The sequence below is a fragment of the Vigna angularis genome, chromosome 7 (assembly GCF_016808095.1).
Source record: "Vigna angularis cultivar LongXiaoDou No.4 chromosome 7, ASM1680809v1, whole genome shotgun sequence".
NCBI classification, from domain to species: domain Eukaryota; kingdom Viridiplantae; phylum Streptophyta; class Magnoliopsida; order Fabales; family Fabaceae; genus Vigna; species Vigna angularis.
Genome location: NC_068976.1, coordinates 11,452,677 through 11,524,765, shown reverse-complemented (window position 1 = coordinate 11,524,765; position 72,089 = coordinate 11,452,677). Strand labels below are relative to the sequence as shown.

The 72,089-nt window shown below is 32.2% G+C and overlaps 6 protein-coding genes across 11 annotated transcripts; 4 read left to right on the top strand and 2 right to left on the bottom strand.

Annotated features, from left to right (window-relative positions):
* The first annotated feature begins 7,963 nt into the window (after positions 1–7,963).
* Positions 7,964–10,518, top strand: LOC108337484 (uncharacterized). Of its 6 annotated transcripts, XR_008250393.1 has the most exons (4): positions 7,964–8,659; positions 8,911–9,059; positions 9,129–9,267; positions 9,615–10,516. XR_008250393.1 is itself a non-coding variant. In XM_052880084.1 (2 exons), exons 1-2 carry the CDS (start codon positions 8,061–8,063, stop codon positions 8,963–8,965), a joined length of 654 nt encoding a protein of 217 aa, XP_052736044.1. In that variant the 5' UTR covers positions 7,964–8,060; the 3' UTR covers positions 8,966–10,518. The 6 variants fall into 6 exon arrangements, 1 of the variants encoding a protein (XP_052736044.1); XR_008250392.1 differs by having other exon boundaries at positions 9,129–10,517; XR_008250394.1 differs by lacking the exon at positions 9,129–9,267 and having other exon boundaries at positions 9,615–10,515.
* Positions 10,519–16,493: 5,975 nt separating this feature from the next.
* LOC108338471 (calcium uptake protein, mitochondrial) lies at positions 16,494–25,641 on the top strand. The gene is made up of 7 exons (XM_017575371.2): positions 16,494–17,050; positions 17,212–17,279; positions 19,062–19,285; positions 22,812–22,895; positions 23,128–23,341; positions 24,222–24,518; positions 24,766–25,641. Exons 1-7 carry the CDS (start codon positions 16,696–16,698, stop codon positions 24,982–24,984), a joined length of 1,461 nt encoding a protein of 486 aa, XP_017430860.1. The 5' UTR covers positions 16,494–16,695; the 3' UTR covers positions 24,985–25,641.
* Positions 25,642–26,491: 850 nt separating this feature from the next.
* Positions 26,492–30,640, top strand: LOC108338456 (protein PHOX1). The gene is made up of 4 exons (XM_052880083.1): positions 26,492–26,639; positions 26,773–28,895; positions 28,995–29,230; positions 30,413–30,640. Exons 2-3 carry the CDS (start codon positions 26,777–26,779, stop codon positions 29,129–29,131), a joined length of 2,256 nt encoding a protein of 751 aa, XP_052736043.1. The 5' UTR covers positions 26,492–26,639; positions 26,773–26,776; the 3' UTR covers positions 29,132–29,230; positions 30,413–30,640.
* A 12,032-nt stretch (positions 30,641–42,672) lies between these two features.
* On the top strand, positions 42,673–47,361 carry LOC108336330 (uncharacterized). The gene is made up of 8 exons (XM_017572745.2): positions 42,673–42,903; positions 43,178–43,262; positions 43,365–43,433; positions 43,590–43,702; positions 44,025–44,136; positions 44,208–44,351; positions 45,432–45,606; positions 46,997–47,361. The coding sequence occupies exons 1-8, from the start codon at positions 42,849–42,851 to the stop codon at positions 47,132–47,134; spliced, it is 891 nt and encodes a 296-aa protein (XP_017428234.1). The 5' UTR covers positions 42,673–42,848; the 3' UTR covers positions 47,135–47,361.
* A 1,211-nt stretch (positions 47,362–48,572) lies between these two features.
* Positions 48,573–52,194, bottom strand: LOC108336973 (topless-related protein 1). The gene is made up of 6 exons (XM_017573414.2): positions 52,066–52,194; positions 51,857–51,985; positions 51,664–51,759; positions 51,390–51,572; positions 51,142–51,305; positions 48,573–48,875 (listed from the first exon to the last, which is right to left on the bottom strand). The coding sequence occupies exons 1-6, from the start codon at positions 52,192–52,194 to the stop codon at positions 48,743–48,745; spliced, it is 834 nt and encodes a 277-aa protein (XP_017428903.2). The 3' UTR covers positions 48,573–48,742.
* A 6,728-nt stretch (positions 52,195–58,922) lies between these two features.
* On the bottom strand, positions 58,923–62,073 carry LOC108336972 (uncharacterized). Its single transcript, XM_052880082.1, has 2 exons — positions 61,647–62,073; positions 58,923–61,443 (listed from the first exon to the last, which is right to left on the bottom strand). Exons 1-2 carry the CDS (start codon positions 61,695–61,697, stop codon positions 59,179–59,181), a joined length of 2,316 nt encoding a protein of 771 aa, XP_052736042.1. The 5' UTR covers positions 61,698–62,073; the 3' UTR covers positions 58,923–59,178.
* Positions 62,074–72,089: the final 10,016 nt, after the last annotated feature.

Genomic DNA, 72,089 nt, shown 5'->3' with positions numbered 1-72,089 from the left:
TCTAATTTAGGAGATGAGGTCAATAAAAATTTAAATGTTACTTCTTCTTTTAACACTTTGAAGTGTTTTTAAGAATAAATGACAAAAGCTCCATACTTCAAAGCATACAATATTTCAAGTATGGTGATTGATCTTCACAATATTATTTCAATGGATTTATGATCGGAGAATCGTCTACGAGGACGAAAACTCCCCTGGTCCTTGATTGGAAACTTGTTCTGATATACTAACTAGTCACACATTACTTAAGAATCGATGTCCAAAGCAGTTTAAATGCACCTTAATCCTTTAACCATCTGATGTGTCTTTTAAGGACAAAATCGTAAAAAGAGCTCTAAACTCCAAAGTGGGTTTATATTTTAAAATACAAGACTAATGAAAACATTGAGGTATTACTTGGAGACTTTTGCACCAATTGCAAAAATGAACACGATTAGACTTATATTGGTTTAGAGTTTAGGATTTAGGAATATGATACAATTTTATGTAAAAGATGTTTTTTTTACATAGAGATCTTAAAGAAGAAATATACATGGAGGTATTACCTGGACATCAAGACAGATTGAGGCAAACATAGTATGCAAATTAAAAACGACATTGTATAGGTTGAAACAATCACCTATAAATGGTTTATAAGATTTACCAAAGTCATGATAGGTCTCCAATATAAATTGAGTCAAGGAGACCACATCTTTTTTATTAAACATTCTGATTTAGGAGGGCAACACTTCTAGTTTATGTAGATGATATTATTGTGATCGGTAATGATGAACATGAACAATAAAGGTTGAGCTAATGTCTAGTCAGAGAATTTAAAATTAAGACTTGAGGAAAAAGAAATATTTTTTAGGAATTGAAGTTGCTCACTTAAAGAAAGAGATTTTTATATCGCAACAAAAGTATATCATTGATCTCTTCCAAGAAATGGGTAAAATAGCCTGCAAACCAACAAGCACACTTGTTGATCCAAATGTAAAGTTGGGAAATGAAAAGGATCGTGTGGTAGTTGATAAAGAAATGTATCAAAGACTTGTAGGAAGACTTATTTATTTATCTCACACTGGACTTCATATTAATTTTTGTTGTGAGTTTAGTAAGTCAGTTTATGCATCAACCAAAGGAAGCTCACTTAAGTTGTTATAAGGATTGTTCAGTATTTGAAAGAGACACCAAGAAGAAGAATTTTGTTCAAAAGAAACAAGAATGTTGATCTTGAAGCATATACTAATGCTAATTATGTAGGTTCAATTGTTGATAACTTGGAAAAGTAAAAACCAAAGTGTAGTAGCCAAGTCCAATGTTGAAGCAAAATTTCGACCAATGGCTCAAGGGATATGTAAGCTATTGTGATGGACCTATGTTGTGACAAAAAAAATTATGCAATTAACATAGCTCATAATCAAGTACAACATGATAGAATCAAACATATTGAAGTGGACACACATTTTGTTATAGAAATGCTTGACACCAACATGATTTGCACACTATATGTTTCTTCTCAACGACAACTTGTAAATATACTTTAGAAAAGGTTGAACAACAATAATTTTGAAAGAACTATATCCAGGTTGAAAATGAAAAACACTTATTACCAGCTTAAGGAGGTGTGTTAAAAGTTTCACATCGACTAGTGAGAAGGATAATTTACAATATATAAGTGAGTGTAAACCTCACCTTACAAGCCACTTTTGTGGGAGGTTGAGTTATGTTTAAAATTCACTTCTAAACATCATATCAGAGTCAAAAGTTAAAGCATATCATAGGAAATCGGTTTTGTGGAGTTAAGTTAGACTTAAAATCCAATTCTTAACCGTAATTACCAACCACGATAGGAGAATGCAATTTGAGGTTTTTCGAAAAACAACAAACCATAAATGAATGGTCAAAAGCATGTTCAAAACGAACTACTACATTGATCGAAAATGTTAAACACCATAGCCAAGGATAATTCCAAATCGAAAATGTTAAACACCATAGTCAAGGATAATTCCAATATGTACAGACACACTCTAACTCCACTGTACCAAATCAGACTTGCAAGTTGTACCAAATCAGACTTGCAAGTCTGATTCGTTCACCTTGTAAAGCTCCAAGTTTAACAGGTTTATGTACTTCGCTTCATTCAAGCTAGAAAATAATATTAAATAAATATAAGTATTCTCATAATATCTTGTAATATGAGCATATTATTCTCTAATAAATATCACAAAAATAATAAATATAATTATGAGCATAATATATCACGAATCTCATTAAATATGATAATTGAGGCTCGTACGAAAATAATAAATCAAATAGTGAATATTTCATCAATTAACTTTATTTGGCAATCAATTATTATCTTTACAATTTTTTTTGTCCACCTTTTTGTTTATAAATACAAGCATTCTCTATGAAAATAATTCACTTGAATTGAATTCAACCATGAATGGTCTTTCCAACCAAAAATCGATGAAAAATTAATCGAATTCAGCCAAGTCAAATATGGTCAAAACTCGGTCGAGTCAGTCCCAACCAAAATTTATCTAAATTAGCCTTTATCGAAAATCGACCAATTTTAACAAAATAACTTTGACCGAAAATCGACTAAATACGACCGAGTGGAACTTGTTGTATAAATGCTGCCATAATCACAAACAATATTTCCTGAGGCGTGTAGATTCACTGTCCTTAAGGACTTATCCGCGATGTATTGCTCAAGTCCCTCAAGATACAACAGGAACTTCCCAGAATATCTATGAGGATCTCAGAACTAGCAAGGATTTCTAAAAAGTGTATAACATAAACCCAAAATATTTTTAGGAAAGAAAAGAAAGGAGAAAGAATGAAATTAGTAGAAGAGAGAATTAGAGAAGAGTTTTTGATGATATGTTTTGGAGTGAAAGGAATGCTCTATTTATAGAGTTGGTGAACCAAGCCCATGATCCAAAGGATCCAAAATATCTGCCAAAATATCTTCTAGAAAAAATGACATTTTAATAAATTAAAATGTTGCAACCTAAATCTAAACGTTGGCAGCATGCATTTTGGAAAATATCTCCAAAGTAAATGTTGGAAGCAAAGAGGCTTGCAGTCAAGCTCAGAAAAACCATCCGCAACTTTAGGAAATAATCTTTTGCAATATTATATTAAAAAATAATAACAATCCCCCACATATTGCAAAAGATAAGAAACAGTGACGGAAAGAAAGAACGGAAGATAAAATCCTAGGTTTTATTAGATGTAATGCATGAGAGCTGGTATAGCAAGCTATATGAACCAGTCTTAGATCGAAAAACTTAACACACAGTATAATTGATATAACAAGCTATATGAACCAAAGATACTTAAGTGTGTTAGAGGTTTATCAATCACAGTACACCCCCACAATTCTTGTTGTTATCATTGTGATGCGCTTATTAGGCTATGCACATGCCCGGTATTCATGAGTGCTCTAAAGATTATGCCAAGATCTCATGCAAGCAGCTCCACTTGACACTCATATAGGTGATTTCATCAAGTGTATGCTGCAAATCATACACCACCCATAAGGGATATGAAGATCATTAAAATTTTTTATTAATTACAAAGTTTAACCTCTCAATAATGTAGTCTCTAGCACTTTCACACACCATAGGAATGGACATATTTGATTTAAAATCAAATTGGTGCTATCAGAACTAATAAGTAACTTGTTTTTACCCATATGAACCTTATTCATGGGATCTCCAATCACAAAGGTTGGGTTACCATCACTTGTTTGTTTGCTAGTGGCTTAAGTCTCATTCCCCTCGATGTTTCTAAAATCATATTTTTTTCCCAGGGTTTTGTCAGAGGATCTGCTAGATGTCGTTCTGACTTCACATAGTCAATGGAAATAATTCCACTCTTTAGCAGCTGCTTCACCAAATTGTGTCTCAATTGGATATGTCTATTCTTTCCATATTAATTCTTGTTTTTAGCTATAGCTATTGCTGATTGTCAATCACAGTGTATTGACACTGATGGGGTTGGTTTCATTCCTAGTGGAATGTTTTCTAAGAAGTTTTCAACCACTCAGCCTCACTACCAGCCAATACATAAGCACTAGTGGATTTTGTCTCATCTGAATCTGAGATTCAGTTAGCATCATTGTACCCTTCTAGTACAGCGGGAAATCCACTATATTCAATGGCATAATCCATTGAACTTCTTAAGTATTTCATAATCCTAAAAAGTGCATCCCAATGTTCTTGATTTGGACATTGAGTGTACCTACTCAGTCTACCTACTGCATAAACAATACCAAGTCTAGAAAATTTCATCAAGTGCAGTAAACTCCCAATTATCTGGGCATACTGAGGTTGAGATAATGATTCTCCTATATTTTTCATTAATTTAGAATTAACATCATAAGGAGTACTCACTGGTTTTAGGTCATAAAACGCAAACTTCTTAAGAAGTTTCTCAACGTATTGTTCTTGGGATAGTAATATATTATCTCTCATCCTTATGATTCTAATACCTAAAATCACATTAGTTTCACTCATCACTCATGTCTTTCATTTCAAAATTTGATCCTAGAAACAATTTAGTTTTAGCGACAATCTCGCATGCATTCATATAAAAACATGTAATGACATATTCTCTACTTTATATATATATTATCACTAACTAATTATCTCATCGTAAAATTGCAAAATATTTTTATATATACCAAACTACTTGAGTAATGACAAGATAAAGGACTAACTTTTTCCAAGCCTATAGTTCAAAACAACCCCTTTTTCTCACCACTAATTTTAAACGAATTCTTTCACCATTCTTAATTTAATATAAAATAGTAAACCTTGCAGCAGTTTTCCAATATTCATATTTTATTATCGTAACCTAATAATGAAGTATAAGATACCAACCCGTACAAGTTGTTCACGGTTATCGGTTATCTAATAGTGAAAGGATTCCTAATACAAATATCTATCATGCCATAATTCATATCTTAATTTTCTCAAATTGTAATAACATAATGCATTTGAACCCCAAAGAAAATTTATACCACATTAATTCATAATATAATATTATAAATTACCATGGTTCTGAACATTTTCAACTATCATCTTTCTCTTTTATACACATCATTCAATTTGACAATTCACTACAGGTCATTCAATTCTACCAATCATATTCACCTTATTTCACATAAGCCAAATTAACATTAAAATAGCATTGAATATCTTAGCTTCAAAATATACCTCACGTCAATTCTTTTCTAAATGGATTTTCATGAATTTTTATTATGTTTATTTATAATGCACCAAAAAGCATATAAAATAATCACCAACGCATCCCCGTACATTTCAAAAATTTTTAAAGCCCAACAAAACTTTCTAATTAAGAATTAACATCACACATGAATTGGTTTTTCCAATCCGTTAATCCAAAGAAAACAGTTGTTATAAATTTCAGCAGCTTAACTCCATAATAACCAATTTATATTACCAAATCGTTTCCATAAAAACAACATCCATACTCAAATATAGCAGCTTCCAATATGCATCTATATTTCAGTACCCACACGTTATTAAACTTTTTTCTACTCAGAAAGTTTCCAGAGTTTAAACACTATAATGGTTATTATAACCACCAAAACATATACATCATATCAACTCATTAGCCTAAAATTTCAAAATGTTTAAAAAGCCAAAAGGGATTCACTTTCACAACCCAAAACCACAATGCATAAGAAACTTTAACTTAACCAAAACAACAATTTCTTATTAACCAGAATTTCCATAACTCTCCATCACACAACTGACGTAATATATCATGTGTAGAAATGTAGAAGTGATTGAAAAGTCTAATTAATAGCTTCTAAAGACAGATATTTACTGATTCTAAATTATCTCAGCATCTATAACAATTCATGAACAAAAACAGAATATTGAACAAACCATTTGCAGAGCATAACATCATTCACCATGCATTCACACCAAAATCACAATTACAAAGTTAGATTCGCGTACCTTTTTGACTTTTGACAGTAACGAGATTGAAAACCAAAGGACTAAGATTTTAGTCGCTTGTGTCTGTCTATATACTACGATTAAGTCCTTAAGATTGTTGTATAAATGCTGACATAATCACGAACAATATTTCCTAAGGCGTGTAGATTTACTGTCCTTAAGGACTTATCCGTGATGTATTGCGCAAGTCTCCCTAGATACAACAGGAACTTCCCAGAATATCTCTCAGGATCTCAGAACTAGCAAGGATTTCTAAAAAGAGTATAACATAAACCCAGAATATTTTTAGGAAAGAAAAGAAAGGAAAAAGAATGAAATTAGTAGAAGAGAGAATTAGAGAAGAGTTTATGATGATATGTTTTGGAGTGAAAGAAATGCTCTATTTATAAAGTTAGTGAACCAAGCGCATGATCCAAAGATCCAAAATATCTGTCAAAATATCTTCTAAAAAATTAACATTTTAATAAATTAAAATGTTGTAACCTAAATCTAAACGTTGGCGGCGTGCATTTTGGAAAATATCTCTAAAATAAACATTGGAAACAAAGAGACATGCAGTCAAACTCAAAAAAACCATCCGCAACTTTTAGAAAATAATCTTTTATAATATTATATTAAAAAATAATCCCAAAGTTTGATTGAGTCGATAATAATCAAACTAAAGTATAACTTTAATACACTCAAACCAGTAATAAATATAAAACTAAACTAAACTGGAGAATAAACGTACTTATCCAAACTTCTGTGAATAACACTTTTAATACATAAATCAAAATCGCTTATAAATATTTTATGTTTCTCCATTAGGAGCATAAATTATCTTTGGTAGAGAACCTCTATTGAGGTGTGCAATACATCATTCCACATAAGTAAATTCTTTGTGGGTTTTGATACTAACTCACTTAGAATGTCAAAATTTCCTATAATGGAAGTTTTTCTTTATGTATTTAAGCTATCGTGTAATAAAATATTCAATTCGGATAAATTATATATACAATTATTAGGGTAATATACAATTAAACTTTAATATATCCTACATCTTTCAAAATACATATCAAATTAGGAATATAAATTTTGACTCAAACTAAACATTAATCAAATTCATCGATTCCTAGAACTTAATTGCACATATATTTTTTTAAATCTTCAAGTATCTTTGTTGACCATTATTCCTTTTTCTCTAAAAATTATTGCAAAAAACCATATATCAATATTACCTAAGATCATATTGTTAAAGTAACATTAGAAATTGAATTACATGGTTTTAAGAATCTCTCTGATACTATTAGTCATATAATATTGTGTAGAACAAACTCAAAGTTACAGTGTTTATAATTGAATTGAAATTAATTTTTGAACATATAAAAATATAAAGAACATTATTTTTGGACTTCATGATAATTAAACTCATAATATTTGGTAGACGTACCAGAATAATACTTTTAGGCTGAAATAAATAATCATTGGGTCAATTAATTATGCAATATAGAAGATATGTCACGCCATACATATTCCAAACCTTATTAAAAGTCTGAACTATATAATGCTGGGAATCAATTTCAATAATACAGTAGTATCGCATACGTATATTTCTATTTTCTCACAAAATTAGAGCGAAAGTAGTTAGGCCATTGATTATGCGTCGTACCAAAACGGTCAAGTATAAACGCCTCTTCATCGTGTGGAAGATTATTCAAAACTGGTAGGACAACGGCTGACCGCGGTTAGTTAACTCCCTCGTCACCATTGCATTAACCCATCATCAGAGCATTAAACTTAATTGTTAGGGTCCACGTGGCACCCAAGGAAACATCCTACTAAAGATCAACGGTTCCAGTTTCACATACTTACCTAAACTCACTTAACCACGGTTAAGTTGGTCAATTACGAAAATGCCTCCAAAGAAGAAGTTAATGACGAGCAAACCATGCGTTAAGGACTATAAGAGAAGCCTCGGAGAGTCGCTAGGTTTGCCGAACCAACTCCTCAAACGAGACTTAGAAAGAGAAGGATACGAAAAAGTCCTTTTTGCCCTTTGTCTTTCTGCTTTCTTTCGTTGTTTTCCTGTGTTGTTTCTGAATGGCGAGTTCTTCCAGAACAACAAAATCTAGCGGACTAGTGCTTCGTTCTTCTCTCTTACCTTCTACCAAATTCTGTTCTTATTCAACGTCAAACGCACAGTTTCGTTCGTCTTCGTCTTCGTCAAGTTTCTTTGAAAATTCTCACTCGCACATGCCGCACCGTTCGACTTCCCCGACGCGTGTCAACGTAATCAGCACGGCGCCATCTCCCTCCGTCCGGTTTGCCCTCGACCGGTCTATCTCCCCGAGCCGGACCGTGTCGAGCCACGTAATCGTCAAGAAGAACCACCGCCACGTTACGGTTCAGAAGAAAACGTGCATGTGTTCCCCTACCAATCATCCCGGTTCGTTCCGGTGCAGTCTCCACAAGAACAGTCAACACCACGCATCGGCTGGTTCGTTCCCCTCAAACCGGCTCAACATGCGCCGCTCCGCGATGAAAAACTCGCTCGTCAGAATCGGAGGCGTCGAAGGTGAGTGGGTGAAACGCGCTCTCACTGCGTTGATTCGTCCTTCTTCGCACCAACAGAGGAGAAGATCAGCCTACGAACCGAGACCGAGTCGTCTCTCGATCATGTCGAAATCCGAAGAAGATCTGTAAATTTCTTATCTCTCTCATTACAGGTTTTGAATCGCCCTGGGAGATTCTCCAGTTGCGTTGCTGGAAGATTTTTGCGTAGATCTAAGAAGCTGGACTCCAAGAATTGGTTATTGTACATAACATTTGCTATGGAAGGAGAATTTTGGACAATTTATTTTCAGTTAAAATGCAACAAAAATAAACTAAAAACAATAAAGGTTAATAACCTCAATTCACATACTCTGATTCGCACAATTTCAATTTTCAGAATTCCAGTTAACAATGGAATTGACGGAGTTTATTATGTTTGCCGTTGCCATTAATGTTCCATCGCGTCTGTGTGATGATTTCGTCGTAGCTGCTGTTGCCGTTGACTCCCGTTATCTTTCGTCCCGTTGTTTTGCGTTTGGTGCCAAGGTATTTGCTTTATTTTTAATTTTTATTATTGTTTTCTATATTTATTTAATTGAAAGTTTGGTTGTGCAGCTGTTTGGTGCAGGGACTTTCATCGTGGAGCTACATGGGACATTTCAAAAATATTTAATGAAAAATTGGATATTTAAAAATATATTTTAAGAATGATCTGGAAAGGGGAAACAAGAAAAAGAAAAACTTAACTATAAATGTGAGTAATTAACCAATAAACATATATTGATTGAATGTTACAATAATCTTTTGTGAGACAGACAATGCTAGTTAAGTTGAATATTATTATCAAATTACTAATATTCGGGTGGTATTATTTCCTTCAAAATAAAACCACACATTTCACCATCCTAACTAATAATATTTTGATTATATTTATTTTAACTTTTAACTGAAAATCTTAATATATATTATTATATTATTAAAGTTTGTCATAAAGAATGAGTATGTTTTTTTAAGAGTGTAAATTTTATTTTCCTATTCTTTAAGTACGCTCCATTGATAATTTCATGATTTTATTGAATAAACAGTTTTTACTTTTTGCAGGAAGATTGTTCAGTTCACGTAAAAAGGTACGATGTTATTGAATGGTAGGAAAAAATAACGTGACAATTCAATGAAAAGTACGACAATATTATTAGATTCTAGAAAACTAAGAAAATGAGATGACACGTTACCTGCAATTTGAAAACTCGTATAGTAGATTACGTATAGATATTAAAATGAACTATTCTAATAGGATTAGTTGGGAGAAATAAAATGGGAAAACTAATTTAGTGATAAATAGAATATAAATAAAAAGTTGGAGTAAAAGTTATTTCTTTTAAAGATATTATTATTGAAATTTTTTATTGCTTTTGGTTTAGTGTTTGGAATTTAGATTCATATTTTGGACGTAATATAAATTATTACATAAATTGTGAAATTTTGTTCAATCGTAATTCGATTTTAAACTATATGTATATTATGAATAATGTTAGGATTACAATTTAGAGAATATTCTCCATACACATATTGGACCAAACATAGTTTGCAGTAATTTGAGAATTTGACGCTGTGCAAACATGTGAAAGCTGACCTTCTCAACTTTTGAATATGACAGATGGTACTGAAGAACACAAAGGACTAAAATGACTAACAACCAAATTGGGTAAAGAAAATTAATCACCTAATAAATTGAAATATTTTTTCCCTAAAATGCCTTTTTTAAATGTTTGCAAAATTCAATTAATTGCTGAAATAATTGCAAGATCTGTTCTCTTTTCTCACATTTCTTTACAAGTTTGCTAAAATCAAGTTATTGCTAGTATAACCACAAAATCTTATCTCTTTTCTTCTTTTTCTGCTCAAAATTCGATAATCTGAAAGTCAGATGTTGACCTTTTATCATGATACTCCTTTATGGAAAAATTGTTCGAAATTCGGTCCCTCAAGTCAAATTTTGAGATAAAACTTTTTTACAAAAATATATTTTTAAAACATATTAACATAAAATTAAAATATTAAAAATATTAATTAATTCATATAATAAATATGCTTTAATTATTATACAAATTAATAATTTTTTTGTTATTAAAAATGAAATATTTTTTATTTATTTTAATAAGTTAAATTTACTTTTATTAATAATTTTAGTATTCAAATGAAATTTAATATTATTAAATTATGTTTAAAAGTTAACATATAAATATCAATAAATTTACATTCAAAAATATATTATTGTAAAAATAATCTTATGTTATAAATATATTATCTTTAGAAAGTAACATTATGAAATAAACTATAATTTAAATGGGGTGAGCACAGTTAGAAGAATAAGAAAAAGCAACAATATAAACGGTAAAGAAGGATAAAAAAAATATATCAATATTTAAGAATTAGATATAAAATTAGAACGATTTTAAAAAATGAGATTAGTTCTATCGATTTAAAATTGTAAGAGATTAAAAATTACATAAAGTAATAACATTTCTCTCCACTTTTTAATCTTTTAAAAATTTAAAAATCACATATAATTTATAATCTCTTAAAATTTTAAGTTATTAATGTTTCTATTCACTTTTTGAAATTTTCATTCTAATTTTAAATCAATTATAACCTTAAATTAAAAATATTTAATAAAAATATGAATTTTAATAAAAATATAAGTATATATTTATATAAAAATTAAATTTGATTTTAATTTGAAAAAGAAAAAATTATTCTATTTAAAAATAATTAAATTAAAAAATATAACAAATATAGGAACCAAATGGAATATAAAACATTGACCGTAACATATGATACTTATCATGACACATGGCACGATATTGGTATGATGCATAGACATTTTTTTTATAAACTTAAAATTAAAAATATAAAATATAAAATATAAAAAAATTAAAAAATCACGAATTGACATATGACCAATCTTATCTTGTTCACTATTCATTAATTACTTAAACGGTATTAGCAAAAAGATTAAATTGAACAAAATTAATGAAAATTAGAACCAAACTGAAAAAAAATATTATGACTAAATTGAATAAACACAACAAAAATAAGAACCAAATTAGTATTTAAACCTTATAAAAATTAATATATAATTTAAACTATTTTTAAAAAAAATTAATATAATTTTAATATGTTTTATATATTTGGCATTCCTAAAAGATTTTATATATTTGTTGAAGATTCGCTATTGGACAAATCTGAGGTGGTAAGTGACATCTTGTGTTCACATCATGTTGTAATAAATGTTTTGAATGTTTTTAATATTGTTTTCTTAATGAATAACACCCACAAAACCAACAAATATTGGTTACTATTACTTAAGAAAGTTGGGGTTACATGAACATGGTTGACTTTTTCAACTATCTTTGTATTCTTATCAAGTGAATGACAAAATAATTTCACCTGGGCTCTGAAAATGCTAAGAGAATTATTTATGACTTCTTAGGGTGGTCCAAAAGTCATTATTAGTGACAAATACCTAGCTTTAATGAATGTCATTGATAATATATTCCCTAAATGTTATCATCTCCTATGTTGTTTTCACATTCAGTAAAATGTGCAAGCCAATATTAGTTAATTTTGTTGATGCATGAGATGTTGTCATGGAAGCATAGGAAAATGTCATAGATTGTGAACTTAAGTCAATCTTTAGTGATTATTTTGACCACCTTCATCATGTTTGTAATTCATGATCTCTATTCTTTGAATATATCAACGACTCTTGGATTATTGCGTATAAAAAATATTTTGTAAAGGTGTGGACAAATCGATTAATTTATTTAGGAAACATAATACCAAACAAGTACGTATGAATCTTATTTTATTTAGTTATTTTTTATAGATGTTTTATGCTATTGTTTATGTCAATTATATCAGGGTTGAGTTTATTCACTATAGCCTAAAGAAAATATTGAGAAGTAGTATGAGAGACCTCTACTTGTATTGAGATACAATTCATAAAGTCATCATCCCGCAACATAATGAATTAAAGACATCTTTTGAAAAAAAGTTTAAATCTTATGAATGACATTTTTAAGTCAAGATGATATAAAAGATTGGTTGAATATGTATCCAAATATGTTTTGGAACTCATTGTTGGGAAGTTCAATCGAGTTCAACTTATAGGATTTGATAGTAAAAGTTGTAGTTGCATTTTGAGAGGAACATATGGTCTACCATGTGTTTGTGAATTAGCACGAAATAACCCTTTGATTATTGATCTGTCTGAAATTCATATTATGTGAACTAGATTGAGTTTTTCAAATATTTCATCAAATGAATCACAGATAAAGTTATGCATTCAAAAAGAATTTGATTTGATGCTCAATTGTTTCAAAGAAGTTGACATTGCAAAAAAAATGGCAGTCACATAAAAGTTACTTAAAATTGTTTGTTCTTGTTGTAGTAATGTTAGATTATTGCAAAAGAAAAACGTTGGATTGCAACGGTCAAAACTTTAATTGCCAATAATGTTTTATTAAGTGCTCAAACGGTAAAATATTTAATGGCTTTTATTGTCTTTTATTGATTTTATTCTTTCCTAGTGCTTCGAATAGAGAGTTTTTCCCCATTCCAAATCACACCAAAAGCCGTCTTCTCTCATTCTCCTTTCTTCTTTTCCACTTCTAAAATTATTTTGGGTTTATTTTATACTCTTTTTAGAGATCCTTGCTACTTCTGAGATCCTCAGAAATATTCTGAGAAATTCCTGTTGTATCCTAGGGGACTTGCGCAATACACCGCGGATAAGTCCTTAAGGACAGTGACTCTACACGCCTCAGGGAATTTTGTTCGTGATTATGTCAATTTTTTTACAACAGTTCTGCTATGACATCAATGATACCTTCAATGCATAAAGTTAATACTAATGGTGCAATAAAGATTAAAGTTCATTTATCTCAAAGGTTTACAAAGTGTGAACCCTCGTAATTTGAGCATATAGATGCCTTGCATTTTATACATGATAGTTTTTCAGTAAAGAAAGACATGCAATCTAAGACTAAATCTGATGCAAGATTTGGATTTATGCAATAAAGGTGAATACACGTGTTAGATTAGTTTCATCCGATCTGTCACCCTTACATTATCGATGTTATTGATGTCATTGTTAATGGTCATTGTGGAAATATATGCATTGTTTCTTTGTTGGGGATCGATGAAGAGTCATGACCACCTTATTCGACATGATTTGTTTAAAAAACTTATTGAGTGTTTAAAGAACTTAGCTAATGGCATGATAAATATGAAAGATTAGAGGGAAACTATGATCAACTAGAAAAACTAATGAAGTCTTTAATAATCGACTCCTAATTAGGGATACATATTGTTATACTTTACACTTTACTTATTATGTCTTACCTTATACATGGGTTATGTTATTGCTAATCAATATAATATCATCTTAGTTTGTTTGTCATTGGTCCAAAATATTATGATCTTCTCTCTACGTACTAGATCACATTCTAATATAAGACAATATCGACTAATAAGTATAAGACATGTTCATAGTTCTCATTTTGTGCAGGTAAAGTGATTAGTATTTTGTACTAATATAAAATAATTTCCATTTACTAATTTTATTTATACATGTTCACCTATAAAAATGTTGTCCTTTATCGATGGTGGATATCATATCGTCTACATGTTGTTACCTTGAGGGTCATGCATGGTCATCTTTTTTTGTCACTATGGAGCAAACATTTGTAGAGTTGATGAGCATGAATACTAGTTATGTAGATTTGCATCAAGACTGATATTTGTATTATGTAAATAGATTATATATATGCAAATAATAAATACAAAATTCTTTAGTTACAAACATTACTTTAACGTTCAAAACAATATAAGACATAATAAACATGCTACTATTACATGTAAATCAACATAGATCAAGAGATCATTAAATAAACATGTTGCTAGCCAAATGTAGATGAATGTCTATTGCGTATATTATGACCTCCTCTATTGTGACATTAACCAACACATGTTTGGTGAAGCGTAACTAACAATTATCAATGGTTGCCAAGTTAGCCTCTAGAACAATATTTGACAATAGTGAGATAGACTGCTCATACCCAAATTGCCTTAACACACATTCAGGCAAATGACAATGAATAATCCCACCCACTCCGATGGAGCCAGAGAACATACAAATTGTTAGATGCGGACAAGTAATTCGATGTGAAGGCATTATACGTCAAGGCATCTAATTGTACCCTAAACTCATGTAGGCTGGAAAACTGCCTCCCCGTCATAAAAATTGCGGTCTAGCCTCATTATAACTAGCCAACAACTACTTCCTTCTTATCTTAAAGAAGTGCGCATATATTCAACTCTACAAAAAAGTGCAAATGTATTTCAATAATGAAACAGTAAATAAAGAAAATCAAAGTGCAAAATATATGTGTACTTGTAAAAGAGTTAAATATCAAGTTAATTGATTTGTCTTTACAAAGTTAACATTTCCAAGCTGCTCGTATAGGTGGGCAAGTGCAATAACTCCTCATGCATATTTGTCACATGATTGTAAATCTCTAAAGAGTATCAAGTTGGATACACAAATATATGTGACGCTCTTATCTACAAAAGTTGTGCATATAATAAGATGCAACAAATAGGCTTGTGCGACATACTCTTAGTGTTGGTTATCACAATAGTCATTATATACGTCTTTTAACCAACTCAGGCTTACATGGCGACCATGACATTGCCTAAGCTCAGATGTAGCTCTCGTGCGATCCATGCCTGAAAGGTTCATGAAAGTTTTCAAAGCCCCTTCAAAGTTTAGAGGTTCTTTCGGACAAAACTATCCCACTACAAATAGATGCAGCAATAAAGACACATTATCTAGTGTGACTATAATCTCACTACTAGAAACTTGAAAGGTGTTTGTCTCTCTGTGTTATCTCATAATAAACACCTTAGCGATGTAATTGTACGAAATATCACATGTAGACATTAAACCAAATTTCAAATATAATCTTAAACAGTGACATGACATGTTTCAAATTTGTTTTTTTTTCATGAGAGACTAACTTTGTCTCCCCTCGATCTTAAGAAAACAATTGCATATAAAATTTAAATGAGTCATCAACCATAAAAAAAACATTAATAACTTAATATTTCTACAATACAAATATGTGATTCACATCACTCGACAACAAAGAAGTGTTACGTAGACCTCTAAAATATCAACTACTTCATCTTTTTTATTTTTATGAACATTATGGTGCTACTTAATGATATTTTCCTATTACTTGTCAACATTAAAAACAATTAATACTACAACTTCTTTAGCTTCACCATGAAGACCCCTTCTACTCGTAGTTCTCCTTTTAATTTCATCCTATGCAAAATTCTCAATCAAATATGTTGAGACATATTATGTTCTTACTATTTTTATAATAAATAAATAATAAAAGAAATACACCTATAATTTATATATATATATATATATATATATATATATATATATATATATATGTGTGTGTGTGTGTGTGTGTGTGATTTCAAAATCTAGAACATTTCGGATATTGAAATCTAATAATTAAATTTCAAAAACTAATACATTATCTAACATTATTTCAAAATCCAATTTTCAAATTCGAGTTTTCTTTTCCATCTACGAATTTCAACAATTCAAATATCATATAATTTTCTATTATTTTAAATAAACAACAAAAAATATAATTTAGTTGAATTTACTGTGAAAAGAAAAAGAAAAAAAAAAGAGATAAAAGGTGAGGTGTAATGTGTGGGGAGAGTGAAGTAAGATTTGAGAAAAAAAGTATTTTGCCGTGGGATGCAAGATGGGAGAATTGGTGAAAAGTAAGAGAGAAAGTTTTTGTATTGTGCAGGGCTCTAGGGGTGTAGAGCGAATGTTGTGAGAAAGTAAATTATAAGAGAGAAATTAGGTTTTAGTCTTTTTACACTTGTGGCAAAGGCTATTTAGAGTTTATAAAACTTTGGGGGTGCAAAAGGAAAAATGGGAGGTGCACGAAAAAAGCCCTCAACGGTTTTTTCATAAGCTTCTGTTTCGGCACCTAGATTCCGCACCAGGATTCAACACCCAGTTTATCTGTGCCTTCATTACTTAACGGTGTCTGCCTTACTAACAAGCACACACACTGTTAACATGTCTTCCTTTTCCTCCTTCAGAACCCGATCCTCACCGTTCATCGCCCAAAGCTTCTCGATCCATCGGTTCCAGATCCGCCACTCCTCTACCTCTTCCCCCGCCTCCTCGCTCCTCAACACCGCCGACCCAGTCCGAACCGGTTTCGGTCGAACTGCACTTTCGACCGCCCTGGCCGGCTCTGGTGTCCTAGGTCTTCTTCTGTTCGGCTTCTACTCTTTTTCGCCTACTTTAAATTTTGAATCCATCGCTTCTCTAGTTGACCGGTCAACACCGAATTCTGAAGATCAAAAACCACGTCGCACCTTCTTTCCCAAATTTTCACTTCCCGAAAGTTCTGGCTTGCTACTTGGAGGCAAGTTTCTCTCGTTTCCTCGAAATATATAATTAATTAATTTTGTAAAGCTGATTGGTGGTTTTGGTTTTGTTAATACTACTACTAATTATAATAATTATGATATTATTATTGATAATAAAAATAGTAAGAACAACGTCATTTGATTTTTTGTGGTGCAGATGAGTTCAGGAGAAATATTTTCTTCAACTATGAGAAGCGTATGCGGTTGCGAAGTCCTCCGGAAAAGGTGCATATTTATCACTTGCTGTTCTTATTTAATCAAATAAATTTTAACATAATAATCTTTTTCTACGTTCATAAAGTTTAATTCATGTTTGTAATTCGAGTTGGTTATTCTATTTTTTTTTTACTTGAAAGTTGAAGTTAAATCTCGGAACTTTGGAAATAGAGTAAATATTTTGTGACGAATTTCATTCCGTTACCTTAACGTGGGAGAAATTATTATATGTTCTGGACTACCGCGCTTTTGAGTCTAGATCAATCTTCATGTAATACATAATGGAATTTTATTTTATTAACACTATCTTGTAAATTAAAACGAATCTCAGTTGTGTTGTGGGATCGTATAATTGTTTTTTCCTTAAAAAGTGGCTTGAAAGAAAGGGAGGTGAGAGATGGAAAATGAAAGATGATAAATGTTATAAGTGATATGATGGTTAAGGAAGATAAACATAAAGAGAGAATGAGTGTCAATTTATATTTTTTTAATTTTTTGAAAAAACCTCTTTCGCTCCACCTTTTAGGAATGTAATTTTTTTCCTTTACTTTTATAAAAGTTAAACTGCATAGAGAATGCGTTTGGCTTAGCTCTTCCTTTAAATCAGAAGAAAAGTCCAAAGAAATTTGGGCTAAATTCTACTTGAAAAAGTAATTTTAACCCCATATAGCAACTCCGCCTATGTATACAACGCAGAAAATATTCAATGCCTCTTATTTTTTTACATATAATAGATTAGCTTTGGCTTTTCCTTTATTGTGTGTTTGTCCTCTATAGTGTGTTTGGATGAAAACTTTTTAGAGGGTAATTTATTTTTAAAATGTTTTATGACAAAATAGTTGTTTGGACAGAGAATTTAAAAAAAAAAATTGAAATTCTAAAAATTTATGAGTAATTTTAAAATTAGAAAATTTTAAATTTTACTTAAAATGTAAGAAATTAACATTTTTCGTACTTTGTCTTCTCTTACATCTCTGTCTTTTCTCTTCTTAATCTTTCCTGAGCTCTGTTGATGGGTTGTCCTTTAGACTTTGTTTGGATTATTTATGGAGTTTTTTTTAGCTCATGTCAACTAGATTTGTACAGTCGACGCCTTTATAATTTTTTTTAGTCAATGTGTGCAGAAATTGTTTTCGATTGACATTGCCAATGTTTTTGTCCAAAATTGGTTAGGAGTTTTTTTTAGTATCGAATGGGAAACTTTAAACCAACCTCGACTAGTATTCTTTTGGCTAATGACAGTTGATGGAATTTTTTTTAAGTCAGCAAAAATGACCTTTATCAATATTGTTGAAAATTACTATTAGCCAAAATAATTGTGGTCGACCTTACCTTAAAATAACTTCGGCTAATGTCAATTCAAAATAACTCTTGTTGACATCACCTTAAAAATCTTGTGGATTTTGGCCAAAAGGTAATCCTGACCTGCTTGAACTAAAAAATATTATGACTGATATTTTTTAACTATTAAATAAATTTTTATATTTGGTGATAATTGAAATACTCTACACATAGGAAAGTAAAACTCAATAAAAATTTTATTATTTTATCCTAACAAAACATTTACAAAATGAATTAATTTAACATTAGAGCAATTCAAATTCAGCATAATAGAATCTCTTGGGAATCGTAAAATTCTCTATCTAAACCCATGGTTAATTTTTATTTTTTTTTATCTTGTAGGGAATTAGGGGGAATGATAAGAGAATATAGCATTGCAAAGTTAATGTTATGTAAATGTTTTCAAATGATCATTGCATTGACAATGTCTACTATTGTTTTTTGATTAAGGTTTTTGAGTACTTTGCATCTGATCGCAGTCCAAAAGGAGAAGTACTGATGAAACCAGCAGACCTGATGCGGGCAGTGGTTCCTGTTTTCCCTCCATCTGAATCCAACCTTGTTAGAGATGGATACTTGGAAGGAGAAAGGAGTCCGGGTCATTTACGCTGCCCTCCTTCTGAATTTTTTATGCTTTTTGATGTAAACGATGATGGGCTTATATCTTTTAAAGAGTGAGTCATCTCCTCCATTAATGTTTTCTTCTTTGTTAAGTGTTGTGATGGGGGAAATTGGGTATATCTCCATTTTCTATTGTGTGCAAGCTGAGTTTTGTTTGGTTTCACACAAAGTGTAATTTTCATGGTTTTTTGTGCAGATTTTTCAAAACATGAAACAAAGTAAAAATGAGGTGATGAATTTGTAATTGTTAGTGGAAGTATGAAACGAAAAGAGAAAATGTTTTCACAAACTAAATATCCTTTGTTTTCTTCTCTTTCCTTTGTAGTTACAAAGGATATCTAAGACCTGTTATGGGAATGGGGATAGGGTAAAGTGGAAGCAAAGCAGCCTATGAATGAATTCAATTGAGGATTGTTAGATGTTAAGGATTTATTTTCTGTTAGTTGGGCTTAGCCCATTCTGTATTAAGGGCATTGGCCCTTATGTTTCACTATAAATAAAACTACCCTTAGTGTATTCAAAACACAAGGGGATATTTTCTCCTAATCCTCTCCATTTCTCACATGGTATCTAGAGCATAGGATTAGGTCCAGCCAACTCTAGTTTCCGGCACAACTCATCGCCGCCGCCGCCGCCGCCACTGTGGCCGCCGCCGTCGCCGCCGCCGCCGCCGCCGTCGCCGCCGCCGCCGCCGGAGTTCCAGAATTGACCGACGACCACATCATCGGCATCGTCTCGCCCGGGCGACCACCGTGGTACAAATATCGCAGCCAACGGACCAGTCACGCGCCTCCACGCGCCGCCGCCAGAATCGCCGGAGCCGCCGCTTCCCACCGCGCGTGACGGCGCGTCGCCGGAGAGTTCCGTCGCCGATCTGGACCGCCGTGATCGCCTCCTCGTCCTCTTTCTGGATCTGTGATCGTTGCGTCAATCGGAGCACTTTGGATTTTTAGGGTTTCTCCTTCTCCATGGCATCTTCCTCTTCTACGAACACTTATGTTGGTGGCTCTTCTTCTGATCCTTCAATATACACCAATTATGTGAATGTACACTTGTCTATTGACAAGTTAGATGGCACAAATCATGCAACATGGGCGTCTGACATCAAACTTTGGTTGAAGAGTCAAGGGTACTTAGATCACCTTACTCAAGATGTGACTACTGCTACAACGGATGACACTTCCCGCTGGATGAAAATTGATGCTCAGCTATGCATTGTCATAAAATCCACCATTCACTCCTCGTTGAAACAAATGTTTCGATCATATGAAACATGTTCAGAAGTTTGGGCACAGGCGAAGTTGTTGTACACAAATGACACTCAACGCCTGTATGGTGTTTGTCAGGACCTATTAACTGTTATTGGTCCACGCAATCATGGTCCCATGGCCGAATATTTGGGTAAAATTCATGCCCTTCTTCATGATTTTAATGATATATTACCTCCTGCTCCCACTCCTGCTGAAGAACTGGAACAACGATCAAAGTTCTTCATGTTGTTGGCTTTATACGGACTCTCTGATGATATCTCTCATGTCCGTGATCAGATTTTGGGTTCTCCTGTCATACCCAACTTTACTTCTACTTGTTCAGCTCTTCTGCGTATACCGAGCAAACCAGTCACTGAGACATCTCCTCATATTGATGACTCCTCAGTTATGGCTATCCAACGTAATGATCGAAGTCGGCCTCGCAGGCAAAATAAAGGACGTGTTACAAAATGTGACCACTGTGGCAAGTTAGGCCACAAAATTGATCAATGTTATGCACTTCATGGACGACCTCCTCGACCTGTAGCAATGGCCAATTCTGAACCATCTGGAGACCCTCCTACTTCATCTAATACCGTAGAAAAACCTGCAATCTTTAACGAATTTCTCAGATGGTATGAGGATCGTCAGCACTCTAGTTCCACTACATCTGCATCTGTTGCACGTACAGGTACACCTTTTGTTGGTCTGACTCACTTTCACTGTGTGTAGCCTTTGGCAACCAATCGAGCTTTGAGACGATCAATAGTGCCATCAGGACCAACCTTGATAGCATACACCCACCTGCAACCAACAACAGACTTTCCAGATGGTGATTTGCATGAAGAAATTTATATGGAGCAACCGCCTGGCTTTGTTGCTCAGGGGGAGTCATCTGGATTGGTATGTCGTCTTCGCAAATCCTTATATGGCCTAAAACAATCTCCTCGGGCCTGGTTTGGTAAATTTAGCTGTGTTGTTCAACAATTTGGTATGTCTCGCAGTGAAGCGGATCATTCAGTGTTCTATCGCCACTCAAATGCTGGATGTATCTACTTAATAGTGTATGTCGATGATATTGTTCTCACAGGAAGTGACTATCTTGGCATCTCTAAGATGAAACAACACCTTTGCCATCATTTTCAAACCAAAGATCTTGGCAAACTCCAGTATTTTTTGGGTATTGAAGTAGCACAATCCAACACCGGTATTGTCATATCTCAGAGGAAGTATGCGTTAGACATCTTGGAGGAAACAGGGTTAATGAACTCTAAATCTGTTGAGACACCTATGGATCCTAACATCAAACTCCTACCAAATCAGGGGGAGCCTTTCTCAGATCCTGAACGGTACAGAAGACTAGTTGGCAAATTAAACTATCTTACTGTTACACGTCCTGACATTTCCTTCGCAGTTAGCGTTGTGAGTCAATTCCTAAACTCCCCATGTGAAGACCATTGGGATGCGGTTGTTCGCATACTGAAGTATATTAAAGGATCACCTGGAAAAGGTTTGCTATATGGTCCTAACAACGATACAAAAATCGTTTGTTATTCAGATGCTGACTGGGCTGGTTCCCCGTCTGATAGGAGATCTACTTCTGGATATTGTGTCTCTGTTGGTGGCAACCTAATATCATGGAAAAGTAAGAAGCAAAGTGTTGTGGCAAGGTCCAGCGCAGAAGCAGAATATAGAGCTATGGCATCAGCTACTTGCGAGCTTGTGTGGCTTAAACAATTACTCAGTGAATTGAAATTTGGAGATGTCACTCAAATGACACTTATATGTGATAATCAAGCTGCTCTCCATATCAGCTCTAACCCTGTCTTTCATGAGAGAACCAAGCACATTGAAGTTGATTGTCACTTTATTCGAGAAAAGATCATATCCGGAGACATCAAGACTGAGTTTGTTAACTCAAGCAACCAGTTGGCAGACATATTCACTAAGTCCTTACGAGGACCTAGAATTGATTATCTTTGTAACAAGCTTGGAACATATGATTTATATACTCCAGCTTGAGGGGGAGTGTTAGATGTTAAGGATTTATTTTCTGTTAGTTGGGCTTAGCCCATTCTGTATTAAGGGCATTGGCCCTTATGTTTCACTATAAATAAAACTACCCTTAGTGTATTCAAAACACAAGGGGATATTTTCTCCTAATCCTCTCCATTTCTCACAAGGATGAAGAAGTCCTCAAAGGGGCTTGCTGCCACTTTAACTAAGGTTATTTGGCTTTTTTTTTTGTTGTTTGTACTTTCTTTTCATCTATCTAATTCATGTTCTATGTTTGTATGTGTCCAACTTCTGTTCTTTTTCTCTGGAGCAGGTATATCTTTTTTGTAACACTACTCAGCATCCCGGAATCAAGTTTTACGGTGGCATTTAAAATGTTTGATATCAACAATAATGGGTGAGTGTTCGTGCTACTCCTTTGCCAGTAACTCTACTATTATATTCATCAGTCATTTTGTTGAGGATATTGCTATTAGATTGTTGCAAACATGCAATGACATCAATTTCAAGGCTACACAAAATGTTGCCTTGTAATTGTAGCTACTTTGAATTCGATACTGCTTGGTTTTCCAGTATTATATCTCTCTTCCGATGACATTAGTTTGCTTTTCCCATTTACAACTTTACAGGGAAATAAGTAAGGAAGAGTTCAAGAAAGTGATGGCATTGATGCGATCTCGTCATCGACAGGGTGTTCACCACAGGGATGGACTGCGAACTGGCCTAAAGGTGAACCATTCTGTTGAAGATGGAGGGCTGGTGGAATATTTTTTTGATAAAGATGGAAATGGATGCCTCCAGCATGATAAATTTGTTAAATTTTTAAGAGACTTGCATGATGAGGTAAATTGCTAGTTGCTTCAATCATAGTTTCTTCATGGGGTTTGAAGGATAGCGATAAATGGTTGCTTTGTCATTTCTTCTCCACATGTTTTTGGAAAATCATTATTAGTTGTCTGACCATTTATGATATATTGCACAGATATATGCACCTGGAAAAATAGATCTTATACTTTTTTATGTTTTCATTATCATTAACGTGGTGGAGGTAGTTGTGACTTGTGGTGATGGCATTAAGAACCGCCAAAACTTTATTTGCTTTTATGTGCACTCTGAGGTAGTTTTAACAAACTTTAATGTTTGCAAATTTAAGTTTCTTAGTTATGTTGGACACTTTAGGAAGGATGCAGAGTAGTTGTAATAAATTTTAGTGTTTGCAAATATAAGTTTCTTAGTTATTTTAGACACTTTAGGAAGGATGCAGAGTAGTTCTAACAGAGCTAGAGATAGTTACAATGGTGCTCAGGGTACTCAAGAGACGCTGATATCTTCCCACTCCAAGAATTCAAACCTTTCCAATTTGCTAAGATGCCTCATCCCTCTCTCTCTCTCAACCCTTCTATTATTTATAGTCACAGAGGGCTTATTCAAACTATCTCCTATAAACTAAGAAATGCTAAATAATTAACCTATTGTTAGTTACTAACTACTAATTAATGGGGCTTAACTAACAGTATTTGACGTATGGAACTGTGATTTAATGAGACAACTTGATTCTTGAGCTTCTTCGTGAACAATTGTGTATGTTTGAATTCCCGCCATAAATTTTATGTACGAGATTGATCACTTCCATTTTCTGTAAAAGTTTCATATGTGTAGAATGTTTTCTACGGTGACCTCAGAAGTGATTACGTATGACCGTTAGTTTCAATATTTTACGTAGATTCTGAGACTGGAGTTTGCTCATTATGACTACAAATCACAACAAACCATATCAGCCAAGGACTTTGCACTCTCCATGGTTGCTTCTGCAGACATGAGTCATCTAAGCAGGTTGCTTAAACGGGTTGATATGTTGAATGATGATCCATACCTCAAGGATGCACGTATCACATTCGAGGATTTCAAAAACTTTGCAGAGCTACGAAAAAAATTGTTGCCATTTTCATTGGCTGTTTTTAGTTTTGGAGAAGTAAACGGTCTGTTGACAAGAGACGATTTTCAGAGGGCAGCATCACAGGTACGTCATTTTATCTTTAATATTTTGCTCAACATAGCACTTATGCATTGGTGCTTACAATGAGTGTACATTTTTACGGAGGATTCAATTCTTATTTTATCTAATCAATGTTGCAATTTTTTTTCTGCTATTACCTTCTGAGTTATATGATCCGGGTGCTTTTCAAATTTCTTTTCCTTCACCATTTTTGTAGATTATATATAGCTAGGATAGTAAAATCTTAATTTGTTTAATTGTTATAATTTAGGTATGCGGCATATCTCTCTCGGACAATGTGGTTGAAATTGTTTTCCATTTGTTTGACACAAATCGGGACGGAAATCTAAGTTTTGGTGAGTTTGTGAGGGTGCTACACAAGCGAGAATGGGACATTGCACAACCCGTGGAGAAAGGAAGCATGGGTTGGTTATCAGGCTTCTGGAATTCTAGTAATAACAGCTTCTCATCTTCTGGGTTGTTTTCCTGATGTAGAAAAGTTATTCACCAACATTTCAAGTAGAGACAAAACAGAAGGGATTGGAACCGTTGGGGGAAGTAAATATTGAAAGAAAAATAAAGGAAAAGACGGGCATTGGTTTTGGTCTGGGACTTGAAGTTTACCGTAAAATCCATTTGTCAAAACTGGTCTTCCTGATATAATCTCAATTTGCAAGTACCCTCAAAGAAAAGGTGGTCACAGAAATATTATCCTTTTGATAGCTCAGACATATCCAACAACTATGTTGCAACTGCAAAATCAATGTTATGCCCTTTACCAAGGAGGTCAACCCCTTAGCACCTGGAAATATTTTGCCATGTATGTACCCCGGATTTGTAATCTGCGCTCAGCATTCACTATCAATGTCTGAGGTAGTAAATTTACTGTTTCCGAATTCCTACAATTGTTCTTATCTCCAGTGTATGTTGATCTAATGTGATACCTAACCCTATATGGGTACGACACTCACAAGCTCTTAAGTAATAATGCACATTACAGAATGTGGTCAGCTATATAGCCTAGAGAAAAGTAATGGAACAAGTTACAATGTATTAAATATACACTACAATGTATTTCTTTCTTTCCACATATATTGATGTCATGCATATATTATGAAATATGAATTGGTTTATGTTTGGACTAAAATATTCTTACTCAATCCTCTTCTCCAGCTAAAACCATTTACATAATGGATTTTGATGTTATTCTTCCTACTTTTTGTATCCATTCTACTCTTCAAAATACGTGATTAAGTATTTGATAAGACAGTGTGGTTTAGGCTTTGTGAACACTTTGAATAGCTATAAATAAGATATTTTTGAGTTATTTAATGCATTCTTCTACCATAATATTCTTGTATAATTGATATGTATGATATAGTGAATGAATTTCAAAACAAGTTATAAGTGCATAAAAACTATTAAATTAATAGCATAAAAATTATTTGAACTATGGGAAGGATTTAGAAAAGAATTTATTGGAAGACAAATATTTTTTTAATCTCTATTTTAAAAATGTATTCTATAATAAGAAACTGAGTCATCTTGTTCCCATTTGTTTAGAAGCTATCTTAACTCGATTATTTGAATTTAAGTTCTAAGAGGAAGGTATCTTAGTCCCATGTGTTTAGAAGCTGTATTTATTTTATAATTTTAAAATTGAAGAGAGGAGAAAAGTGATAGAAAAATGAGAAGCAAAAGTGTTGAGAAAAGTGTGGTTGTGATTAAGAAGTGGTCAAAGGGTGAAACGATAAAGAAAAAAATTAGCAAGTAAAGGAGGGACCAAAATAAATTACAAACACTGCGAAGGAAAAGGTCCACACGTGAAAATTAAATCAAACACACAATTTTGTGAAGTGGGAGAACTTGACCGAACGACGTCGCTTGACTCCTATTTTAGGTACACATTTTTGAATCACGTCAACCCTACCTTGTCTCACTCCACATGCCTTTTGCGCTGTGTTATTGATTATTAATCTTCTAATAATAATAATAAAACTCCCACACTTTTCTTTCTTCCTTTCATTTCATAATTCAATCATTCATTCATTTTCTTCCTTCTCCCATATTTGACTTGAGGCAAAAGAAACCCTAAGCCAAAAAAAGGGAAAGGAGGAATACCAATCTCCATAATCATATAACCAAGTAACCTAAAATATCTCTCTCTTTCACTTGTTCTATTTATTTTTAACATTTCGGATTCAATTTCATTAATTGTTATAACTTATATTTTTGAATTTAATTAAATTTAATTTTTTCACGACAATCGATGATTCAGTTATATGGGGAAGCCGGCGGGTAAAAAGAAAGATCATGAGATTCCCGCTCCCACGACGAGGGCGAACGGTCACCACCAGCCGACAAAATCATGGGAGGAGAAACGAGGGGCGGCGGCGGCGGCTGCGTCGTCGTCGGCGGCGACGTCGAAGGTGCTGGACGAGGACACGGCGATGTTCATAAACATGTCGCATGAGCTTCGAGAGGAAGGGAACCGGTTGTTTCAAAGGAAGGACCACGAGGGAGCGATGTTGAAGTACGAAAAGGCTCTGAAGCTTCTGCCGCGGAACCACATCGACATGGCGCACCTCCACACCAGCATGGCCATCTGCTACATGCAGCTGGGACTGGGCGAGTACCCGCGCGCCATCAGCGAGTGCAACATGGCGCTGCAGGTGTCGCCGCGCTACACCAAGGCGCTGCTGAAGCGGGCCAAGTGCTACGAGGCGCTGAACCGCTTGGACCTGGCGATGCGGGACGTGCGCGTGGTTCTGAATTTGGAGCCCAATAATTCGACGGCGCTGGAGGTTTTGGATAGCTTGAGGGAGACGATGGAGGAGAAGGGGATTGTGCTTGATGAGACGGAGATAGCCCTCGCGGCGCTTCAGCAGCATCCGGAGCCGCCGTCTGCGCGGCTGAGGAAGGTGGTGAGGGAGAAGATCAAGAAGAATAAGAAGGAAAACAAGGGGGAGGATGAGGGGAAGGCGAAGAAGATTATCGTTGAAGAGAAGGTTAAGGCTGATAATGTTAGGAAAAAGGACAAAGAGAAATCGGGGAAAGTGGAGAAGGGAAAATTGGGCAAGGAAGATAAAGGGAAATTGGCGAAGGAAGACAAAGGGAAACTGGGGAAAGAAGAGAAAGAGAATTTGGGGAAGGAAGAAAAAGAGAAATTGGGGAAAGAAGAAAAAGGGGTTGTTACTAGGACTGTGAAGTTGATATATGGAGAGGATATTAGATGGGCGCAATTGCCTGTGAATTGTGGAATTAGGTTGGTGAGGGATGTGATAAGGGATAAGTTTCCGGGGTTGAAGGGTGTTCTTGTGAAGTATAAGGACAGGGAGGGTGATTTGGTTACTATAACTAATACTTCTGAATTGAGGCTGGCTGAAACTTGTCATGTTCTTGGGTCGATTCGGCTTTATGTGACCAAGGTTGAGCCGGAAGAGGAGCCATTTTATGATGATGGGGTTGTGGCGGATGGTGAAAAGGTGAAGGCGGTTGAGAATGGGAATGGAGGTGTGGGGAAGGGGAGGAGTAGTACTGTGGAGGATTGGCTTGTGCAGTTTGCTAGGTTGTTTAAGAATCATGTTGGATTTGATTCAGATGCGTATTTGGATATTCATGGGATTGGGATGAAGTTGTATTCGGAGGCCATGGAGGATGCAGTGACAAGTGAGGCTGCTCAGGAACTGTTTGAGATTGCTGCAGATAGGTTTCAGGAGATGGCGGCTTTAGCTTTGTTCAATTGGGGGAGTGTGCATATGTCAAGGGCTAGGAAGAGGGTGAGTCTTACGGAGGATGGATCGAGGGATTCTTCGTTTGAGTGTATTCAAGCTGCTTATGAATGGGCTCAGAAGGAGTATATGAAAGCAGAGAAGAGATTTGGAGAGGCTGTTAGGATCAAACCAGATTTTTATGAAGGGCTTCTTGCTCTAGGGCATCAGCAATTTGAGCAAGCAAGGCTGTGCTGGTGTTATTTGACTGCAACCGAGAAGGATTTAGAAGTCAGCCATTCGGATGAGGTTGTGGAGCTCTTTAACAAGGCTGAGGACAATATGGAGAAAGGCATGATGATGTGGGAGGAGATGGAGGAGCGGCGATTGAATGGACTGTCCAAAACGGATAAGTTTAAAGAGCAGCTAGAGAAAATGGGGTTGCATGGTCTTTTCAGGGATGTTTCTGCTGATGAAGCTGATGAACAGGCTGCAAGGATGAGGTTGCAAATATATCTTTTATGGGGCACTTTGTTGTATGAGCGTTCTGTTGTGGAGTATAAGCTAGGCCTGCCAACATGGGAAGAATGTGTAGAGGTTGCAGTTGAAAAATTTGAACTGGCTGGAGCTTCAACAACTGATATTGGGGTCATGATAAAGAATCATTGTTCTAATGAAACGGCAATGGAAGGTATGAAATGGGAAACTGTGGTCCGGAGTTTGTATTTCTCAAATTTCCTTCAGTTTCAAATGTTTCAGGGAACTGACAATCCTATTCTCTTAATGGCAGGGTTCAAAATTGATGAGATAGTGCAAGCTTGGAATGAGATGTATGATGGTTGGCAGTTTGATGTTCCATCATTTCGACTTGAACCACTGTTCCGTCGGCGGGTTCCAAAACTCCATTACATCCTGGAGCAATTTTGAGTTCTCTTCTTGTGTTTGTTATTCTTTATAGAGGCAATATTATTGCTTCTATTTTCTTTACAAGTTTTTGAAGGGCTTCTTCTTTCCATTCTAAGACAGGTAAGTAAGACCATGCTTGTACAACAGTTTCGTTTGCATGTACCTATTGAAAATGTTTCAAACTGTTTAGAGAATTTAGGGAGATTTGGTAGAATCATAAAATTGTACTGCTTATCCCTTTTGACTGAATTGTGTTTCTGTGAACAATGGAATGCTGTGTCTAGTGTTTTCTGTTGTTCAAAATTTTAATGGTATCTTTCTGGGCTGGATGATGAACTATCTTTTCTGGTTTTAGGCTCTCAAAAGTTGAGAGTTTAAAATCTTGATTTCGGTGTTCAGAACACTCATAGGGGGATTGAAGGGCAGCTAAATGCACTAGGCTCCAACACCATGGGTCTAGAGAGGGTAGATTTCAGAAAACTTTTATTTGTACAAGTTATACAACTAAGGTGCATATGCCTGGGATATATCGTAGAAATACTATAATTTACAAATTATATGCTTCATGGAATCACAACTAGATGCTCATGTCTTTAGTACTTTCTGAGATGATTCTGTGATGTGTTTGATGCAACAAGTTATTATAAGGCTATAGACTAGTGAGGTTTCTAATGTAATCTGTTATATTTCTCGGAAAAGGATTATCATGTGAAATTCTGCATTGATTTTATGGTGAGATTGTGTAAGAGATAGGCCTTGTGTAAACATATTACAAAAAAGGCTTCTGGCCTCATGGGATATGTAGCAGTCATCTCTAGTCAAAATATTTTGGGGAATGAATGGCCTTTGCTATGCTGTCCCCATGAGATAAAAATAGACTCTCACTCACATGCATAAAGTGTATACAACAGAGGAAAAGAAAAGAAAACTACTGATTTATGTGATAAGGCTTTTGAATTTTTAATGGGATTGATGAAATTAGATGATTTGAATTTCTATTATTCGTATGATACATGGTGATGGTAGCCTCTGGTTCTTCTGGATGAATGGATTCTAGATCAGTTTATCCCCACCCTGGAAGAAACTGTCGCCATTTTCCATTTGTAATATTGTTGGATTAATGCGATAAGTGTATGAACTAACTAGTCACTTTAGAGAACAAATTCGTACTTTATCTTTTCCTTTAGCATGATCAATATTTTCATCTTCAACTTCTAAATGGTCTACTTTTTAATTAAGTTTTTGTCGAATGATGACATCTATATGATTGCCCTGATGGAATTATTTGCGTTTTGGTTGCAGGTATTCTTTCTTCACACTGTTGACTTGTTGATTGGTGCTACGATTGTATTATTCTTTTGCATTGCAGTTTTGTACAAGGTTGAGATGTTTAGGCTAGGAAAAGCCTAGTCATATATGATTTGTCATCTTTTAGAGGGGATGTGTGGTGAGTGTATCATTCTTTACTGTTGTGATATATCAATATATGATTGCATTTGTTTGTTTTAGTGAGAGATTTGATTTGATTAATTAGCTCTGGGGTTTGATGATTATTTTAGTTGTCAAATTGCCATCTGTAATAGTATACAAGTGTTGTATTGTACATTATACATTTTTTAATCACATTCTCCTGAGTGAGTTATGCGCACTTCGTGTTTGAATCATCAGTCATCCACATTTTGGTTCTCATGTTTTGCATTTTTTTTATTGGTTATTTAAGTTTAATACTTTAAGGTTTCATTTTATTGATTAAGATTTCTTGGATTTAGTTTTACATTAACTTCCCAGGACGAATAGAAAACACAAATAAGCTGAGATCTAAGCAATATCTATTATACTATTTTCTTGAATAGATATTTATTGTTGTATTTAATTTAAACTGAGATCTCCCCTTTGCAGTATATATATAGCAATTAATGGGATTAGTTTTTTTTGTATAATTTATTTTAAACTTTCATTCATATCATAAATTGTCTATAATGAGAGTGTAAGTATTTTTATTGTACAATTATAACGATTACCAAAAGGTAGATTATTTTGTAATTCTTCTTTCACATATTTATTATAATTTTACATTTTATAATTTGATAACTATTTATTATAATAATAGTTATTTCAAACTTATCAATTTGATTTTTTATCTTTTATTTTCATAAAAAATGGCAACATTTGTTTTCGTTAGGATATATTGAATAGTTATTGATAGTCTTTTGAAGATACAGGCATCAAGGTGGCATATTCAAAATCTTAATTTAGTCTTTCATTTTGTAAATTAGACATCAATTAGTGGTCAAATCAATGTCTAAATGTACATTGATAAGTTAAATTATCTATTGAGGATGTGGTTGTTGGCACATCAAATCAAATTGCCTACTCTCCACTTCTAATTTAGTATTTTAAATTTCTAAATTACCCTTATCCATATGCTTTCCACAATTTTGGTCAATTTAAATTTTGATTTGTCATATTTTATACTTTAGGATTTTTTTTTAATTTTATTCTCTACTATTTAGGCGATGACCCTTGCACTTTTCATTTATTTGGAATTCTCTTTTTTCTTTTACACATGAAGATATTAATTTTTATTTTCGTAACCATTTAATTCTTAAATTTCAAATTATTAAGATATTAACAGTTGAGGATCAAAATTTTAGACACTGCAAAGTTATACAGCTAACAATTTATAAAGGTCAAATTTGAATAGGATGAAACTGTAAGATTTAATTATTGAATTTAATTAGTAATTTTTTTTACACTATCATTTAATTGTACATGGTCATATATATATATATATATATATATATATATATATATATATATATATATATATATATATATATATATATATATATATGATGTTTAATTTTGTAATAATTACTTTAATACCCATATATAACATACTTATAACTAGTTAATAGACATAGAACTCTCCACAGTTGTAAACTAAATTTTTATTTATATATTTTAAAATAATAAATAATATTAACATTCCAAACTCATTGCAATAGATACAATAATTAGATTTGAGTTAAAATTCAATTTTGTGAAATAGATACAATAATGAGATTAACTCAAACAATGACATTAGCTCAAGTACAAAATAATATGACTTGAAAAATCAATTCATATTTAAGTGTTGGCATTTCTTCTTTTAAGTTGTGGTTTTAGGTTGGAGTCATAACTTAAAAGTACAAAGTAATATCATTGGACAATGAATTCACATTTAAGTTTTAGTACTTCTTTTTTCTTTAAGTTGTTGTTTTAGGTTAGAGTCAGATATGTGTCACTATGATCTTTTATTTATAATTTTCATCATTCAAACAATAAAAATGATTGTTAAAGCAATAAAGTATCCGCAAGGTGACGAGTTATTGGTGTTATATGTTGTAATAATAATGTTAGATTATTGCAAAAGAGACTTTGGTCAACATGCTAACATTTAAAATTTTTAATGTCAATTAATTTTGCAACGTTAAAATCATTTATTGGTTTTTTTTTTCCTAGTTTTATAAAAAAGAGAGTTTTTTTCTCATTCTGAAACACATCAAAATCAATCTTTTCTTATTCTCCTTTCTTATTTTCCTCTTCTAAAAATATTCTGGGTTTATTTTATACTCTCTTTTGGATCCTTGCTAGTTTTGAGATTCTCAGAGATAGTATGAGAAGTTCCTATTATATCTTGGAGAACTTGCGCAAGACATATTAGATAAGTTCTTAAGGACAGTGAATCTACATGTTTCTATCATCATTTCTACAACAACATTAAGGACTTATCGCTGACATCAACAATTCAATCCCGGAGGATCAAAACTTTGTTTCCAGAACTCAAACGGTATTTGCGAAACCACTTATAGACGTGTCAAAAGTCGAGGCCTTCTCTAGACAAAACTTCCGGAGGCTAGCAAGATGCTCGCAGCAACAATAGCTTATGATCGCATTTGTAGGGACCGCGTATGAGGATGAAGAAGAGGGAGACGAGGCGACAACTTAGAGTTCATTGGAGTTTGGATGATGAACCCTAATTTTCATGTGTCATGCCTTTGTAATGTTTGAGGAAAGGTGGAGAAGATTTTCTCTCCAGAGAAAGGAAAAGAAACAAGAAGATGAGGTACTTGAATAAATTTTCGTATACTTTACCTACAAAGAAAAATCAAAACCAAGTATTTTCTTGTTTACCAATCTTAAATATTTTAAAATTGTGGGGGTGTAGGTAATTTTACTTAATTACTTGAAGAAATAAATTTGGCTTTTCACCTAATGATATTACTCTAAATTTGGAAGTAGAGAATATGTCGTTATATATTTATATATGAACGACATGTTAATTATTGACACATGCAATAAGATAATATTTAAATTAAGGTATCTATGATCAAATTTTGAAATGAAAGACATAGGTGAAACCAATGTGATGTTAAGTATTAGAATAATAGGGAAGGGAGATAGTATATTACTATCCCAAGAACAATATATTGAGAAACTTCTTAAGAAGTTTAGGTTTTATGACCTCAAACCAGTGAGTATCCCTTATGATGCTAATTCTAAATTAATAAAAAAAAATCTATATCTTAGTCTCAGTATGCCCAGATAATCGAGAACTTATTACACTTGATGAGCTTTTCTAGACCTGATATTGCTTATGCAGTAGGTAGACTGAGTAGTTACACTTAATGTCCAATTCAGGAACATTGGGATGCACTTACTAGGCTTATGAGATACTTAAGAGGTTCAATGGATTATGCCATTGAATACATTGGATTTCCCGCTGTACTAGAAGGGTACATTGATGCTAACTAGATCTCTGATTCAGATGAGACAAAATCCACTAGTGGTTATGTATTCACACTTGGGGGTGGCGCGATTACATGGAGATCAGTTAGGCAAATAATTATTGCAAAATCAGCAATGAAATCTTAGTTTGTCGCTCTTGAGATGGCTGATAGTGAGGCTGAGTGGTTGAAAAGCTTCTTAGCAAACATTTCACTAAGAATGAAAGCAACCCCGTCGGTGTCAATACATTGTGATTGCCAATCGACAATAACTATAGCTAAAAATAAGAGTTACAATGGAAAGAATATACATATCCAATTGAGACGCAATTTGGTGAAGCGGCTGCTATAGAGTGGAACCATTTCCATTGATTATGTGAAGTGATAACGGAATCTAGCAGATCCTCTAACAAAAACCCTAGGAAGACAAATGATATTAGAAACATCGAGGGGAATTAGACTTAAGCCACTTGCAAACAAACAAGTGATGGTAACCCAACCTTTGTGATTGGAGATCCCATGAATAAGGTTCATATGGGTAAAAACAAGTCACTTGTTAGTTCTGATAACACTAAATTGATTTTAATCAATTATGTCAATTCCTATGGTGTGTGAAAGTGCTAAAGACTGCATTATTGAGAGGTTAAACTTTGTCATTAAAATTCTATGTGGTGAAAGAATTTTTGCTTAAACAAAGTTTTTAATGATTTTCATATCTCTTACAGGTGGTGAATGATTTGTAGCATACACTTGATGAAATCACCTATATGAGTGTCGAGTGGAGCCGCTTGCATGAGATCTTGGCATGATCTCTAGAGTACTCATGAATATCGGGCACGCACATAGCCTAGTAAGCGCAACACAATGATAACAAGGATTGTGGAGGTGTATTGTGATTGATAAAACCTCTAATACATGTCAAGTGTCTTTGGTTCATATAGCTTGCTATACCAACTACACTGTGTGTTAAGTTTCTAAATTTAAGACTGGTTCATATAGCTTGCTATACCAGCTCTGATGCATTACATCCTTTGAGGTCCAGAATAAAAGTTTTTATCTTTTCTCTCAACTTTCTTTTGCAATAAGTGGGCGATTGTTGTAATAATAATTGTTAGATTATTGCAAAAGAGACGTTGCTTAACGGTAGTATGTCAACATTCAAAATTTTCAATGTCAATTAATTTTGCAACCTTAAAATCATTGATTGGTTTTAATTTCTTTTATTTACTTTATTCTTTCCTAACTCTATAAATAGAGAGCTCTTCCCCCATTCCAAAACACACCAAAAGTAGTCTTCTCTCATTCTTCTTTCTTCTTTCCCTCTTCTAAAAATATTTTGGGTTTATTTTATACTCTTTAGATATTCTGGAAAGTATTTTGGGTTTATTTTATACTCTTTAGATATTTTGGAAAGTTCCTGTTGTATTCTGAGAAACTTGCACAATATACCGTAAATAAGTTCTTAAGGACAATGAATCTACACGCCTAAGAAAATTTTGTTCGTGTTTTTGTCAGCATTTCTACAACATTATATCACTCTAGTGTTATCCTTGTTGCTTGAATTATTGGTGTTATCACTTACATAACTTATATGTTAATCAAACGATAATAAAGATAAACCAATTCTCCTTTAGAAGCATATCACTCAAGTATTATTGGTATTACTCTCAAATAATATGATATATTGCTTAAATAATAATGTTATAACTTGGAGATGAAATGCTAGTAAATATTCAACTTTTCCAATTGACAAAAGTGATCAAAGCTATAATTACTTACTTCAATGACTTTGAAGTAGAGTTCAATATGTGTTCCTTTTCAATAAATTTATGTGTTTTGTGTATATCTGAGTAATTGTTTTTTAATAAAAACTAGGATGGTATACATCAATATGAGACTTTGACATCCAAATGAAGATACACCCAAACACTAAAAAACCATGCCATGATACAAAAATGAAAAGCTTCAAAGTGAATAAGATTACCCTATCCTAAAGAATGGGACACTAATTCTATTAAAAAAGAAATCTATACTAAGAATAGGAGGCAAAATATTATATTAAACAAAATCTTATCTTTTATCAATTCTTTGGCTATCAAAACAATGATTGTCTTCCCTATAAATGCAAGAAAATTTAAAGTTAATCTCTCTACCTATCTAAAACCACTTCAACCAACATCCATGAAGAGTTTGAAAAACATCCAAGAATTATTAAAAGCTTGACACAAAAATGATATAATCACATTCAAGACATACTCTCTTGAAATCATGAGTTTTAGCAAGCTCAATAGCCAAGATAACAACCATAATATGTGCATATAAAGACTTTAATGTTGGGATAAACAGAAAAATCACTGATGTACTCTTTAATACTCCCTCTAAAAATGTTATTATTACCAACATGATTGGGACAACCTTTGATTGCATCATCTGTGTTCACTTTGTCCCACCTAATACTTGGTATGCACTTACCAACATGTCAAATATTTTACCATCCTAAGCCTAGTCTGAACATAAAATAAAAGGTAAAAATAAGAATGTTAATAATATCATTATTCATATTATTCTTAGAAGCATGACCTGACTTACTGGTATACCATTAGGTAGCAAGCAAATTTGAAGTCCAATTTCTATGGAAACCTAACACGATTCCTCATTCTCCGAAGCATCTAATATATGTTGTAACAATAGTATGAATGTCTTTAACCAACAAACTCCTGCCATCCTTTAAGAAAATTACAATATCCAAGTTATTAAGAAGATCAAACTCAAAAAATTTGTTGCAACCAAACCTAAAACTTGATAATCATGTGGCAATCATAAAAGATAAGTTAACTGCTATCATCCTTCAAATTACAAACACTATACATAGAACAAAGATTAACATATCTATATTGAAACTTATTATCAATAAGTACTTACGTAGGAGTTTTCACAAAACTAGAAATTTAGTTAGAGAATAAAAATATTTCAAATAAGGAACCCTAAACAACAACGTTTATCTAAGAGTGACAAAACTCTCGTTCAACTTTTTACGTAAAACTCCTTGATTCTCCCAAGACCCAAGTGGAGACTTCTTGTAAATTAGAAATAGTGATATAATGTACATTCTTGGGTGTGAATCATTGATAATGTAATATTTAATACTCTTTATCTTAAATTTAATATATCATTATGCATGTTATGTTTGGCTGTCGTGGTAAGACATGATATATTGAACTAGTTGTGGCTCGTAGTATTAAGTATGTAAGTCCATTATTAAAAAGAAATATCCTTATTTCACTAACCGTCTATATCACATATATAGTAATTCATAAGGTAATGAAAAATTGAAGAAGTTTTTGCATCACTATTATATACTTGTACAATTAACATATATTGACTTATGAAATTGAGATTTTGTGTAAATAAAAATGCTTAAAATAAGTTAGATATTAGTCTTTAATGGGATATACTTGATATATGTTTGTCATTGTTGATAACCTACATTTTTTATGTTTTATATTTAATTTTTTGTTGTGATTGTATTTAGTATGTGAACAAAGGGTGTAACATGTTTAAATGGTATTTTTTTGTTTTTGTGTATAAAAATTTTCTTTTATGTATATATTTTTTTCGACAAAATTTAGTTTTGTAATTTTTTTTTATTGATTTTTAAAATCTAGGACAAAAATTATTAAGATTTGAACTAATTCTAATTTTAAATCTAAGTTTAGAGAGGAAAAATATAATTAATCTTTATATATTATTTACATTCTTATCAATCAATACATACTACTATTTTACATTATATAATAATAGTAACAATTTACAATATCATTATCATTGCAATAATAACATAACTACATATACATATTAAAATATAAGAATATGATAATGACATTATAATTTTTTTTTCTAAATTATCAATTAAATAATTAAAGTTCATAACATGATAAATGATGCTGCTTTTAATATAACAAAATAGTAAAGAAAAAAAGGGTCACAAGATTCCAATCACCAATATTTATCAAAATGAAAGACGCATTCTTTATTGGAGCTAGAATCCATATTCATAACATAGATGAATCCATTAAAAGGAAGGTTTTTGATTGTGATAATGACAAGTATGAGAATATAAGGTAAAGTAATGGTGGTGCACATTTTAAGAGGTGGTTTAAGTATTGGAGTTAACAAATTATAAAAGTTAGGTTTTCATATCTTTTTTGGTTTTTGTAATGTATTATTTATCTTATTGTTTTGATTTCTATACTTACTTTTATTTAGTAATATGAAATTATATTATTTTATCTTCGTATTGTAAGGGATTTAAAAACAAAAAAAGACTATATTTGTGAAAACTAAAATGACAAAATAGTATATTATATTGATTATTTTTATATTTAAGTCTTTAATTTATTAAAGGTAGAAATTTATTATATTTATGATTTTTAGAAAATATTATGTTATTTCTGCACAAAAATATTTTTTTTGGAAATAAATAATTTATAACCCTTTTCTATTTATTTAAAGATATGTCTTTGTTTTATTCATTTTTCTGATAAATTTAAAAAAGATAAGACATCATAAAATTTTAACCAGTTTATTAATTAAATTTTTATATGTGTGTATATATAATAACATGCTTTTTTACCAAATTAAAAATGAAATCGAACAAAATAAAATTATAAAAAAAATTATTTTTAATATCTCATGTTTAAGTGGACTTTATTTTTAATATTTCAAAATTAAAATTGTTCTTTTTAGTTATAACTAAAAAAATTGATTTAGTTCTTTTTTGTTGCAGTGTTTTTCTTTTATATATATATATATATATATATATATATATATATATATATATATATATATATATATATATATATATATATATATATATATATATATATAATCATTATCAAAATAATACTAGGTTTGACAGGAATGCTTTTTAGTCAAATTTTCACAATCTTTTTAAAGGGAGGTGAGAATATTTCTCAAGAAAAGATAGAATTTATTTTCTGATAAAATATTATGTAGTTTAATTAAATCGTAACAAATTAAAGATTTTGATAAAAATAGTACAATATCTTTTTATTTCTAAGCTTATTTAAATATTTTTAGGAGTACTTCTCAAAACTAATAAAATAAAAGTTAATAATTTATATGAATCATAATTTGTAGAATTTTTTATTTCATGATGATTTTTGGATTTGGGAATTTGATTATGGATCTTTATTTTTAAAGTAAAATTTTATTTTTATTTCATATATATATAATAATATAAATTTTTTATTTTTGTCTGGCTTCATCTTTATTGTAATACGATTTATACCCTTATTTGCACTTATATTTTTTATTTTAAATATTAATTAAATAATACTTAAAAAAATAAAAATTACATTAAAAATTGCTATTGTTTAGAGTTAAGTATTCATTTTTTTAAAATTTTAAATATCAATAAAATATTATAATTATATAAATATCAAAGTTACATAAATGTCAAATAATTATAAAAATATATATTAAGTACATATAAATAATAAATAAATAAGTTACAAAGTAAGGTAAAAAATAATATAAAATTTTAAATTACATAATAAATTAAACAAAGATTGCATAAGAAAAACATCAGAACATACAAAATACAAGCACACAACAGAGTGAGTAAGCTAGTTTAAAAAAAGATTAATCACATACTAATATACTAAGCTTCATACAATTACACTATTCATTCACATCACATAAACTCTTCATACATAACACCACACTGAATTTGACTGTTCAGACTTAGAATGATTGCAGCTATGACGAGTCGTGCACTCGTGGTGACTTCTACTGCTTTGCAAAGCCATTGCCAATAGGTTTCACCCTACCACACTCACGAGGTTAGTCTGTTATCAACCTTGGGCCATACTGGAAGCACCCAAGACCAGGACCTCCTACTACTCCTCACGACATGGATCAATCCTCTCTACTTGAGAATGAAAGACCATTGGAGTTTCAGGATAACCTCCAACACTAAGCTCTTGCATTCATTCTAAACTTACTTGAATCTCAACAAGAGATTTCACTTTGAATCACAACGTAGAGCACCACCATGTACCCTCTCCTTGAGGATCATGGAATTACGTCCATTAACCATACTTTGAACTTTACACTTTGAAATCACCAACTTACACTTGGAAACACAACATACATCAATAACCAATGATATTACATATAATACAACTTAAACTTACTTATAAAGCACTCAATGTTTCATGTAAAACAACTTAAGATCAAAAGAAAAGTGAACTAGAACTGAACCCCTCGCACAGCGCACACATTCGCATAGCGAAACTAGAGGCTTCTCGCACAACAACTTAGCTCGTTATGCGAATCCTCAAACAGACACCCAACCCTCTAAACCATTCGCATAGTGGTTAGACTCGATATGCGAATAAACCATGACTTGAATCAAACCCCAGACCCCTCGCATAGTGTCTCATCTCGTTATGCGAGAACCTTAGATAGTGACTCATGCTCCTTAAGCACTCGCAGAACGAAACCCATTCGTTGTTTGAATAAAATGAATAATAGTCCCATACCCCAACCAGTAACATAGTGACTTGATTCGCTATGTGAATCATCAAACAGAGAGCAACCTTCTCAATCCATTTGCACAGCGCACCCATTCGTTGTGTGAATGCCTTGGCAGAGAGCATCTCGCCAAGGTGACTCGCTATGTGAATCCATTCGCACAACGAGTCTACATAATCTGCAGAACGAAATTCTGCAGAATTATGCAACTCAACCACAACTTACCAATTCTAAACATTTTTCCCAACTTCTAACACCCCTAGATTGTTGTATATACTTAATTAGACTTGACTAAGTGATTCTAAACCTTCCTAACATCAATCTAAAGTGTTTATGCATCAATTCCTACTCTAAAACATCAATTCCATTAACTTAGAGACTCAAATCCAATTCTACCACTTTGAACCTGGTTTTGACCATTTTAATGATTCAAACAAGTCACATACAACTTACCTAAACTGCCCAAACAGACCATACCAGTACTAGAACTCAAATTCACTACCTCACTTCCTCTAAAAAGACTCTAAACAAGCACAATTCACTTCACTTTCTACCTCATCACTACCACAACAGATTACTCACAACCAGTACCTCCAACATACACAATTACAACAATTAGATTCATCCAAACCAATTCATAATCATCATTTTACAGTTTACACAATTTGACGTTTAAATAACACACAATTAAATCTACTCAAAACCTAATGTTCAACTCAAACAGCGCTATAACACAGATTTTATCACACACATGTCATACTACTAATTAAATCAATAATCTAGCATTCCTTACCTTAGAGACAAACAGCCCAACTCACAGAGTTACACCAACTGTACCTTGCACTGCAAGAAAATTCAACAGAAACCTACAACTCACCAATTGGTGATAGAAAACAACTCTTAGAACCAAAATTGAGCTGAAAATTGAAGAAAGAAACTGCAAGACGGATGCAATAGCACTACTTGCATGATCCAGAATCAAGAACAAGAGGAGAAAGAGGACAAACGGCTTACCAGCTAGAATCACAGAATTGATCGGTTAAGATCGAAGCCCTCTATGCCGTGGACGTTTGGGCACCTCCTGATCGTCAATCAGACAACTCAGTAGCGAGAAATGGTAGAGTGAAGTCAGAGAACTCAGAGAAATGGTGTTCTAAAGAGATGAAGTGTTCTTAGAATAATGAGACGTGTTTATAAAATTTCTATTTATCTTATAAGATTTTTTTAAAGTAAAATAATATGTCTCATTATTTTAATACACCTATCTACTCTAATACTCTATTTTCTAGGTCCTACAATAATCATTCCATTCTCATATATAATTTAGAAAAAAATTGTATTACTTATATTAATAATTCGCATCAAAATTAAGTCAAATTAAAATAATAGTCTGGAAAAAAAAAAGGTTCATTTACCATCCTTAATTTCTAATTATAAAAAGGAAATTTTTACTCCTAGAACTCCTTTGAAGGAAAACAAACGTATTGTATGAAATTCTTATAATAATATATAAAAATAGAGTACATATTCAAGTAAATAATTTGTAGGTATTTTTCATAAGTACAATCTTTGACAATAATTAGAAAGAAATCACAACAATGCAACTTTTCTAAAACTTAATCATATAAAAACAATCATTATAATATACCTAATTCATTATTTTGATTCTAGTATTTTCTTACCTTTTTAATTTTTATAATACGATATTTTATTCTTCTGATTTCCATTATTAAGTATAATATGATAGAAAAAATGTTATCGTTACACATAACATAATATACATCTTGGTAATTTGATATTTCGTTATCACATAATAATTTAGCGAATGATAGTATATGATAAACATATAGATTAAAAAATTATAGCCTCAAATTTATAAATATCGTATGAGCGACTATATAGTGGAAATAAAAAAAATCAATAAAATAATAATGAATTAAAAACAATAATAAGAAAAAAAATCCAAATTCATTAGTGAAACACTAATATAGTAAAATGAGAGAAAATAATTACGTGATACATAATGCAAGTATAATAATAACCAAAAGCAAAAGGAGAAAAAAAAGATAAAGTTAATTTAAATTTTTTGTTTTAACTAACAAATATAATAAAATTCGCTAAAAAAAGATAAAGTTATATATTTCTTTATCCTAACTACCAAATCTTTTTTATGAAAAAAAAAAACTACCAACTTTCTTTCGCTCTTAATTTAAAAACACGGTTACATAATTTTTCTCAAAAAACTAGTTCTAGAGTTGCAGCAGTGGTTGGAAAGAGAAAGAAGAATAAAACAGCTTAGAACATTGCAATCAGACACTTCCGAAGTTAAACTATTTGAAAAAGGAAATCCTTCAGCCCCTTCCATTCAGTTTTAGGTTTTTTGTTTTTCTTTTCCACTCAAATCCTCAATCATGGCCACCAAGGTCAGGAGACCCTCCCATGCTGGTTCTTGGTACACCGACAACCGTAAGTCCCTCAAATTATCATTCACGATTCACCAATTTCGAGTTCAATTCGCTGATCAGGTTCAGATTTCATTTTTTAATCTTTCGATCGCTGTTTCTCTCGATACATGCAATTGGGTCGAAGTTTGTTCATAAATTAAACGGTTTGATTGTTTTGAACTACTTCATGAACAGTTAAAGTTTTCAACTTTCTGTTCTTTTGGTTCATTCACCTGTTATCAGTTACACCCTTCTACTTATGTTTGTGATTTTAAAATTTTTATTTTTATTTTCAGCTAAGCAGCTCTCAGAGGAACTTGATGGGTGGCTGCAATCCTGTGGTTTGGCTAAGTCTCCTGAGGTGCGGGGAGTGATAGCACCGTAAGTGGAAGTGCCCTTTTTATTTTTATTGATTTTGATTTTTGAGATAAAGAAACAACTCTAATGTGTCTTTGTGGTGCAACTGGAATGTTATGATGTTAGACATGCAGGTTATTCCTATTCAGGAAGAGCTGCTGCTTATGCCTTTGGAAACATTGATCCATCAAACATGTGGGTTTCTTTCTTGTTTGCTGCTCTTATTCTTCTCAGATTCATTTGTTCATGGAAACAGGATTACCTTGCTTGTTCTTTTTGCTTGTGCTGCTGTAGTTTCTGCTAACTTATGGATTATTGTTGTTTTTTCTTTATGTTTTATGGTGGTGTTAGTACACGCGTCTTCCTTCTTGGTCCTTCTCACCACTATTACACTCCAAAGTGTGCACTTTCAACTGCAACTGTCTACAAGACTCCCATAGGTGACCTGCCTATTGATTTGGAAGGTACCTCTATAACTGTATGAAATCTTTAAGGATATTAAACTGTGATCATTCTTGCTTATATTTTCAGCACGGATTTGAATGCGAGATTATTTGTGTGAATGTAGTGTTCTTTGTGTAATATTGATGAGGAGGTATTCAATGAATTGAGAAATTGGAAATAAGTAGATCATATTGATATGGAAAATCAAATTTATGTGATGCTGGTTTGTTTCTACGATGGTAAATTATTTGAATTGATTTGCTGAGAACTGATTCATTCTGTTTGACTTTGACAATGGTCCTTTTTTTCCTTGTTGCTCACATCTAACTTTTGTTTTGCCAGTTATTGAGGAGCTTAAAGCTACAGGGAAATTTGAACTGATGGATATTCGTGTTGATGAAGCTGAACATAGCATGGAAATGCACCTACCATATCTTGCTAAAGTATTTGAAGGGTAGGTTTTGTTATATAGAGCTTCCAGTTTTGAAGCTGTGCAACAGGGACTAAATTCAAATGCTGATGCAGGTACCAGGTGAAAATTGTACCCATTTTAGTTGGTGCTGTTAGTGCTGAAAATGAAGCTATGTATGGACAGATTCTTGCCAAATATGTAGATAATCCCAGTAACTTCTTCTCTATTTCATCAGACTTTTGTCACTGGGGATCTCGGTATGTACAATTTGTAAACTTTCAACTACCTCTGTTTTTACACATTCCAATATCCCCTTCCCAAAGGGAAAATTTCTATGCTTAGGAATTCCGTATTTCAGGAATCATAAATAAAGATTTTCGCAATTACTTTTGATTGAATTTTCCCAGTAACATTAATTATTTATCACATTAAATGATTTTACAGCATTAAAACCTTTGAAAATTTGGGCACCTTTCCATGAGAACAATTTTGTAGGAAACATAAGTAAAAAAATCAGGGAACAAAATGTTTCCTGGGAATGCTATTTTGTTAAATAATAAACCAAACAAATTAACACTCTAGTAGGAAACAAATTCCTACTTCTAATTCCCAAGGAACTACAGACTTCCCTTCTATCAAATATTCCTCTACAGTTGTTTGAGATGTGTTAACAAAAGCACACAAAAACAAACATTAACACTCTAGTATTGTTTTCCTTGGTCATTTGTTTGACTAGTTAGATGATTTACATTGTTCAAATAATATGCTTGGAGCTTATTACAATCCTTCAAAACCAGCTTAAAAGTGTAAAAATACTCTTGCTTTATGAGAACTACCTAAGCCTTATCTCTAATGGATATGTGAGATTAAACAACCCTGCACGAAGAAGGTGCTCCAAAGAGGCTGTTGCAATTAAGGCAGGCAAGGTGTATAACTCCAACAAGTCTAGGATAGACTTTTTACCATTTGATTTTGTGGCCTAAATCAATCTCACAAAATTGGTTTGTTAGTGAGAATTATCCAAACTTTATAGGTCCTACTTAGATTCCTAGTTGATGTGGGAACTAAAGTACGCAACACACCTCTCACATCCTGCACAATGAAGTTGCTCCAAAGAGACCACAATTAAGGCAGGTTATGGGTGATTTCAATTAAGGTGACTTTCCAACAAACAAATAGACTCCAGTGTTTTGAATGCTGTACACTTCTGCTTATTGATCATGGTTATGTATGTTATGAATATCTCTTGTCTCATTAGTTCGAAGCAGATGTAGACTATTGTGCATTTAAAGATCTTTTTTCGTTGATATAACCTTCTGATTAACATTTTGTGTCAGATTCAATTACATGCACTATGACAAGAAGCACGGGCCTATATACAAATCTATTGAGGCCCTAGACAAGATGGGCATGGATATCATAGAAACAGGAGATCCAGATTCGTTCAAACAATATCTGTTGGAGTATGACAATACAATATGTGGAAGACATCCAATTAGTGTTTTTCTTCATGTAAGTTCCTTGTAGCAATACTCTTATGAAAGTATCTCTTGCCTAATTTGAGAACCTTGATACAACTTGAAGTAAAGAACAATAATAATATTGTATCATTGTTGTTATTATAAATCATGTTTTCTTATCACACCAATGTCAAATCTGATCCTCTAATCCATAACCTTACAAAAGGACATATCACATTTATCCATGAAAAACATAGGGCAAATGAACCTAGGAACACTATCCCACAAGTATAGCCTTGAGATCTAGTGCCAAACTGAACAAGTTTATCAGCACATTGATTACCCTCTCCGTCATGCACAAATTGAATAAATAGTATTACTAATTACCAAACAATTCAGCCACCTACTATGAAGTTCCCAAGGAATAATTGAAGTGTTGGACTAAACTTGAATAACAAGTTGAGTCACTCAGTCCAAAGATTAGTCCAACTTTTGAAGGTAACAACTTCCATAGTCAGATTCACACGCATCACCTCAACATATAAAGGCACTATGAACACCAAGATCCGAAGAGAAACCACCTACAATGGAAGCATGATGATCTTTAAAAATATCCCCACACCAGATACACCAGGAGAACCTTTAGCTGTCCCATCAGTATGACAAGGTGGAGGAAGCCAAAAAAAACAGGAAAATAGGATCTACCTTCATAGGATGTATGTCTACTCCAAAACTTTTAAGAATAATGAGCTTTGGTGTTGGGCAACATACAACCAGTACATAAATTCTAGGCCCATTTGACCTCAACATATTTGACGCTTTTAATTCTTTCATAAGATAATGTATGATTAACATAGAAGGTCTTATTCCTTGTTTTGCATATAGCTTTCATAGAGGTTACTGACTAGGTTGGTTTTCAATTTCATTCCAGTTTTATTTGGGAGGCCAAGTAATATATCTAGCTTTCTGAAGTTTCCCTATTTTGTGTCACCAGCCTAAATGAACTATTTTTGAGTCCATCAATAGGCAAATGTTTGAAGTCAGTGTTTTTATTATTTTTTTGATCTTGGGATTTCTTGAAGCATTACTTGTGATTTCGCTATTGTACTAGAGAATTTGAGAACTAGTTTGAGGCATCTTTTGTGAAACTTGAAAGATAAGATTGCAAAATCTAGTTTCACTTAACTGGCATTTTACTAGTTTCTTCAGCTCCTACTTTAAAAAGAATTAATGGTGTATAATGTTTACCAGCATTTCTTGCAAGTTTTATAGGGTGCGGGTACGTAGACATTCACTAAATATTGGTAATAAAATTGAAGGATGACTATCTGGTCTTATATGGTATCTCTTGATCCATATATTTTGTAGCTTATAACCTGAAATGGGTTTTTCTGTTCGTTGCTGATCCTCTATTTACTTCCAATCTTTTGCAATTTTATCAGATGCTGAGGAACAGCTCAACAAAGATAAAAATCAAATTTCTTCGCTATGAGCAGTCTAGCCAGTGCAAAAGTAACAGGGATAGTAGTGTTAGTTATGCATCTGCAGCAGCAAAAACTGATGAATCAAGCTCCAGTTGAAGGTCTTCATTTATGTGGCATTCAGCATTGTCATTTCCTTTAAATCGACTATTTATATTTAAGCTTTGAACATTTGGATATTATGTTCCATGTTTATAGATCATTCTCACTAACATATATCACTTGTCTTTAGCCCGGGGAAGTTGTCAAATAATCAAATTCTTTTACACGAACATGCTTGGACAGTTGTGACTATGAACATGGAGTTGATGATGTTTTGGTTGCAACTGTCAAATTGCCAACATCAGCTTTTTTTGTTTTTTTTTTAATGTGGTCTTAGCTGCGGTAGTGATGTGATAGTACTATCAGTGCTTGCAGTGGTTTTACATCTTAATTTTGATGTATTCATATTAGAAAACTTAAAAATATTTCGTTAGAAACTTGCTGATGAAATTCTTAAATAAAACAAAAGCTTTTTCGGCCCAAAATTGTTGAAGAGGAAAATTTTGAGATCATCCAACAACAACCAAAACAAGGGAAAAATGCTTTTCATACAGAAGGTTTTGTGATTGTCAGGTTGTAAGCAGTTTTGTTAAGGGAATTGTTATCTGTCTGCTGAGTGTCTTGGTGTGGATGATTAAAGTGACACGACAATCATTTATTTGAGATGTAATAAAGAAGATTTATTTGTTTTAAGGTAAAATGTGTTTTCATGCAAAAACAAAGCAATTTTTTTCCTTTTTAAATCTAAAATTTGAGTGTTTTAGTATATCACGTTTTGGTCCCGTGTTAAAGTGTCTTTAATTTCCAGAAATTTTTTTAAAACAATTTTAGGAAAGTTTTTTATTCAAATTAGAAAAAATTCTCACTTTACATGTGGCAATATTTAATAGAATAATACATGGACGCTTGAAAATTCACAGTTTTCTAGATAAATATTTTGCTACCAATTAATTAATGTTTTTTTAATTTGATTGGAGATAACAATTGTGTGTATAAATGTAGATGAAATTACAATAATAAAACAGTTAACCATCTTTCCTTTGAATCATATTTTTCAAAACTCATTCTTAGTCTGAAAGGTTTTCAAATGGACCATGCCTACAAAATTTTATACATCATTATAAACTTAATTTATGTATAATTTATATAAATCAAAATACATGTAATATATATTTTTTAAAATATAATGAAATATAAATCATTTGATGAGAGTATTATTGTTTAATTTAAGCAAAATTTAAGATAAATAATTGTATAAAATTATAATTTAGTAGATGGATAGACTAACAATCACTTTTTATATACAATAATTATAGTGCAAACTACACTTTTATAAATGAATTATTGATCCCATTGAAATTTTCTCATTAAACAAGTCCATAAAAGTCAAATTTTCAGCAGTGAAATATATTTTCATCTTAAATGAGATTAGAGATTTATATCAGTAACTTCCATTACACACCTAGCAATGAAAGTTTACTTAGAACAAGAAGAAATGATAACTATATGAGGCGATTATATGAGAATTAGAAGCTAGTACACAGTATCTTTGAAGATAATCACTGGTAACAATTTCTACTGATACAACATACATAAACAAGTTAATATTGTTCTCTAACATTTCATCATCAATGAACAATGCATTTGAATCCCTTAGGTGCCTCATCAGTGATTCTTTATCCAATCACCACCTGGTTTCTGCGGCTCAAACACATAAACACTACCATCTGTCAGCCCCACAACAAACTGGTTTGGTTTCTGTGGATGTGCAGCAATGGAAATTGGGTAGATGCTCAAGCTGCAACAAACAACAATATATCATTTAAATTCAATGGAAATGCCACATATGCCATTGAGAAATTGATAGGTCTTTTCGAAAGAGAATTCATTATAAAGACATGTTATCTATCAAATAAGATATGAATTCAATTCATATATAAAAAAATGAAACCATCTTAATGAGTTTCTGACTTTTCTTTTTCAAATCACAATTGACTGGTTAATAAAATCATTGGGTGTCTTTTGTTTCAAAGTGTTTCGTTATCAAGCTTATTTGATTAATTTTATATAACTTATCTACAATATAAATTGTATAACAACATGAAAATTATATTTTAAATGAAAACTATTTAAAAATAAAGTGATACATAAACTATCACTATTTATCTTGCAAGATGCAATATTTTAGTCGAAAATATGATATTGACAACATACTTCTTTATGTGATAAATGTTAAAATTTTGTAACCGGGGCAAGAAATAATGATTTTAAGTAGAACGTACAATATTTTCAATACTTGTTAAGCTAAATAGATTCTCATGAATACTAAAAATTCTTATTTTTTGTAATGATTATTTTAAAAAAAAATATACTTGAGACAATTTCTAATTAGTTTATAGCTGTCCTTTTTATTTGGTTATAGTTATTATTAACAAGAGAAATCCTAATAATTTATCATTTTTATCTTCAATCTTACTAACATAATTTTTTGGAAACTGAATTTTGTATTAGCATCAATTTTCTAGAAACTAAATTTCATTGTAACAGTTATTTATCTATAACTGATTTTGTTATGTTTTGTTATTTTTTGTTTTTCTCCATGGTTAATTATGTTTTTGTAATATGATAAGATGAATTTTATCACACATATTTAATTATTAAGATTGTATAATCAATTATTCTTTGATTTTTTTCCTCTTTTGTTATGGCGATAGAATTATATATTAACTTTTACACTAATTTCTCAAATTTTTATTTTCTTCATTCCAATAAAAATTTTACTCTCGTTCTTGTCTCCACCTTGTTGGATGACAAAAATTATCACACTTAGACTCAAGTCATGAAGCTTGTGCTCAAATCCAAGAACAAGCTTAAATTCGTCGATGACATTCTCTTCGAACCATCATCAACTAGCCTTCTTCATGAACTTGGGATTATTGCAATACTATGGTTCTTTCTTGGATTTCACCTTGTTCTTGGATTTGAGCACAAGCTTCATTGCGTGGATAAGGTGAAAACAAGAACCAAAATAGGGTTTTCATTTGAGGGAAAAAAAATATTTAAGTAACTAGTGTGAAAGTTAGTATATAATTCTAACCTCATAGTAAGAAAGGAAAAGATAAAAGAATAGCATCTACTAGTAATCAAATGTGTGATAAAATTCATCTTATCATATTAAGAAAAACTTAATTAAATACATTACAAGTAGGATGTATAAATAACCATGTAATAGAGAAAAATTAAAAAATAACAAAGTCAATAATTCAATTTCTAGAAAATCTATGTTAATAATATACTAATAATCTACAGTCTCTCATTCATCCTTTGAAGCATAATATTGAATATTAGTTAGTCCGTGTAAGATTCAATGGTTATATTATCTTTTGTGTGATCTTTATGTTTTATTAGGACTTATTACAGTTTGTTGTCACAATTAGTTTACTATTTATTTAGCTCATAATCCTATGTTTCATGAGCATACTAAACACATCGAGATCAATTGTCAAGTGGTTCGTGAGAAAATTCAACAAGGTCTCATTCACTTTCTTTTAGTTTCATCTTCCGTTACTAATGAGTTGACTAAACCTCTTCATCATACAACTTTTTATAATTTTGTGTCCAAATTAGGTCTTTGTAATATTCATCGTCCAACTTGAAGAGGGTATTAACATATTATTAGCATAAATTTTCTAGAAATTGAATTTAGTATTAACATATTACTAGTATTTGTAATTAGCTTTGTTATGTTATGTTTTTCTAGCTTTTATTTTTTACAGGGTTATTTATATACATGTTTGTAATACACTTTATTAAGTTTTTCTGATATGATAAAATGAATTGAATCTCACATATTTTATTACTAATAGAAATAATCAAACCGAGTGCATTACTAATCTACTAAACTATACACACATGTTCCCACTTTTTCTCATAAATTTAATTAAGTTTTTATTTCAACCAATAATAAATTAAAATTTAGTAGTACTAATAATAATAATGAGAGAATTCAAATAATTTATTTTTACTATGAAAATGTGAGAAATTTAAAGTCTAAAATTAAATACCTTGAAATTGGAGGAAGATAAGAGGACGTAGAAATCCTACAATGAATTTCAAAATTTGTTGCATCAAATATTGTGACTGTCCCATCAACCAAAATGGAATACACAATGTGACCATTTGATGAGAAGGTTGCTTGAGAGATAAGCTGTGGAATTTCTGGAACCCACTGTCACCAAGGAAACAACAAATTAACCCAGTTAAAACAAACAAATCACTTTCATGATATGTGAAGGGAAGAAGAATAAAGAACCTCATTGACACATCTTAGTTCTGTTGTTTCATAGATTGCAACATGACCAAAATATACAACAAGGAATTTCATTTGATCTGGATGCAACTGAATCTGAGTTTCAGATTCTAGCATGTGGTTTTCTTGTATTTGCAACCTTTTATCTTTCAGCTTTTTCCACCCATTTGTATTCCATAGAATGATCTGTCACATTAAACTCATACTTAGATTTCTATCTAAAAAGTAGTTGTGTTGAGGTTTGGCATGATTGATAGAAAGAATACTAAATGGTAACCTGAGCATTTGCATCAGCAGATATAAGAACATTGGAAGTGCTTGAGAAGGCAAGAGTGGTAACTCTTTTAGAGTGACCATCAAGCTTTTGTAAAACCTGACATAAATGTATGATAAGGAAACAGAAAGCAGCTTCGATATTCTTTGAAACATGTAATGGAACATATCTTCGTAGAAGATAGAAAGAGATATACCTGATCATCACGAACATTATATATACTTAAGCTGGAGTCATCAAAGCCAATACCAAATATATTGTTATCTTCAGGGTAGAAAGCAAGGCATGTTACCATAGGTGGTGGAGACATGATGGTTCTCAGAGTCTGAATTATGCAGTGTGTGCCATAAATTAAGTTAAATTATACCATTGTAAACTTAAAGTATGATTGTACTTTTGAATTACCTTATAGGAGACCATGTTGAACAAGGAGATCATGCCCCCTGATGTTGATATCACATATCCACCCTGTTTTGATAATGCAAAACAGGAAACTGGGTTTGAACATTTGACAGTTGAAAGGTCATTGATCATAACTTGGAACCCATCCTTTGGTTGCTGCAACTGAGGACAAACCTGAACACTAGCCTACAAAATAATTGCCTTATTATGGAAAAGATAAATTTCTAAAAGATTAAAATTAGTGGTAAACAAGAAGAAGAGGAAAAGAGAAAATCATATAAAAGAAAGTGAATTTACCTTGCCATCCAAGTTAAAGCCAGTGCGTGGCCAGAGCCAAACCAGATGAATACCATTCGATGCCAATGCCAGAATTGAATTCCCCGAATTGTTGTAAGCCAGTTTTACAATCTTCTTCATCAACAGTTAGTTAATCATAAGGAGATTTATTAGAAATAGACTATGTCATGTGTTGTATTCAAACATTGTAAGAAAAGAAATAACATACCCTTTTTACTTCAGGATGCTTAGGGAGCTGCAAGTACTGCCACTGAGATGATCTTCCATTATCAAATGAATGCTTTGATTTGTTACGGGATTCTTCAATTGAAACCTTTTTCACATCTCCCAGAACTCCATTGCAGTTTCTCTTAATAAGAAAATGATGAGATGTTGAGTAAAATATAAATAAAGGCAGCAATAGGCTAAAGCTTTCATCCTACTAACCTGTTCTGAATCCATACTTAGCCTTCTACCAGTTAAAAGTTTCCACTCCATAGCTGCTCCTCAAAAACAAATAGTTAAATGGCCAAACTAAAATATAAAAAAAACTTGGGATTGGGACAACATGTGATAAATAACATACTTCAACTTGTATTACACATTTGTGTATAACAAGTATATATATTTGATAATTTAAAATATTTTATCAATACTCATCAATAAAATATTTAATATATAAATCAATACTTTAATAATAATAATAATAATTTGTAAATTTTTATATTAAATGAATTTTAATTTTAATTTATACAATAACACTTATATATTTATTATATTTTTAAGAATTTTTATATATTTTAACATATATATATATATATATATATATATATATATATATATATATATATATATATATATATATATATATATATATATATATATATATATATATATCCAATACACTCACTGAATCATAATAAACACGCATACATGAAATTAGTTTCCTGACAAAACAATCAAATTATATATACCTGAATTTGTTATAGAAGATTTACTGTCAGGATCCCTTAAAAGGTCAGGTTCTTGATCAGGCCTTTGATGCTTCTGCCATTTTAAGCTAACAAATATGGAACAGTAAATAAATTTGATGTGTGGCTGAAATGAATATGCAGAAATCAAAGTAAAGGGCAGGCAGAAGAACAACTAAGAAAATGTGCAGTGAAAGAAAATATGAATACATATAAACTTGAAACTAGGATGGTAGACTGATATACCTTTGATTGAGAAGATGGCGCAGTCTGTGAATTTCGATGTCTGGCAGTTTTAGCTTACCAGCTAAAAGAGGATGTTGAATTATAATTTTGTTAATTTCAAATATCAGATTCTTCCTCGCAGAAATTGCATCTCGATATGTTGGTTTAATTTCCCTGTTTAGGACCAACAAATTACTTTTAAAATAAGGTTAAGCATATCAAACAATGTATGATTGAATAACCACAGAAATTGAAGTCTACCTTATATTATCGACTACCAAAAGGTGACAAAGGTCTTTGATCAACTTTTCATTCCCTTGTGCAAAGATTTTGAGATCCTTCAAGAGGATGTCTAAGGCCTTGTAACGATCGTTACTACACAAATCAAATGAAATCAACACTTTTACATAGAATATAGATAGCCATCTTCTTCAACAAACATTCTCAATTCTCCAATCATCAAATTTGCTGACCAAAATTGTTTTTCTCTCACCAATATTATGAGGATGACCAAGTATTTTAGCTCTTTAAAATTCAACAAACTTGTATAGAGTTTAACAATCAAATTTGGAGTTTCACTTGGAAAATCTATATGACAAAAAAATTCATTAAACAAAAATGTATTATGAACACAACACAAATTGTATCTATATCTAAGTTTTTATTTTCTAAAATTTATTTATAAATTATTCTTATTATATTAGTATATAGTGGGGTCTTGTAAAGTGGGGATTTTCCCCACTTATAATTAATCACCAAAGTCTTATACAGAGTAATAAAATAAATAAATACAAAAAATGATACTGAAAAAATATTATAAAAATAAAGAATTTATTTGAGAGTTACTATTACAATTTCATAAGTTTCTTGGATGTTTAAAGAACTTATAGATGGGTATTACAAGTAAGTTTATAATTTTTGTCAAAAGAATTGTATGACAAAATTTGTATAAAAGTTTATGGTTATTTTTATTCTTATATGTGATTGAGTTTATATTTTAAGATATTATTTTTCTATTGTATGATTCATAATTTTTTGTTTCTAATTTGATATGAGATTTCTCTAACACCTCTTCACCTAGAACATCAAAAATAAAAATTAAAAAGGATCAATGGTATAGACTACTTCGTCTTTACAAAATAAATTTTAAAATATCATAAAATTAAAAAGCTTACTTGTCCAATGCCTCAAAGTATTTCTGTTTTCTGATTTCAAAGTATATTTTGATTGAGTAATCGTTGTCCTTGACCTTGGTGAACCCTAAAAGATAGTTCTCAGCCTCATCCCACTTTCCCTTAAGCACCATCTCCTCAAAATACTTCATGTCAAAGAACAACCCACTTTCACAACCAAGCCTGTCAAACACAAAATTAACATCACAAAACAACAATCACGCACACATACAACGTTAAAGAGAAACAAAGACACATACGTCAGTGCGGCTTCCTTCAAATTTTGGTCATGAAAATACTTTAAGACCAATACAGCAAGCTCTCTCTTCAGGTCAAAAGACATGTTGCTATAGCTACCTACGTTTCTTTTCCAATATCAAACTGTGTTTCATGTAATGTGTCATAAGCTATTTATAATTTAATAAATGCAATACTTTTAATTTTGTAACATTTTTTTTTAATGTTTTTGATTAAAAGTATTAAATTTTTTTATCAGTGTATATAGAAAGTATTAATTTTTTACCACTATATAGAAAGTATTAAATAGAAGATAAATACAGTTTATATCTTGAAACCATAAAAAACATTTAATACTTATCATTCAAAGTATACTAACTTGGAAAATTTGTAAGAACATATGGTAGAAATATTTGTATAAAGGACGTTATTAGGGAATTTGAAATTATTATTCTTTGTATAAGACTTTTTTAGGTTTATGAAAAAAAAAAAGGCATATAGACATGAGTGATCTTATGGGGGAGACAAGAGAGACAAATTATAGGGATAAAAACAAAAATCACAAATCAAATCTTAAATAAAATTTAATGTAGTAAATTATTGATTAACTTGGAAAATTTGATAGTGATTTTACTGAAAGTAATAGATTTTTTTTTATTTTTTTTTTATTGAAATGGGATAACACATGAATCGTAATAACATAATACAAATGATCCTTCTCAAATTAACATAATACTTAACCGTGTCATCTTTAACAAAGAGAGATAAAAAAGGTAGGAGAGTTGATATGATATTAAATATTGTTAAACACTAAATGCTGATAAATGATGATTTAATAATATATATTAAATTTTTCTCTCTCCTATTGAAATTATTTGTATTTCATTAATTGGTAATTAAAATACTTATAGGAACTACAAAAGTTATAAAAAGATCATTTATAGTTTCTTGAATTATTAAAATAATGGATGAACTTCTTCCTAAAGAGACTAATTATACATATCACCCAATTAGTAATTGAGAAATACCACTGAAAATAAACCAAAATAATGTCTTTTAATATATTTGAATATATAGGAAGTGGGAAAGTAAGATGCATTGATACAAAATTTTCATAACCCATTATCCATAATCTATTTATCCAAATGTATAAACCATTTTCTTTATCTCCAAACTCAAGGGTGGAAATTTCTTGTGCTTGAAATATGCATAGATATATCTTCTACCATTGGTGACTTTTAAATGGTTCCATTAATATATTTTTCACACACATATATATACTAATAATTATTACTTTTATGGAACTGAACTAATAATTAACAGCTAATATTAATTTCCTTTTTAATTGTCCGACTATTGTTCAAAACTTGTTTTATTTAACTATAGTTTGTAAAGTTTAAGATTATATTAATTATTGTTTTTCTTATTATATCTTTAGTTTTAAAAAGTAAACAAAATTAACATACCTTTCCTAAAAGGCTCTAACCAAATAAGAGTGTACACCTAATTATATTAATACAATACTCAATTACAAATGGAAATATAAATTATTTTATAAAGAGAAAAATAATGACACTTTATACATTATCATCAATTATTATTGAGATAAAAATGTTAAAATAATAAAGATATTATTAACAGATTTATGAACAATGATAAAAGTTAATGCTTCGATTAATTTATATATTCAAACCTTGAATATATTATTAAAAAAATGCTAATTAAAAAGAGACGCATAGGTTAAAACACAAAAGTTTGAGATCAAGTTTTCTCTTATTGTATGGAAAAGTTTGTGTCGGTAACATAGATCTTTGTAACAAGTATTTTGTGTGATGCATGTAATAAGAAGAATGTCTAATTTTTAATTTAATATAATTAAAATTAATTAAGTTAGATTCTTTTTTATTTCTATTAGTCTAAATAACTGAATTGTATAATCTAATTAAAAAAACATTATTACGTGTTAATTCCTAAAAAATATCACGACTGTACTCTACAAAGTTATAAAGAAGTTTGAGTGAATTATTTAAAATAAGAAATATAAAGTGAAATAGAAGTTAGAGACGAAATTGTTCTTTTACTTATATTTACTTGATGTGATGATATTAATAGAGTTAAAAATAGAAGCATGTTTGAACTTTGCAAAACCTAGTGTTATATATTTTATGTTTTTATTAAGGGTTAAACTTGAATCTAATAAAAGTTAGTTTAAATATTAAGTAAAAGAAAAAAAATTATATTTGTTTTTATGATAATTGGACTTAATAGTTGGTTAACTAGCAATTTTTTAAAAATGATTTTTAAAATAATCTATAAAAGTAAAAATTATGAAAATATTTGTAGTTTGGTCTAAAACTACTGCACATATTTACTTCTTTTTCCTGGACCCTACTAAATGAAATATTATTATTATTTCACTTCAAATCTACTTTAAATTTATAGATAAAAAGATAAAATGTATAGATAAAACTAAAGTAATTGAAAGCATGATAGTTAAATTTATGAAATTAATGTTTAGTAATAATATATGTGAAATTAAAAATTTAGTGGTAAAATTCATGAAATTAAAAGTTTAATAATAAAATTTGAATATTTGAAAAAAAAACAATTAATAGTGGAATGTCTAATTCAAAACATGATGTACATTCCATCTTGATATGCATACACGGATATCAATCTTAAAAATTGTTTTACTGCATAGTTATAACATAATATAGTATATTATATTTAATAAATTAAAAAAATTATTTTAATTTTTAATTATTTAATTTTGTAATTTATTTATAAATTAAAAAAAGTTAAAACTATAAATATGATAACAAGTTTCTTATAAAACGTTTAACCTATATAATAACAAAAATTGTAAAAATTGATCTAAAATAAGTTTATTTTATTCAGGTTTTATATTAAGTTAAAAATTATGTAAATTGAAATATATTTGAATTTATGTTTCATTCATATAACATTTTTTATTAAAAAAGATCCAACTAGGAATACTCATAACTTTAACACTTTTTTAAATGATAAAAAAAATCACTTTAGATATAGTTTATAAGTTTTTTTCTGTCAACATCTTAAAAAGTTAACATGATTCCGTTAGTCATTTGTCTTGAAAAAAATAGATAACAAGAATGATTATATTCATATATTTTTTTAAATATAAATATAGCTAAAGTATTTTTTAAATATAAATATATTTAAAGTGTGAGAAGCTAACAAGATCAAATATTAAAACAAGAATAAAAACCAAATCCACTTTATAGTTTAAAAACAAAAGCATACGTAATCTTAAATATTAAAAAATTGATATGTACGAAAAAAAGGGTTCAAAAACAAAAGAGTTGCTTAACAATAGTTGCAATTTTCAAATTCTCTCAAACTTTGAAATTTCTCACTGAAACAAAACATAAATGAGTAATTAAGTTTTCTGTTCTTAAATTTTTGCTTCACTTCTATAATATAAAATATTCGTCTATTTTTCTTTTCTTTTCAACGCTTAAAACTCGTAATAAGTGTAAAAGAAAATGATGAATAAAATAAGTCAGCATTTTTCATAATTAAAAATAAAATAAGAATAAATTTACAGTAATACAATGGTTTGTATGCGTCCATCTTATAACGTGTATTCTAGAGCGGCGTTAGAGAAAGTAGGCAGTTCAGAGATCATAAATATTGAATTGTTCTCTGAAATACATGCTTCAATCTACTTTTGCAGTCTGATAATAACTCTTGCTTGTTTTACAATGCTTGTCATCCATGTAAATCGCTTGAGTGTATAAATGAATGCAACATACAGTATTTTTTGTCTATTAATCATTCAAACTTAAACTGTCATAAGGAAAAAAATATTACTTACAACGGCACATGGAAAGTTATTCCACTCTTTCACTCAATCTTGAAGGTTAAAGGAGAGGGGCTTGGATTTCGTCGTAGAAATTTGATTTAATTTAATATAAGAAAGGATTAGGGAAAAGCGGCAATACAAAATCTTTCCATTGTATTTATCTTTTCTATAAAACAAATACAATCTGAATGTGGCTTGTACAAAAACAAAATCATTGAAGATTGAACATATCTTAGAGTGAAGTACCAAAAACAGACGTGGTCGCTATCTGTACATAGTACATAAGTTGCAAACTAAGGGAATATTTTTTATCACACCCCGAAAGACAAGTTAACTTTGGCTTTGGTCACCGATATCTAAATAAGACATCTTCAGAACCTTCTTCATTTCCTTAGTTTGCAGGAGCAATACCTGCCTCCATCACAAGCTGCTCAGACAAAGCTGAGAGTCGAGCCACTCCTGCTTTCACCTCAGAGAAACAGTCAGATTTACTGGTATCTGTGATCGAATTGGAGGCTTTGTCATCAATTGGCACAAGACTGATACAGTTATCAGCTTCAACACTCAGGATTGCCTTATTCACAAGTTCACTACTCATTTCGGCAAGCTTTTCCAGTGCATTGGTGGCAGCTTCAACTTCAAGCTGAGCTGCCTCAAGCTGAAGTTTCTCAATTGCCAAATCTCCTAAGCTTACCTCACCAATTTTCTCCTGTGCCAAAGCATACAGCCTTTTCAGATCATTGGAATCTTCTGTCACCTCTTCCCTTACTTTTTTCAACTCTTCCTCTTTTGCATCCAATCTTGAAAGAGTCATTTTCAGCTCCCCATCTTTTATTGTTAGAGCCCTCTGTGCAGCAAGAACCTCCATCTCCTTTTTTTTTAAGTTTTCCTTGGCCAACTCAAGCTCTTTCTCAAGTCTCTTTTGTTGCCATCTCATTTCAATAGCAGGTTCCTCCGATAGTCGCTCAAGTAGTTGATTACCCATTCCATCTAACAGTGGTCTCGATGAGTTCGTGTCTTCATCCTTAATCGAAGTAACCAGTTTGTTTGTAAGACCTAAAATTCTTTCAACCACTGTTTCAGCTTCGAAAGCCTTCTGATTTGTATCATTCAACTCGCTCTGGATTATCTTCACATGCTCATCTTTCTCCCTTAGCATATTGGTTGCTTCAATAAGCTGGGTTTCTTTGTTGTTCATAAGCATCTTAAGATCAGAGATTTCCTGGTTAGCTTCCACCATCATGTTTCTAGCATTGGAAAGCTCCACGTCTTTCTCCTCCAAAATACCCTGAAGGGAAGCTTTCTCAGATTTCAAACGCTGGATTTCTAGTTTAGCATCAACGAGCTCTGATTCTTTGACCTGAAGAACGGCACTTGTTTCTCTAAATTCAGCACTTTTTTTCCCCAGTTCCTGTTGGAGCAAATCCATTTCCGTGACTGCCTGTGCTAAAGAAGTTCTCTCTTTCTTCAACTCCTCCTCTAACCCATTAATAAGCTCCTTTTCCATCTTCAGATCTCGTTCAAGCTCTTTGTTCCTAGCCTCAGCAACCCTGAGTTTTGTTCTTTCACACTCCACTTCTGTCTGTGCATCCTTTAGATTTTCCATGTATGACATAACACTTGCCCTCTGCTCCGAAAGCTCAAACAGCTGCTGTTCCAACAACCGCTCTTGCTCTTCCATTTTGCTTCTAGAAGATGCCAACGCTTGCTGAGAAGAAACCAATTCAGACCTCACATCATTCAGAAGCTTCTTCACCCTTCTGAAATCATCCAAAGTTTGATTACTCTCCTCAGCATGCCTGGCAGCATCCTCTCCCAGCCTCTTAAGCTCCTCCTGCGCTAACAACCAATCCATTGCCTGCTTCTCTAAATTGGCCTCAGCAACCTTCAGTTTCTCCCTCTCAACCTCCCTCTGCTCCAGAATGACCTCAATCTCCTCCTCCTTCTCTCCAACCCCTTTCTTCAACTCCTCAAGCTCAGCCCTCTGTTTATTCATAATTTCATTAGCTTCATCCAAAAGCTTCCCTTTCTCTCTAAGCTCAGAGCCAAGAACTGATGCCTCCTGACTCTTCACCTCCAGTTCAACCCTCATTTTCTCCACTTCCTCCTCTTTCAATCTCAAACTATACTGAACCGTGTCAATCTCGTGATCCCGATCTCTAACCTTAAGCTTCAGCTCCTCAACCTGGCTCGCCTGAGCAACCAATTTATCAGTAGTGTCTTTCATCTCCTCCAGGAGCTTCTCATACCTAACCTTAGCAGCCTCAATCTCACTCTCTTGCCGCTCCAACTCCTCCTTCGTGTGCTTCAACTTACTATTCTCCAACAACACAGTCCGCTCCGCTTCCATCAAGTGATCCTCCTTCTTCTTCAGCGCCGCCAGCGCCGCCTCGAGATCCGATTCCAGAATCCGAAGATCCGGCTCCTCTCCGCTAAACCGGCTCTGCGTCGGGTCGAACAACCTCTCGAACAAAACCCTAGCAGACTCCGCCGCTCCATAATCGTTCACGCTAGGCCTATTATCGTTCAACACCGACCTAACGCGAACACCAACACCAACACTGTTCCGTAAACGACGACATCTTCTCCCGCCGTCCGACTCGAAACCTAATCGATTACCACGACGCCTACTATTGAACCTAACAGAGCAAAACAGCTACACAACAAAACCGTTCAACGTCACATTCAAGTCCGATTTCCCAAAACAAACTCGTTTAACAAATCTCAATTAATCGAACCACAACGAAATTACTAAAACCGTTAATTAGCAGAAACCAAAAAATTCTGATTCTGAAACACTTTATTTAGGTGAAATCAAAAGAATCGACAAAAAGAAGGAAGCTAATTGAGGAGAAGAACCTGTGAGTGAGATGGAGAAGTGGTAGGGCGAAGTGAAACGGAGAAAGCCATGGACGAAGCGATGAGCGGCGCATTGCAGTTAGTCGCCGATGGAAGAAGGTTTGGCGATCAAGAATCGCGCGGAACCGCTGGTAGAAGTTGCGGGGACTAGCATGACCTCGCAGTTTTACAGCAATGAATGAACTGAGAGAGAAAGCGATGGGTTATATATGTACAGAGGAAAATGATTGGTTGGAATGCAAAAGCATTAATGTGAGGAGCAAATAGAAGAAGAGAGAAGAAATGTTTATTGAGATAGTAAGTGCCAAAGTTAAGCAGAGCAGGAACAGGAGCAGCTGCAGGCACAGCGTTTTGCGCACACTAAGGGGAATCCGTTAAAGAAAGAAACGAGATGCTTCACGTGTCCCTACCGGACAAGGAAAAGGATTCCTCTCAGCCTTTTATTTGAACCACTAATAAACTACCTTCTAAACCATGAAAACAAAAATAAATAATATTATAATACACGCTGTCCTAAATCTTACCTTGGATTAGATTACAATTATTTAAGTAATTCATCGTTTATAGGAAAAAAAGTTAGATGTTAAATTTTACTGTTCTTGTATTTATTTATTTTTAAAAATTAGAAACCTGTATCAAATTTAAAATAATAATAAATTTTAATTTTATGTCCAAATTTAAAAACTACAAATATATATAATTCTTTCTGTGTAACAACACTTCATTGTATTTTATTTTTTGAGTTTATTTTTTGCTGACATGTAAAATCAGAAAACCAATCTAAAAGGATAAATACTAATAATATGTTAAAAGTGTGGGTGTAATGCTTTCTCTAGAAAAAGGGATGCGAGAGAGATAGATGAGAACAAATTGAAAGACTTCGTTTGGATATTGAAAATTGGATGAAGTTGTGAGTGTAACAAGTGGACATGTTTCTACCATTTCATTAAATTTCGCAACTATTTCGGCTTCATTATGTGTGGATATAATAATAATAATAATAATAATATATTATTAGTATTATTATTAATATGGTTAAGAATAACTATCAATGAAGTCGAAAAAGAAAAAGAGGCATGGACGTGGTCCTACCACCCTTGAGGTCCATGGCCATGTAGAATTGTGTGGGTGGGCTTTTACGTGAAGACTTTTCTTGTTAAACTTTTGAAAAATTATTTTTATGTTAAAATTTTATAGAAAAAGCTTTATATCTGGATGGCAGAATATAATTAAAAAAGAAAGATTTTAGTAAGAATATTAATTGTATTGTTAAAAAATTAATTGTTAAGTAAATTAGTAAACATTTCATATTAAGAACATAACCGTAAAAAATACAGTCTTTTGTGTGTTTTTGTAATTTTTGTAGTATCCAAAAATTCTTATCTTTTGCAATAATGAGTATTATATGATGTGTTGTGATTGATTCGTCAATCTTGTAAAATTTACAAGTAGATGATCGTGGTCACACTTGCTAAAGTAGTGATGATTGCAGGTGATTATTCAAGTGTGATTATTGCTTAAAAAAAATTGTTCGCACCATTAATCATTATTCTGATTATATGGTCAACCACTAAAATGATTAGTTTAATGAAATATATTCTTATTCATTTTCCTCTGTAATATCATCAATTTAATTCGAATGTTTAGGATTCTCAATCCTTTCGTTCTACCACTTTTATTGCATCCATACAGATAATTATTTTTAGGAATTTTAAAATGAGCTAACTCTACTACTTATTAGCTTATTATAAATTGCGTTAAAAATAAGTTAATTTAATTTATAGGTTAATTGAGTTAAAAGTTAATTCAAAATCTTGACTCACAAGTGAAAATTCATTTTGATATTTTAAATTATTTTGTTGACGTTTTATTTTTAATTTTTTTGTTGACATTTTCTACTCTTTCGAACTTACGATATAGATTTTGGGATTAGTGATTATTTAATTGTTAGTAAATTATTTTTGCCTATCTATTTCTAGTTATTTACTTTTTGTTATCATGGTGTGAATATATAATTTTATTTAATTTTTTATAATTATTTATTATTTTTCAACTTTTTTAATACTAATTTACTTTTGGTACTATAAAAGAATTATTGCATTAGCTATATAATCCACACTTTTTTCTTTTCTTCTCAAAAAGACTATTTACTTTTTTAAAATAAAATAAAATAATTTTTAGATTGGGACTATGTTGATCCACTAATTAGTTTTTTCACTTTTTAAAATTGGTTATTTGGTTTCCTTAAGTATCTTTTTTCAAACATCACAAAGAGGAGAAAATATATATTTTTTATTTACTTGCTTTTATTACTAGGTAGTTTGTTCTTAAAATGAGTTCAATTGATTATGGTTAAAGAAGAATAAGATATTGACAACCACACCAACCTACCTAATGTATTCATGTGAACTCCATAAAAAGTTTCACAACTAAAATATCACAAACTTTTCTATTTGTTTTTTAGTTTCGAAAGTAATTATAATGTAAACTTTGTAATTATACTTATGACTTTAGTCATATTTTTTGTTGAAAGGCATACATATTACATTTTTTAATATCACGTTAATGAGAAGCAATTTGAATTTTTTTGTTATCCCTTATAGTATCTATTTTATTTATCTACTTATATTAACATGTAAATCAAATATATAAAATATCTAGTATTTCATGTTACAATTTTAATAATTTCATTTATTAAGTTAATAAAGACGAAGATGATTTGAAAACTTTCATTGAATTAAGGAGGTAAGTTAACTACTGAAGTGACAAGTTAAATTCAGAAAGTGATTAAATAAAGTAATAAATCATCTAATGTTTGGTCGATTGGGTATAAAAAGAACACAACAAATTTTTTCTTATTTATCCTAAACTCTAACTAATGGTCCTTTAATATACACTTAAAGAGTTCCGGTAGTTATTATAATAATTTCAAGACGAGTGCATTAAGTGACTCCTAAAATTCATAAGCACAAAAAATTATCTGAAGATAGACTATACAAGTAAGAATACATAGATATTCTCTATAATGATAGAGTATACAAGTAAGAATACAAAGATATTCTCTCTCAATATACTCTCCTTACTCACTCAATATCACTTACAGTAACAAGATGTGAACACCTCACAATCTTACCAAAACATAGAGCAATCCCAACTCCTTAAACACATTGAGAAAAATCCCAACTCTCAATGAAGAACACCACAATTCTCTCCTCTTGGATAACCTGCACATGAACACAATCCACTTGATTGTAAATGTAGAAACTGATCTTCAAGGAATACACTAGTAGTGCAGATATGATCAAAACTCTTTCAACTCAGCTTTCTTGTAAGAATCTTGATGATTTAACCCAAATATGATATTGATTCTCCAAGATTGTTCTTAGACGTTCCTTCAACCAATACCTAATCAACAAGTTAGTTATGAAATTGAAAGTTCATAGAATTGTTATTGAAACAACGCGCTAAGACAATTATTTATAGGATTTTGAAATCCTGATGCACTTTAATCAATTACGCAATTAATGTAATTTGTTAAGCTTTTCCTTCTACTTTAACAATTTTACATCTATTTCAGATTTAACAAATTAAACAACGCATGCAATCTATTAAAAATTTTATACAAGCCAACAATCAATTAATATGACCGTTATAGGCAATTTAAGACTTTAAATGAAAATGATTTTCACAAGATAAACAATTTAACCGATTATGAAACTTATGAAATCGATTATGTTCAACACTTAAGCAAGTTTCCAAATCAATTTCCATTTCTAACGTATCAATGCACTCAACAAACACATGTTGGCATAACAACATGTTTTAATTGATTATACAACTAATGTAATCGATTACTACACAACTATTTGCCCATGTTAAACATATATTGATATTTAGAGAAATTTAATGGATTATATATAATGTTTAATCGATTATTTCTACCAAAAATATAATGTGCAATATGTTTAAACTTATGATTCATTTATACACAATGAATACATGTATCAAGCATTTCAAGCATAGACATAATAATGATAAAGCAATTGTTATGTCGTTTGTCGTGCAAGAAATCAAAAAATATTTCTTTTGTTCATCATCGAAAACATATATATATATATATATATATATATATATATATATATATATATATATATATAGGTAAAGCTCCCCCTATCAACAATATGTATGAAACTTTCTTTGAATATCCTTATGTCTCTAAACATTATTCTGATTTTGAGTAGGCTTTTGAATAAAGATGACAATCTGCACAGAAAAATAGAACACAAAACAATAGACAAAAAGTACTTAAACGTACATTCATTCAAACCATTAAACGACCTATGCATTTGATGTGTTGGATGATTTAAGCGCTTAAGTGTGATGCTTGATATAATCATTTGATGCTAGTCTACTTTGAGTTGCTTGTAAAGATGTTTAGTTGTATATTGTGTAGCGAAACTTGTATTTAGACACTTTATTTTTTTTTTGTTCAGACACTATGTTGATTAGATGCTCTATAGCGTTTAACGCTTTTTAAGTTTATGCATCAGATGCAATTGTGATATCAAACATTCATATATCAGTTCATATCGTTTAGCACGTTATATTGATATCTAAGATTATTCGTTTCATTTAGACTCTTATTGGCTAAAAACCGTTTGGATATTAAATCATGAGCTTTAGCGTTTTCTTAAATGTTTCCATTATATCATACATTAAAGGGTTAAATATGTTTTTCATCCCTTAAGTATCACACAATTTTGGTTTTAGTCCCTACTCGAAACTTTGATGGTTTTTAGTCCTCATAGTATTGAAACTATTAGTATTAATCCTTAAAAATGGATGGCGTCAACTTTTAGTTGATCTGGCAAACGGCGATGCCACGTCTTCATCTTCAGTATCTGCCACGTTGCTTCTTTGTCATCTCAGTTGGAGCAAAGCCGAATTCTTCTTCCGCGACCTTCTCTCGGCGCAGGACCTCTCGGACCTAACTCCCCTCTATCAACGTCCGATCTGCACCTCCTGATCAAGCGCCCGTTATAGTGCTATGATTTCATGGGTTTCTCGCGATTCCCTATGATGGCCACTTTTGCCACAGAACTTGTGGTGACAATCACGACTAAGGACATGAATATGTGTTTTATTACCGTTCTTCTGCTACAGGTACCACCACGAAATAATTTGGCCCCAATATTTTTTTTATAAAATGAATCATCTTCCCCTCCCCACCCCTTGGACGAAGTTCAAATCAATTACTTTTTTTCACGTTGTTTTTTGAAATGAATTTAAGAGTTCTCATATTACCTTTTACCTTATTTCCCAAAGAAAAATGAATTTGTACAAATCTCACCGCAGGTTGCATCTAAAAAGAAAAACGTGGCAGATGAAGCTGGAGTTATTTTACAAGCTAAAATGAAGCAATTAGCGTCTTCATCCTAAAAGTACTTGTATAATTCTCTTGCTTCTTCCAATGCAGTGTACCATAGAAAATCAGCGGTGATGTTATATGTTATTTAAACCTTTTATTTTGTTTGGAAGTGTTTAGAAAATGGAGTCAATCAGTGACAATTGAAATCTAAAGGGTGTTTAGGAATTTAACAGTGGTGTTTCAATTGCATAATTTCTATTTGAGCAGGTTGTTGCAGTCCGAGTTCATTGTTGGCCTTTATACTGTGTTCTGGTTTCACCCGATCTGCACCTCCTGATCCAGCGCCTCGAGTCGCAGTCCCTCCAGATCCGCTCTCAGGTCCAGTCCTACCTCGTCTCACACCGTGAAGACTTCACGCGCCTCTTCTCTCTCTGCAACGATGCCGTTTCGCAGACTCGCGAGGTCTCCGACGACGTCGCTGCCATTATCCGACTCCTCTCCGACCGACCGACCGATGTCGAGGTGCGCGAGGTTGTGTCGGAAATGAAGGTGAAGAAAGAGGAGCTAAAGGTGAAGGAACTCCTAGGGCTGGTTGGAACTGTTGTGGGGTTGAACAAGAGGTTAGAAAGTGTGAAGGAATCGTTGAGGAGTGGAAGGTTCGAATTTGCAGTACAAGGGTTGAAGGAGTTGAAAGTGTCGTTGAGGATTGACGAGAAGGATGATAGGGAGCCTTTGGTGAATTGGTTAATCTCAGATGACGAAAAAGAAGAACTCAACTTTGCCCCCAACTGAGATGACGAAGAAGCAACGTGGCAGATACTTAAGAGGAAGACGTGGCATCGCCGTTTGCCAGATCAACTAAAAGTTGACGCCGTTCATTTTTAAGGATTAATACTAATAGTTTCAATACTATGAGGACTAAAAACCATCAAAGTTTCGAGTAGGGACTAAAACCAAAATTGTGTGATACTTAAGGGACGAAAAACATATTTAACCCTACATTATTTGTCAATCATGTCTGTTAGACAGTATTTAGTACAAAGTGCTATATTTAAAAAAACATTGTAAATGATTATTTCATTCAACACTTTGGATAGATAATTGTATTGACAAACACTTTTTTCAGTGTTATGCTTTAACAAATACAATCGATTAAGTGCTTCTTTGAAAAAAAATATTTTGTTAAATATTGTACGTTAAACTTCAAAACACAAGTTTCTAGACAATCTAGTCTTTCTAGACGATCTTGTTTTACCATTTTAAATCATCCATTTTTATATGTTTGAATATCAAAGTGCATCATAAGAATCACAGTGTAAAGTATATCATTTTAGTCAATCAGAATCTCCATTAGAGTAAGTTTATATTTTGTTCATTTGTTAAGTCATTTTGAGTTTTTGCATGCATGTGTGGTGCCTTTTGTGAATACAAGGAACTCAAAAGAGTTTAAGATGAACATTTGTTTGTTTATGATCACTATGATATGTTCAAATAGTTAATCTAAATTTTTTAATATAGGTAGAGTATGTAAGATAAAGTTGGTGGAACTTAGTTGAGACATAACTAAAGTCCAAGAGAAGCTAGTGATTTGGTTGTTTATTTTGTAATGTTTAGTTAGTATTGTTAGATATATTATCTTTATTTTATATTTATCTTTTATCTTTAGTTAGTTTGTTATTATTTCTTATTTGTATTTTGGGCTTGGCCCATATTTCTTCTATTATAAATAGAGGACTCTATATATATATATATTCAACACAAGGGAAATTAATCTCATATGTAGTTTTTCACTATATTCAACATGGTATCAGAGCCTAGTTCTTTTTAGGAAAAAGTTTCTGGTGCCTCTGTTACTATATCCGTGGCTATCGGTGATAACGCCATCTACTGCCGGTGCCAGTGCCTTCGTCTATCGTTGCCACTATCAGAGTTCAAGTTTCGACTAACGATCACATGGTTTTGATAATCTCAGTCAGGCGACCACCATGTCATTAACGACGCCTTCATCGGAGCTCCTACGTGCTCTTAGAGCCTTTTAAAATTGTGGATCTACTCCCTTTTTCCATCGTGCATGGTGGCATGTCTAGTAGCAATTTAGAGAGTCAAGGTCGCTCGTTTTCCTCTTTCAAGTTCAACATCGCACATTCCGCCAGGCAGCTATTCAGAGCATCGAGGTTGCTCTTTTCCTTTTTAAGGTGCTTGATTGGAGAATTTTGGATTTTTTTATGGTTTCTCTCTCTTGTTCATCCATGGCTTCTTTCGCTGGTGTCTCTTCTGACCTCATTTTTTTGTCACCATTGCGTTGACCCGTCCATATATATGTTTTGTTTTTCATGGAAAAGATGGTTCTTGTTAGTTTATTTATAGCCGTGGTGGCTCTCCAACAATTACCTCTTTATCCAGTAGTGGCATTCCTCAATGGCGATTTGCAAGAAAAGATTTACATGGAGCAACCTCCCAGATTTGTTACTCAAGGAGAGTCTTCTGGGTTAGTATTTCCTCTTTTATGCCGTTGCAAATCATTAGCAATTTGGTGTCACTCGAATGCAGAAACAAATATTTTCATTAAGTCTTTATGGATTATATTAGTAACAAGCTTGATACATATGATTTGTATGCACTAGCTTGACGGGGAGTGTTAAATATATTACCTTTATTTTATATTTATCTTTTATCTTTAGTTAGTTTGTTATTATTACTTATTTGTATTTTGGGCTTGACCCATATTTCTTCTATTATAAATAAAGATCCTATATGTATATTCAACATGGTATCAGAGCCAGGTTCAGGTCTGGTGACCAGACTCAGACGAGTATGTCCCTCCATGGTAAGGTAAAGCCTCGGCAGGTGGCCGATGGCAGATAGTCAGATGTATCATGAGAGGGGGAGAGCAAGAGATGCTCAGTGAGGGGTCATGGATTTTGAAAAAGAGCAAAGTGAAGTGTTGACCATGGTGTACTCGAGGATTGTTAACGTAACAATATGCAGAGAGTGTATAACAGCAGAGAGTGTATAACAGCAGAGATAGCGCACACACAGAGTAAGTGGGGAATGTTAACTGTATTGAAAGAATCAAAAAACAGTGAAGTATATAGGGTGTGCATGAGCACACGACAACTGACTGACACAAGTCAGTTATTCAGTTATGTTTACAACAACATACCCCCCTAAACATAACTAGTTAAACGAAATTACACCTAACAAATCCCTCAGCTGCTCAAACCTGGACTGTCTGAGTGCTTTAGTGAAAATATCAGCCTTTTGTATCTCCGTTGGGCAGTGCAGCAATTCAACTCTGCCTTGACTCACTAAATCCCTTAGGAAATGAAACTTAGTATCGATATGTTTGCTTCTCCCATGAAACACGGGATTCTTTGACAGACTTATTGCAGATTTATTGTCAACCATCAGCTGTATGGGTCTTCTACATTTCAGCTTCAAGTCTTCAAGAAGTGCTTCTAACCAAATACACTGGCATGCTGTCTCTGCAGATGAAATATATTTTGCTTCACAGGTAGAAAGTGCCACTACACTTTGCTTTTTAGAACACCAAGAAATAGGTGCTCCACCATATTGAATGAAGTAACCAAACGTACTTCTTCTATCCACTGTGTCTCCACTCCAATCTGAATCACACCATACCTCCAATGTGCCTTCTGTGCTGCTGGATGCTTTGGGAAACAGAAGACCAAGATTTGTTGTTCCCTTTAAGTACCTCAGGACGTGTTTAGCTGCTGTCAAGTGTGATGTCCTAGGCTCATGCATGAATCTACTTAGCAAGCCAACACCATAACTGATGTCAGGCCTGCTATTGCAGATGTATCTCAAGGAACCCACGATTTGTTTATAAAGAGAAGCATCTACACATTCCTCTTCAGGTTGTTCTCCAAGCTTTAAATTTGCAATGACTGGGGTTGGAACACAGTTACAGTTAGTCATGCTGAAACGTTTCAGAACTTCATTGATGTACCTTGTTTGATGCAAAATAACTCCATTTGCTGTTTCCATGAATTCCAGTCCGAGGAAGTAACTCAGATTGCCTAGATCAGACATTTCATATTCTTCCTTCATTTTCTTCTTGAACATATCTATTTCTTCTTCAGAATCTCCAGTTACGAGGGGATCATCCACGTACAAACACACCAGGAGTTTGCTCTGTAATCCAGCACTTCTCACATACACACCAAATTCAACAGAGCTCTTTTGAAATCCCAGCTTGATCAATAGTGCATTGATATGGTTGTTCCAGGCTCGTGGCGCCTGCTTGAGTCCATATAATGCCTTATTCAACTTATACACCTTTTGTTCCTCACCTTGTTTCTCAAAACCAGGTGGCTGCATCACGTAGACTTCCTCTTCCAAAGGGCCATTGAGAAAGGCAGATTTCACATCTAACTGCTGAATTTTCCAGTTATTCCAGCTAGCAACTGCTATCACGAGTCTTACTGTCTCTAGTCTTGCAACTGGTGAATAGACATCTGTATAATCTATTCCTTGTTGTTGTAGAAAACCCTTCGCTACGAGTCTGGCCTTTAGCTTTGCTATTTCACCACTTGGTTTATACTTTGTCTTGAAAATCCATTTTACCTCAATTGCCCGTTTATGCTGAGGTAGTTCAACCATATCCCAGGTTCTGTTTCTTTCAATGGATCTCAATTCTTCGATCATAGCTTCCTTCCAATCCTTCATGTCAATGGCTTGTCTCCAAGTAATAGGCTCTGCATCTGCCAAAAACGCAAGATGAGTCAAGTCTCCAGAGTCCAAAACATCACTATCTGCAAACACTTCATGCCCTGACAGCCTCGTTGAGGGAAATCTAACTCTCTGTGACCGTCTGTTATTGCTTTCAATGCCTCCAGTAACTTGTTCTTCTTCAACATGATTGTCTTCTAAAATGCCTTGAACAGAGTCTGGCTCGGTTTTTGTCATATTGAAATCAAAGATGTTTTCTTCGTCCACTATAACATCTCTACTCACAATTATCTGATTCTTTCTTGGATCATACATTCTATAGGCATCAGTTGAGTGATACCCGACAAGAACAAGTAACTCACTTCTATTATCTAACTTCTTCC

Excerpts from the sequence above, each read along its gene's own strand:
- LOC108337484 (XM_052880084.1), top strand. The coding sequence starts at position 8,061 with ATGGCGAGTTCTTCCAGAACAACAAAATCTAGCGGACTAGTGCTTCGT. Across the intron at positions 8,660-8,910 it reads TCGAAATCCGAAGAAGATCT|AATTCCAGTTAACAATGGAA; the intron begins GTAAATTTCTTA and ends TTCAATTTTCAG.
- LOC108338471 (XM_017575371.2), top strand. The coding sequence starts at position 16,696 with ATGTCTTCCTTTTCCTCCTTCAGAACCCGATCCTCACCGTTCATCGCC. Across the intron at positions 22,896-23,127 it reads TTTGATATCAACAATAATGG|GGAAATAAGTAAGGAAGAGT; the intron begins GTGAGTGTTCGT and ends ACAACTTTACAG. Across the intron at positions 24,519-24,765 it reads TTCAGAGGGCAGCATCACAG|GTATGCGGCATATCTCTCTC; the intron begins GTACGTCATTTT and ends GTTATAATTTAG.
- LOC108338456 (XM_052880083.1), top strand. The coding sequence starts at position 26,777 with ATGGGGAAGCCGGCGGGTAAAAAGAAAGATCATGAGATTCCCGCTCCC. Across the intron at positions 28,896-28,994 it reads TAATGAAACGGCAATGGAAG|GGTTCAAAATTGATGAGATA; the intron begins GTATGAAATGGG and ends TCTTAATGGCAG.
- LOC108336330 (XM_017572745.2), top strand. The coding sequence starts at position 42,849 with ATGGCCACCAAGGTCAGGAGACCCTCCCATGCTGGTTCTTGGTACACC. Across the intron at positions 43,434-43,589 it reads AACATTGATCCATCAAACAT|TACACGCGTCTTCCTTCTTG; the intron begins GTGGGTTTCTTT and ends TGGTGGTGTTAG. Across the intron at positions 45,607-46,996 it reads CAATTAGTGTTTTTCTTCAT|ATGCTGAGGAACAGCTCAAC; the intron begins GTAAGTTCCTTG and ends CAATTTTATCAG.
- LOC108336973 (XM_017573414.2), bottom strand. The coding sequence starts at position 52,194 with ATGATCAATGACCTTTCAACTGTCAAATGTTCAAACCCAGTTTCCTGT. Across the intron at positions 51,986-52,065 it reads TCAACATGGTCTCCTATAAG|ACTCTGAGAACCATCATGTC; the intron begins GTAATTCAAAAG and ends TGCATAATTCAG. Across the intron at positions 51,306-51,389 it reads AACTAAGATGTGTCAATGAG|TGGGTTCCAGAAATTCCACA; the intron begins GTTCTTTATTCT and ends CCTTGGTGACAG.
- LOC108336972 (XM_052880082.1), bottom strand. The coding sequence starts at position 61,697 with ATGGCTTTCTCCGTTTCACTTCGCCCTACCACTTCTCCATCTCACTCA. Across the intron at positions 61,444-61,646 it reads CTTCTCCATCTCACTCACAG|CTGTTTTGCTCTGTTAGGTT; the intron begins GTTCTTCTCCTC and ends TTTGTTGTGTAG.